General features: G+C 29.5%; 7 protein-coding genes across 15 annotated transcripts; 3 read left to right on the plus strand and 4 right to left on the minus strand.

Moving 5' to 3' along the window:
* Positions 1–1,820: 1,820 nt before the first annotated feature.
* LOC137812391 (MICOS complex subunit) lies at positions 1,821–8,515 on the minus strand. Of its 3 annotated transcripts, none has more exons than XR_016518810.1 (12): positions 8,316–8,512; positions 8,109–8,172; positions 6,404–7,099; positions 6,130–6,267; positions 5,890–6,042; positions 5,714–5,791; positions 5,045–5,137; positions 4,532–4,679; positions 3,397–3,474; positions 3,072–3,251; positions 2,557–2,658; positions 1,821–2,358 (listed from the first exon to the last, which is right to left on the minus strand). XR_016518810.1 is itself a non-coding variant. In XM_068614345.2 (12 exons), exons 1-12 carry the CDS (start codon positions 8,324–8,326, stop codon positions 2,125–2,127), a joined length of 1,947 nt encoding a protein of 648 aa, XP_068470446.1. In that variant the 5' UTR covers positions 8,327–8,515; the 3' UTR covers positions 1,821–2,124. The 3 variants fall into 3 exon arrangements, 2 of the variants coding, with proteins under 2 accessions (XP_068470446.1, XP_068470447.1); XM_068614345.2 differs by having other exon boundaries at positions 4,560–4,679; positions 8,316–8,515; XM_068614346.2 differs by having other exon boundaries at positions 4,560–4,679; positions 6,404–7,096.
* A 697-nt stretch (positions 8,516–9,212) lies between these two features.
* LOC137812392 (RNase L inhibitor protein-like protein) lies at positions 9,213–17,557 on the plus strand. The gene is made up of 10 exons (XM_068614347.2): positions 9,213–9,420; positions 9,510–9,538; positions 9,617–9,681; positions 10,261–10,326; positions 12,164–12,204; positions 13,772–13,908; positions 14,156–14,246; positions 14,620–14,691; positions 15,718–15,830; positions 17,193–17,557. The coding sequence occupies exons 1-10, from the start codon at positions 9,347–9,349 to the stop codon at positions 17,312–17,314; spliced, it is 810 nt and encodes a 269-aa protein (XP_068470448.1). The 5' UTR covers positions 9,213–9,346; the 3' UTR covers positions 17,315–17,557.
* Positions 17,558–19,134: 1,577 nt separating this feature from the next.
* LOC137812393 (uncharacterized) lies at positions 19,135–24,412 on the plus strand. Of its 3 annotated transcripts, none has more exons than XM_068614348.2 (8): positions 19,135–19,351; positions 19,575–19,657; positions 21,235–21,482; positions 21,726–21,881; positions 22,019–22,175; positions 22,246–22,388; positions 22,512–22,547; positions 23,356–24,412. In XM_068614348.2, the coding sequence occupies exons 2-8, from the start codon at positions 19,585–19,587 to the stop codon at positions 24,061–24,063; spliced, it is 1,521 nt and encodes a 506-aa protein (XP_068470449.1). In that variant the 5' UTR covers positions 19,135–19,351; positions 19,575–19,584; the 3' UTR covers positions 24,064–24,412. The 3 variants fall into 3 exon arrangements, with proteins under 3 accessions (XP_068470449.1, XP_090155067.1, XP_090155066.1); XM_090298941.1 differs by having other exon boundaries at positions 23,360–24,412; XM_090298940.1 differs by lacking the exon at positions 19,135–19,351 and adding an exon at positions 19,373–19,476.
* Positions 24,413–28,403: 3,991 nt separating this feature from the next.
* LOC137809521 (E3 ubiquitin-protein ligase RHA2B) lies at positions 28,404–30,201 on the plus strand. The gene has a single exon (XM_090298942.1). It carries the CDS (start codon positions 28,541–28,543, stop codon positions 29,027–29,029), a length of 489 nt encoding a protein of 162 aa, XP_090155068.1. The 5' UTR covers positions 28,404–28,540; the 3' UTR covers positions 29,030–30,201.
* Positions 30,202–37,302: 7,101 nt separating this feature from the next.
* Positions 37,303–37,744, minus strand: LOC150029179 (uncharacterized). The gene has a single exon (XM_090298943.1). The coding sequence runs from the start codon at positions 37,662–37,664 to the stop codon at positions 37,449–37,451; it is 216 nt and encodes a 71-aa protein (XP_090155069.1). The 5' UTR covers positions 37,665–37,744; the 3' UTR covers positions 37,303–37,448.
* Positions 37,745–39,584: 1,840 nt separating this feature from the next.
* On the minus strand, positions 39,585–43,103 carry LOC137812394 (uncharacterized). Of its 2 annotated transcripts, none has more exons than XM_068614350.2 (7): positions 42,838–43,103; positions 42,666–42,751; positions 41,755–41,898; positions 41,544–41,652; positions 41,227–41,350; positions 40,679–40,952; positions 39,585–39,922 (listed from the first exon to the last, which is right to left on the minus strand). In XM_068614350.2, the coding sequence occupies exons 1-7, from the start codon at positions 42,941–42,943 to the stop codon at positions 39,815–39,817; spliced, it is 951 nt and encodes a 316-aa protein (XP_068470451.1). In that variant the 5' UTR covers positions 42,944–43,103; the 3' UTR covers positions 39,585–39,814. The 2 variants fall into 2 exon arrangements, with proteins under 2 accessions (XP_068470451.1, XP_068470450.1); XM_068614349.2 differs by having other exon boundaries at positions 41,227–41,353.
* Positions 43,104–43,602: 499 nt separating this feature from the next.
* Positions 43,603–47,185, minus strand: LOC137812396 (uncharacterized). 4 transcript variants are annotated; one of them, XM_068614352.2, is made up of 4 exons: positions 46,962–47,185; positions 46,748–46,852; positions 46,180–46,347; positions 43,603–44,281 (listed from the first exon to the last, which is right to left on the minus strand). In XM_068614352.2, the coding sequence occupies exons 3-4, from the start codon at positions 46,297–46,299 to the stop codon at positions 43,829–43,831; spliced, it is 573 nt and encodes a 190-aa protein (XP_068470453.2). In that variant the 5' UTR covers positions 46,300–46,347; positions 46,748–46,852; positions 46,962–47,185; the 3' UTR covers positions 43,603–43,828. The 4 variants fall into 4 exon arrangements, with proteins under 4 accessions (XP_068470453.2, XP_068470455.2, XP_068470454.2 ...); XM_068614354.2 differs by having other exon boundaries at positions 46,180–46,332; positions 46,962–47,151; XM_068614353.2 differs by lacking the exon at positions 46,962–47,185 and having other exon boundaries at positions 46,180–46,332; positions 46,748–46,926.
* Positions 47,186–60,253: the final 13,068 nt, after the last annotated feature.

Genomic DNA, 60,253 nt, shown 5'->3' on the forward strand with positions numbered 1-60,253 from the left:
CAAAATAAAAATATGTAATTTTATTTCATAATTATAATTAAAAAATGCAAATACACAAACATAAGAAGATATGTTTAGTGGATATAATAAAAATACAAGCCGATAAGAACTACGGTAAGAAATGTATAGTTATATCATAATTCACTACTGTAATAAAGTTATTTTCCAGAATTCTTAGATATATTTCTCTTTTTTTACTTATAAGAAATTAAATATGGATATTAAGGATTTTAGAATAATGCGCATTGCTGATGAACTATAGTTATAGTTGTATATTTAAAATAGTTTATATGATGTCTTATATTTAAAATTTAGGCTTAAATATTTCTTTCCTAATAAATTTGTGATTTTGATTGGGGTACTCAATAAAAGTTGTTATAGTATTAGATTATTTTTTTTTAATTTACGAACACTCTTTAAATCATGAAATATTTCTTAAGTGACAGATTAGTAGATGTAGAGAACTGATACGTGCAATTTTTTTAAAGTAAGTTTTTAGTTTTAATAAATTTGAAGATTTTGTTTTTGTTCACAATAATTTTTTCCCTGTAAATATTTTATTTTTGTTTGGTTTCTATTACGTTGTAGTTTTTTTAAAATTATTTTATTAAAAAAACAAAACAAAACTAATTAATGTAATCTAGTTAAGGATTGTATCTCAGTTTTTTCAATCTTTCTTTGACAATAAAATTTAAAAGAGATAAAAAATCTTATAAAAAGAAAATAAGACTACAAACTCTAAGGGAAAATAAATAACTTGCATCACATTAATTAATGTTTTCTTTTAAATAAAATATCTTTAAAAAAAAATACATGTGTTAATCTTATTTTATGATTAGCATGGTCACTTATTAGATAACTTATCTCTTAAAATATATCAATAAATTATAGGAAACAAATAAATACAAAATGAAAGAAAGTTATTGAACACAAAAACCAAACTCTACACATTTATAATAATAAAAAAATACATGTGTCAATTTTATCAATCACCAAGTTATTTAATAAATAATTCAATAGTGAAAGAATGTCAATAAAAAAACAGAGATCATATTAGAATTTTTTTTTCTATCAAAAGCCACAATAACAATAAAACATTATTGACCACACCATAAACAAACACAAACTTATTAAGAACAAAAAAAGTTACTTAAGATTAAAATGTATTTTAATCACTGTATAAACAACATCATTCACTTGCAGTTTTTGGTTTTCGTATTTGGCAGGAGATTTTTGTGTGTGTATTTTGTACGTAGCAATACATACCGTATTTACAAGTACTTCAGCTAAATACACACTTTTTTTATCTTGTCATCGTTAAAACTCATTAAGACAACAACCATCACAATACCAGAAGCAAAATTAGTTTTCAACTGAATGAGTTTGGAAGATTTTGTAATAAAAAACTATCAACAAATTAATTCAATAATCTTGAAAAGCATCAATTAGTTGTATGGATTAAATCAATTACATACACGTCAAGCCAAGATCAGGGTTAGTTTAGTAGGTTTAAAGTTTTTTCTTATCCTCATTTTTTAGGAACAAAATAGGAAACTTAAAACAATCACACCACAAAAATGTTGGAGAGAATCCAATAACATTCTAACGAAATTTTAAAACCTGTTTTGTGTGAATATTACTAAAACATAACCTCATATTATAACACTTTCATTAATATATATAATAACTAGAAAGGTTAATGAAGAAACGAGAAATAGAAAAAAGAGTATCAGAAGCTAAATTTGTCTCTGAACTGGTAAAACTCATGACAAGAGCAAGAAAATAAGATCAGTGAACACGTGCACAAAGAAAAACTATTCTTTGAATTGAAAGTCTCTGGTATATTATTGAGATATCAAAAGGTTGCAATGCAACGTTTTAGTTATTTTGAGGAAAATAAAAGGCAAAATTATACAGAGCCTTGTATCACTTGAGTCAAAACTCCAAAGCCTTTTGGAGTTGCATAGAAATCACAGAATCAACGAATTTCAGCTGCTTTGAAAGAAAAACGTTAATTGTTATCCTTGTAGGTCACTAATTCCGTTGGCATAATCCGCCAAAGATAATCTCTGCAACCTTAGGTGTTGAATAAACATGGTTTTGTAAATATTCAAAATTTGAGAATCATGCAAGGCTAAGGGAACTGGCATAGGATTGAAGAAGTAGCACAGCTTGCTCAGAAATAGCCCTGTTTCTTGCTTGCCTCGCCCAACCTGCAACAATTTCTGCAGCTTCTGTGCCTCGCACACTTTCTTCTAGACAATCTGCTGCTTCAGCAAGTTTTCCATCAGCCAAATAACTCTCTACTTTATTGATGACAGATTCGATTCCGTCACCCGATTGGTCGTCTTCCCTAACCTGAGCACGCACCAAAGTAGGACATAGGATGGAGGTCAATAGAAGCCAGAATGGGAGGAGTTAGGGCAAGGTGAAGGGGAAGAAATAACCTAAGTTAATATAAATACGTGTATTGTGCCTAAATAGAAACCAATTTCAGTGCCCCAAAAAATTCTATTTTCACATCAAGCACCGCATGTTGGTCAGTTATTCACATACCTTCAACCAGGATGCTACATGTGCCAAAGAATGTGCCAATATACCTCCCCCTCCTGGTGGGAAAAAGCTGAAGTGTCGCACACTATCTTTTAAGGCCTCAAACTGTAGCAGAACATGCACAAATGCAAAACCTTTATGATTGAAATCCAAAAGTAAATGATTCATTCTAGAATTGATGGAGTTAAAGAAAATCAGAAATTGCTTCATTAGATTAATTCTAATTGTTTTGTATAGATTCGTTGCTATGGAAGCTTAACATGATAGGAGCATTACTGGATGTCAAAAACATAACCAATGAGATTGATCAGTGATGGAAATTAAGGAAATCAATTTAAAGGGATCCATGTCCATGCTATAAGCATCCAGAGCATACAACCTTTAGCAGATCTTCACATGAAAGTTTTACAGGGTCAAAGTAACAACATTTTGCAGAAGAAATGTAGCAACTTTATTTTATATAGAACACGCAATCCAAAGCTCTACGTAATTTTAACAACAGTGAAAACACGGCTTACCTTGTGCTTTAACTGCAGTTGTGTGTCTGTGCCATTGCTTCGCGTTTCTTCAGGAAGGGATGCTAGCACCAAATCCAAAACTGAATCTTTATCTATGCCTACAAGATTGGACTGCAAAGATGCTATTTCTGTCTCAATTGGCAATCCTTTAGATAGGGCATCTTCCAATGCAAGTGCTCTCTGCAGGATCCAAGCACAAAAGAAGAAACTAAGCAGGACTGGAAAAATCAATGAAATAATATAGACCCATATTTTGTCACTAAAGCTCTACGGACGAAAGATGGATAAAAACAGCACAAAGAAACAGATAAATAGAAAACATTACCAAAGCAAAATTTTGTGTAGCATGACTCTGACGGGCTTCTTCTGATCGAGCATAAAATGCCATGCATAGGGCATTTATCTACAGAAATAGAAGGATTTTTTTTTAATCAAGTCAAATCTTAACTTCCACTGAAATAAAGTCAACAAGTTTGTCAATTAATAAATATTTCAAGTCAAACCTTGCTAACTAAACCATAGAGTCAATTAATAATAGTTTACCCAGTCTTTTGTCCTTTTCAACATGAATGTTACTTGATCAATTCTTAGAAGGTTAAGGTTGCATAACCAAACGATTTTCCCCATAATTTCAAGGAAGCCATGCTGTACTTGTCTAACAACACATACAGATGAAAAAGAAAATAATAGTTTCAACTGAGAAAACAAATATCCAGCACAATACATCTAAACTTACTATAGCTCTATGGCTCATCCTTAGATAGAGCAACACAGGTCCATGGACAAAAACATATTTGAACGCAAGAAATTCATTTATATACATTTCACATTTCTGTTCAAGGTCATATGCAGCTGTACTGAAAGCTAGTTGCAAATAATTTTAAAACATTTTCTTTGTAATTACAGAAAGGTCTAACAAATCATGTTATTCGGGTTCTCAGCATGTAAACATTTAAGTTAAGACAGCTCCCCTAGTATCAAAAGTACATACACCATTCCTTTGCTGCCCGCACTTACATTTGGATATGAACACTGTACTAAAAATTCCTCTATAATGAGACTACTATGTAATGAACAAGCAGCGTTCATATGCAAAGAATGAGAAAGTAGAAGGCATAATGTACCAAAAAATCTACACTGGCAAACAAACTTTGTCTCTGTTCAGAAACTTGCTGATGACTAAGAAAACAGTCTGCTACAAACAGAGTTCTAATTGACTATAATCTGATAACAATTGCAGGAGACAGCTAAAAACATAATTAGATTAGACATTGTTTTTGCACGCCATGAGTTAATTTCCAAGACCTTTGTTAAAAAGTCTTAGTATAAGTAGCTACAGAAATTTTTTATACTCATAGAAAACTCTGGCTATTTTATTCTTCTAGATGACACCTATCAAAAGTATACCCTTTTTCATAAATTAATTGAAATCAAGATATGAAGATTTTGAAGTGATCTACCCATGCGTGATTTTAGCAGAAATCTCACATTAACATTTGCTTCAGTCATTTTTTCAATTTGGGCTGCCTTCTCATTTGCTATGGCTGCATTTAACTCTGCCTTTGCTAATTCCTGAGCTTGTTTCAACTTCAATTCAGCTTCAACTTCCTGCAATCACCAAAGATATATTGTTTTAACAAATACTCCTTCCTTCCCATGATACTATCATCTAAGGAAAAAAAAGTCCCAACATCCGTGTCATTCTAGTTTTTTAATGTAATATTTCCACTTATACCCCTAGTAAGTGTCATTTTAGCTTTTCAATGTAATACTGATAATAAGGTTAGCTTAATAAAATTACTACTCTCTTCCATCTATTTATTAGTTTTTTTATTAATCTGTCAAAAAAACTAGGGTGACACTTATTATGGATAGAGGGAGTATTATATAATAACGGATAAGAGTAACAGCAGCCATGCAGAGGAAATGAGAAAACAGTATTTGTAAAACCAACAAAAAAACTAAATATGCACCTTTTGTTCAAGTTCTGTCTTCAATTTCTCTTCCATCTTTTCTTGAAGCGACTTGACAGCAAGGGCTGCTTTTGCTCTCTCTCTCTTTAGCTCCTGAAAAGTATTAAAAGGAGAAAGGAGGAGGAAAGACAGAGTTAATAACTTAATAGAATTGGATTCTGTTAATGTGGAGAGGAATTGTCAGGGAAAGGCAAACAACACATATACGTTCAACTTGATCAGACTTAAAAACTGGATTCTGATTACAAAACAAGCTTCACAATTACAAAACAAATCTGACAAGCTGAGTTCAAATTGGTTTCTGATTATTTTTGCATGATCACTATTGAGTCAAACTCAGAATATAGTAGAATAACTTCAATTTTAATTTGAACTATTTTGCTGAATCAAGGGTAAGTAATTATGATTGAGTTAAATGTATATAAACTGAACAACAAACCCATCAGCCAGACATCCCCACTTATACAAAAATTATTCTCTATTTTAATACAAGAGTCAACCTCTCTGAAAGTCTTTCTTACTCATGTTATTCCAACCCAATTATTCAAGACAAAAGTCAACCTCCTCAAGGTCTTTTATTCCAAACCAATTATTTGACCCAAAAGGCAACAATAAAAAATATGTTAAATTGAATACAAATTAAAGAGAGAATACCAAAAAGCTTGTTACCTTGTCCAACATTGCAGCCTCCTCAGCGAGCATGAATTCCATGGCAGCTGCATCTTTTAACTTCTTTTCATATTTTTCCTAATTAAACAAAGATTAAACCATAATTCTACAATATTAAACACACTTGCATGGATTTAGAGAACGAGTTACAATGGATAGTATGTTATAGGCCAAACCTTCAACACTTTCTTCTCTTCGTTAAAAACATGTGCATCTAAGTCCGCCTGTCTTTTCTCAGCAGCATGAATGGCTTGCAAGAAATCGAAAACCAGTTTCCCATCCTCAGACACATAACCACCTTTCAACTCATCCATTGCACCACTAAGTGCCTAGTGTTTCAACATGTTAGATTTCATGTATGTTTAAGATAATAAATAAATGGACCACAAAAATAAAATATAAGATTCTAAAGTAACCTCTTGTTCTTCAGGGAAATGGCTATTCTCAGTAAAGCCATGGGAAATATAAGTTGCAGGGTTTCTTTCTGATTTATTCTTCAAGTGATACTCCTCAAGGAGGGTGGGTTGTTGCTCTACATATTTGCCTAATACACTCTGTAATGGATAAAAAGAAATAAATGTTAAAATCTACTTTAGAAAAAAAATTAACAGGAAAATCCTCAGTGGATGATGAGGAACCCTGATATTAACTATTAACCTCTATATCAAGCTTATACAAACTCATAAGTACCTCTCTTTTCTCCTCTGATTCTTGTATTTCTAATTGCACTGATGGAATATTTTTCGTCCCATTTTCATCCGATACTGAACTGTGTGTGGACGTGAGTGTATTTTGAAGTCCGTTTTCCGGTCTTGGGATATTGTCCGCCTCAATGCTTTTTATTCCAATAGTCCTGTCAGTTTGCACAACAGATTCTTTACTTGGATCATCAGATGTTAGACTGCTTTGAGAATATTCAGGCAATTGGTTTTCTTTTGCAGCAGCAATACCATCTTCAGCAATATTAAATTTGTCTTGCCCAGGATTCAGCTTATCCACTTGATCTTCTATTACAATTTCTGACTCTGAAAAATGTGCATCAATCTTCTCCTCTGCAAGCTGTACAGTGGGATTTTCGTTGTTTAATTTCTCATTAGGTGAAATTAACTGGTCCGTTGAATGCTGTACAGTCTTCAATTCTTCAATGGTTGCATTAACATGAGCTTCCTGTGGAACACTATGATGCTCTTTCTTAAGATATTGATCCAAATAACCAGTTTGATACGCTGCCAGAAAAGCAGCACCTAAAGCTACACTTCCAATGAAAAACTTTGATAGAGAGCCATTAGACTCAGGTGGCTTGCCCGGAGACCCAGAAGCTGAGGCACCCCCTGGTTTTGATGTAGTTGAGAAATTCCTTTGTGAAGATAGATGTAAAGGTATCTGCTGAATTATGTAATAAAGAAAATAAGGTAATCGTTAACCTCTAGGAAAGAGAGAAACATCCAACCACCATGTGTTTCTGAGACAGCAAGGGTGTTTTATTTATATTGAGAAAAAATAATCAGTACATAAATATGGGAAATTTGATATCCTCTAGTAACAAAGATATGATACTGGAATATATATATATATATATATATATATAATCTAGATATTCTTGGTTATATATGATCAAATTCTTATTTCTATAATTATAACAGTAATAAATTAGAAAAGGCTAACATATGAACCTGATTGAAATTTATAGGAACCCAATTTTATGAACACTCTTGTCAATGCTTTGTCACTCATAAAAAGTCTACAACATTGTGAGTGACAAAAACATTGGTCTTTATATAGCTTGAAAAAAGTCTTATTCAGCGGCAAATAGCTGGAAACATAGGTTTAGTTTTCTCCAACCAAGGAGAGTCATCCATGCAGCAGCAAAAACTAGGATTAACCTTAAGACTTGTAAACTTATTTATTTAATACTACGTTTTCCATCATAAATACATTTTTGTCATTTTGATTAGTTTTGGGGCTTCAGTTTCTGAATTTGTTTCTGTTACTTGAGGCCTCTATGATCTCTGCTTACTAATCGTATGCTATTCAGTTTGGGTTTCAACTTAAGGACTACATAATTTCCAAGTCATGCCTAGCTCTTAAAGTTTATTTTGCCCTTCAGCTTTGTGTTTGATCATGTGACATAACCACAAGTGAGGTGGCAAGATTAATCTTCTTCTTACTTTTAACCTTACTATCCTTTTCTAATTTCCCAATATGCACATAAAGATCTGAATCCAAAGGTAAATAGCACCCAATATAGGCCTTTCAGTTTACCAGAGCCATTTGGAATGAAGGGCAATGACCAAAATGGTTGAAAAGTAAGAAGCAAAAAAATATGCTTTTGAAAATAGGGTAGCCAGCAAGAACATATTCCATCAATTGCATTATGAATAAAATGTAAAAGAACCTGATATACAAAACGTTTGGGGTTCGTTCTTAGAGCTGGGCAAGAAGATATTTGCAAAATGGACCTAAGAATTGAAGTCGCAAAAAAAGAAAAGAGCGGTTAGAGAAATCAAATTATTGGGATGAAAAAGAATCGACTTCGCAGGTACCTAGAGATGGAAAAGAAAGAGAAAAGAGGAAAAAACTAGCGTTGCCGTAGGGTACCTACCTGCGCAACATGGCAGTGGGAACAGGTAAGATTGAGAGTGAAGAAGTTGAATGGATCCAGTGAGTGATAGCGTGGAGTGAATGTTTCCACGACAGTGTGCAACTCAACCTTAATTTGGCCACCCAGATGAAAACAACAAATTTTCAGGGATGTTCTGTTCTGTTCTGTGATTTTGATGATTATCTGCGTTTAGAAACGATGATACCACATATGACCCGTTTCTTTTAAGCCCGACCCAAAAATTTGACCCGAAACCGAATTAACTCAATTTATTAATAATTATTACTGTGTTTATCTTTCTGCATTTTTTTTTACCTTAAAGGATATAATTGAAAATGAGGGCATAAAGTCAGAAAAAAAATGTCATGAGGACTGGTATTTAATAGTATTAAAACATATAACTCTCTAAGTGTAAATTGTACCAACTTAAGGTAAAAAAGTATATATATTAGAATCACTTTAAAATCATTTATGATGTTCACTGTAGTTTGGGTTTGTTTGTGATTATTTTTAAAAATAAATAAATAGATTACTATTTCTGTATGTGTTTATCTAATTTGTTTGCTTTAAAAATAATATTTTTCTACTTATTTTAATAAGAGATTTATTTATCTTTATCTATTTTACAATTACAATAACTATTATCCCATAATTTTAGAAAACAAAACCATAGTTTACACACATATTTTTAATAGATAGCAGTGCTTTTGCATTACACACATATTTTAAAATATTAAACTATTTCCAAATGAATTATTTATTTACAGAAATAATAAAAAGTTTCAACCATAAATAAAATATCAATATTTATTATTACACGCGCATCCTTGTAAATAACGAATTTAACAAAATTTGCCCTAATTCATTAATATTGGTAATTTTCACCTAAAGTGAATAATTTGACTGAGAGCAGCATAACAAGGATCAAGAACATATATATTAACCTAAACGCCATAACAAGAGCAGCGATCAGTGTCACGAGCAAGATACGTTGTGTGTGGCAATTTTCTGGTTGGCGTTCTTCAGCACAAATGGGGAATAACAGACAAAGGAGATTCAGAACTCATCGCGGTCAATCAAGTCGACACAACCAACAACTCTTACTGTAACTTCTTTCCAATTGCTTGTGATTTTTTTTTTTTTTATTCTTATTTACGCGTCTTTTGCTTACTCATTCATCTTGCTCTGCTTTAGAGAGGACGATTCTCAAAGCTCTCTTCCGGGTACTTCTTGATTTCATCTTTTTTTTTTCAAACATAACATGGGTTGTGTTCGCCGCTTGATATTTTCTGTAACCGTAGAAAATGGTGAGATTGAAGAAGAGGAGGAGGAGCTCACGGAACCCAAAATAAAGCTTGCAATGTGGGTATGCATTTAACCGTTTTACTAATTTTAATTTAACTGAGATTATTATCTTTTCATGATTTGCTTACTTTTCTGGGTAAGAAACAGGACAATGGCTACTGCATGGTTTTTATTGTGCTACATATTTGATTTTTATTTTTTGTAAATAAAAAAATACATTGATGTTTGTTTGAAGGATGGCATTGGCTTAGTACACATTCCATGGTGATACTGTCACACTGATGAATTTATGCTTACATTGGTCTTTGTTGAGTCGTTTCGTTCTACTTGGGAATGCAAATACTCCTGAACTATTCATAATGTCATATTACAATGATATCAGTTTAAAAAAAAAAACTTTCATTTCTATCATATTTTATGGTCACTTATAAGTTGACAATTTGAAATAAATTTATAACTTTTTATGGATTTCTGCCCTGCCTCCTAGTTCTAAACGCTGGAAATTATTTTGAAAATGTTCCTTCAATTTGTTTGCTATACTACTATATATGTCATCACTGCATTCTAATCTTATATTCATATGCCGTGTAATGTATCTCTTTATTTTGAATGTAATTTGTTTCTTGTGATGTTGACTCAGGATTTTGGGCAATGCGATGCCAAAAAGTGCACTGGTCGGAAGCTTTCAAGATTGGGCTTGCTAAAGGCAAGTATCTGTTATCTATTTTTGTTCACTCTCTGATTAGCATTTATCATTATCACATAATTAGGTGTACTCTGTTCATACATATTTGCATTTATAAGCATAAGCATGATTATGTAAATATATAAGTGTCTACCTACATCTTGTATCAGATTTAATTGGATGTTAGGTGTCATTTTCATTATTAGATTGGTTATTTCTTTCGTATAAAATAAGTAACACTTTATAAAGGTCAATTCTCACATCAAAATGCAAAGTGTTGTTGATTTTGAATGCTAGGGTAACAACTAAGTCATTGGTTGTAGTGACGTTACATAAATTTGCGTGTGTGTGCAAGATGGAGTGATTTACTTTGTTGTAAAATCACCCTTGCACCATTATAACTTCTCATTTGAACCGAATGTGTCCCTAAACCTGCCATTAAATTGAAAGTTCCTATCATGTAAATCGTATTTATAAAATTTTAGATAAATCTAACATTATTTGATGACTCATTGATGTTTATCAAATGAACATAGTCATAATATATACTTTTAAAATATGGGAAAAAATAATAATTGAGAACCATTTGATTATATTCTTATTCTCTCTCAACTGTAACTAGATTTGGTATTGACGCCCAAGTTAATCAATAATTATGATTCAGTAGTTGGATCATTAAAAAAGTAAAATGCTAAGTCCTACACCAGTGAAAATCTTACAGCATTAGTATGATGTGTTAGCTAGCAACACCATTGTTATACTATGCTTCAGTGTTATTACATGCTTTATTTCTTTTACCATTTAGTTTTTTCATATCATGTTTTCTCATTTAGTTGGTTATTAGACTCTGCTGATGTGGCAGTGTAGTGGGGAATTTTTTTGGAGGCTTTTCTCTCTCCCTGGCTTGTGTAACAAACTAATTCTATTGGTGTGGCTTAGAGTCTCAGCAGAATACATTTTTCATTTTCAAACAATCTACTTTCTCCAACAAATATCTCATTCACTTTCCCAATTACATCGGAAGTTATTCAGCTGTTGATTTCCCTGCTCTTGGTTAATTGCATTCATGGAATTCTCTCCCTAAATCCAAATTTTCATCACAAAAAACAGATATATATATATATATATACACTCACACGTGTTATGATAGGGTTAAAGTCTGGGCAAATTTACACCTTTAATGACTGTTCTTGGCTTCTTGATAAAATATGTAACACTCAGTTCTCCTTGTCCAAAGTTCTAAGAAGAGAGAACTCATACTACAAATTTTCTAGATGTTATAATGGTTGAAAATCTGCCTTGCTCCTTCCCGTTTAATTATTTATACATATATCATATAATACTAAGTTGCATGAGGAAACTACCATGTCCCTATATGAATGTTGCTAATTACCCCAATATTTATTCTGCCCTTGAAATTGTAACTGCTGTCCGCTACAGTAGTGCACACCCATGCAGCTTGTTCTGTCCATGATCCAATCATATAAATATAGTGTAAATGGGCCAGCTAATTGACATTGAGAATTAACAGTAAATTTTATCAATTTAACCATTGGATTTAAGTATATTAAAATTCTGTCAAATTTCATACAATTCAAAATCTATTTGATATTTTGTTGTTATTTTAATGCATAATATATTATTAAAATATAAGTAAATCTTTACTATTTGATTGAATATTTATGGATGTCTAAATGATCTTAAATTTAGTATTCATTATCATTAAGGGTGTGTGTTTGCAGAAGTAATTCACAAATAGTTCCTTGGTATTGTTGATTCAATATTTTATGAAGGTCAATTGCATGATCTAAAGATGCTCAATATGACAGCAGTACTGATTTGAGTTGATTCTATACAGGAGTTACGAGTGAGTAATGGTTTTGGAGGCGTTGTTTTAAGGTATCTTGTTGGAAATTATCTTTTTCTCACTATATCTACGATCAAATGATACTTTTGCCTGAATGTGGCTTATCTTTATGCAATATATCAGCAAGTTTTTTTTATTTTTATCAACTAGTAGTTTGGGCATTGACTAGAGGTGTAGCAAATGTTATTGGCTTCTACCTTTATTACTTATGTTGTTGTTAACCTGTCTCCTTTTGGCAATATAATTTATTTTGTTAAAATTTCAGTTGTCTAACTACTTTGGTTGAGTGTTTAGTTATTGTTCTTTTTTCAAACAATGGATGGTTGCTTTCAATCATTGAAAACTGTTGGAGATCTCACATAAACTAGAGATATGGTCAGATTATAATATATAAGTAAGGTGTAAACTTCACCTTACTAAGTTGATTCTATGAAGTTGAGTTAGACTTAAAGTCTATTATAAGATGGTATCATAGGTTATCAAGCACCTATCTATCCTAACGAAGTTTGATGGCTTTATTGTGTCACCCGTTATTGAGCCTCCTTCTATTCCTTGCTCAATGTCTCAACGTGAGTGAGTGTGTTAGAGATCCTACATCGTCTAGTAATATGGTCAAATTGTAATATTTAAGTGAGGTGCAAATCTCATCTTATTAAGTCAGTTTTAGAAAGTTGATTTAGGATTAAAATTCACTTCATAAGTGGTTTTGGAGCCTATTTTAGCAAGATTTGTTGAGTTTATCATGTCACCCGCTATAGGATCATTCTTAGACCACTTACAAATATCTAATCTCATGTTCAAGATGTCTAGTCCTTGGCTTGAGGTGATGGAAATCCCACATCTACTAGTGATATGGTTAAATTATAATATATAAGTGGGGTGCAAACCTCACCTTACTAATCTGATTTTCTGTAGTTGAGTTAGGTTTTTAAGATGGTACTAGAGCTTAGCTTATCCAAGAGAGATTTGTTGTGTTTATCATGTCATCCTCTATTGGATCACCTACAAATAATTAGTCCCCCGCTTGAAATGTCCATTTTTTGGTGTGAGAGGGTGTGTTAAAGATCCCAAGACAAGCAGTGGTTGGTCAAATTACAATATATTAGTGATATGCAAACTTCACCTTATTAAACCATTTTTGTGAGATTGAGTTAGATTTAAAGTCTAGTTTTATAAGAAAAACATTAACTTATTTTGGCTATTCGTAGAGGAGGTTTATTAGTGTTGTTCCACAATAAGAACAACATCAATGAAATTGACAAAGCTATTTTTTAGTTTGAAAGGCACATATTGATGTTTTTTAGGTGTTTAACCACAGTATAAGACTAAATGACAACAGAGGCAAACGTTTTCTTCTAAAGAGAAGCAAGCAAATAGAAAGCAAAAGAGGAAGAAATAACTTCACTTTTTTCTGTATAATATTATTTTTTAAGCATTTTTAAAGGAAGCAATTCTTGAAAAAGCACAAATTTCTCAACAAGGTCAACTAAACCAATGCATTTTCTTTTGACTGCTTAGTAGCAATATATATTACTAGTTGTTAGTTCCTGTGTTCTCTGAACTGTGATTACCGATTTTCTGTGATTCTGTTTTTGACAGTCCTGCTGGAAGTCAATGTGTCTCAAGAGAAGATTACTCTATAATCCAGAAGAAAGGGTTGGCTGTTGTCGATTGTTCATGGGCCCGCTTAGATGATGTGCCTTTTGTGAGGCTACGTTGTGCTGCTCCTCGTCTCTGTATGGACTTAACCACCGAAAACAATATATTCAAAATTTGTTTTCTATACTTCATGTTACATGGTTATTTGTGTTTAGACCTTTTGGATGAAAATATCCATGCTGGACTCAAGTAATATTGTAGTTATCTGTGATGCTTAAAAATTCCTTCCAGTGGCATTGCATTTAATCTTTTCTGTCCTGTTTAAGGTTGCTTCTATTGACATGGAATGTACTAATACTTTCTCATATTTTCATTTAATTGCAGTGCCATGGCTTGTAGCAGCAAATCCAATAAATTATGGTCGTCCATGTCAACTGTCTTGTGTGGAGGCCTTATCTGCTGCTTTGACAATATGGTACCACAATGGCTTTATCTCTGGCCTCTGACTAGATGATATATTTTTTCTTTTGCTGATGTGCTCTATAATTTTTTCACTCCACTCCCCCCACCCAACCGAAAAAATGTAACTGAAACTTAGGAAGGGCTAATTTGCCACCATACTAGACTATCATTGCGAGAAATGTGTGATCATTCTATCTCCAAATGTTCATAAATTGTAAAATTATGAACATTCAGATAAAAATTTAGGTCTGAGCTTTGCAGTTTGCAACATGTATATTACTGTTAACTTGCATCATAGTTTATTTTAATTTGAATTAATATTTATTATTGAAGATTATCCATTTCTCAATGCTATATGGTTGAAGTTTTTTACTGTGATATTGCAGTGGGGAAGAAAAAACAGCAAATTTATTGCTCGGAAAGTTCAAATGGGGTCATGCTTTTATGTCTCTGAATGGGTATGAATATGATCTAATTCGTAGATATAACTTTGTTATTCAGATTTTCCTCACTTTTGAGACATTTGGGGGCTCAAGTTGAAACATTGGCACGGTATTTATTTATCCTATCTTTTATATGAACAAAGTAACAGGGCACTCTGAGCCCCTCTTGGTTTCTTCAATTCAAACCTTGGAATTTATGATTATAAAAAGATACTTAATTTACAATATCTTTCTGTCCTTTCTGAAGTTTATTATATCCTTTTAGTTGAGTGTATCACTTAAGTAAGCATGACTTGCGAATGAATACTGTTGTAAAACCTGTCTTTGTATGTAACCACGGACAGACCTTTTTGTAAAATTTAATTTGGGATATCCGTGTTGTCAATTCTTTCAACAATGTAAAATGCTAGAATTGATTGGGCATGTGTAAAATAACTAGATAGTTATTGGGAGTTTGGAGAGGAGGGAAATTTAGTTACCAACTCTTACAGCAGTTAGTTAGAGGGGTTAATTAGGCATAAATAGGAGGAAATGAAGAAAGGCATAAATAGGGAAATTTAGTTAACAACTCTTTCTGTTTTGCATCAATTGTGAACTTTGTGTGGAAGGGGAACTCTTTGTGAAAGGATTAACTCTTGGAGGGGATAACAATGTTCTCTGTTCTGTTCTTTTGCAATCAAGAAATATTATGTCTTTTCTCTATTTTCTAATCCAGATTCCTAACAATACATGTGATTATTAGGCTGCAATCTAGCATACCATTAGCTCCTAAATTGCCTCTAATTAGTCCCTTATTTTTTCTTGTGATTGATTGTATTCAGGCTATAATTAGAAGATCAGGTGTATACTAACACACAATTCAATTCATCTATTATTATATAATGCTACCTTGAATTCAAGGATTTATAAGGAAATACAAATTCATTCTTATTGTTTTATTTCCAGATACATGACTAACACATGATTCAATCGACTAATTTTTCAATTGCACGCAATTTCATAAACTCTTCTGTATTGACAATGTTATACTAATTAATGCAGGGAATTACTCAGGATCTACTCCAAATGCCAAAATAGTGCTGAAATTGTTTGTGCTCAAAATGCTTGGCTGTCACAAGCAAGACAGGTTCCAAGGGCTCCTACTGATGGTGAAGGTATGTATTGGTTGTAAATGTAATATCTTTTTTTTAAAACGGTGGTCATAACTAAGTAATCTTCGAGAGAGGGTAAACCTTGATGCACAATCTTGCTGTTCGATGACCTTGTTGAGGTCATGGATTCAAGTGGAAACATTTTCTCCACTGAATGGAGGTAACGCTGTATACGTGTAACTCTCTTCATACCATATGATAGCAGGAGCCTTTTGCAATTGGGTGTCCCTCATTGGATGCGCTGCCCTTTTTGGAAACACCTTCCCTGGTTTTTTGAGGCTAACCTTGGATTGCATCACAAAGCCTTTGGGCTACCCTTTCTTACCCTTCCTTTAGGGCAGTTTTATTTAGCCTTCTACCCTATCTGTTGAACGTACCTAATCTGTTGAACGTACTCTCTGTATCTGAATCATGGTTATAGAATCGATATTCGAATCGTGAATCGTTTTTCGATTATTTTGAATCGTGAATTGAATCTTATTATGAATCGTGAATCTTATTATGAATCGTAAGATACATAATAGATAAAATATGATATATTTTTAAATCAAAAATCAAAATATGAAGTTAAAATGTTCATGATTTTTCTATTCTCCCACTGCATTCTTCCCCACTGCGTTCTTGACTTTTATAGGCAAATTCATGGTCTGTGACTGTCCGTTTTGTTCTTTTTATTAAGTTTTTTTAGATTTTTGGAAAAAATTAAATCTTTCATCTCCTTTTTCGGATTTTCACTATCTTTCTTCTTTTTTTTCGGATTTTCACTATCTTTCTTCTTCTTTTTTCGGATTTTTACTATCTTTTGTTTCCTTTTTCGAATTTTCCAGAATGATTTTCCAGAATATGATTGATTCAAAAATATCGGAACCAAATCGGAAATAGAATCGAGAATCCACGATTCACGCGATTCATGGTCCGATTCATGCCCAAAAACGATTCAAGACCCGATTTGAATCGATAAGGTCCTGTTTTGAATCGAATTGCGCGATTCGTAGGCCGTATCTTACGAATCGTAAGATTCTTACTACCAGATGCAACGAATATCACACACACATATATATATATATGCTGTCTTAATTTTTTCTCCTCCTTTATCTAATCTGTCTGAATTTGCATTATATCAACATTTTAAAAGGCAGATTGAGCAGAAAGCTATTCATAGTTTGTGAATGTGTTTTTTATGCTGGTTCTTGAAAAGTGGTACATGAACCCTTGAATGTGCTGATGTGTTCAAGTAAACATTTTAGGAGCTGTTATTTTACTGTGTCACAATAGAAAAATATTGTTATGTGTAAGATACCTTTAAAGTATTATTTAGGAATTTTATCGTAATTAGTTTTGTATGTTGTGCTGTTGTGTGCACAGTTGTGACAGCAGAAGGTGAGGACAAAAATCAGAACTCATCAGATTCTGAAGATGGGCTCCCACCTCTGGAAAAGAACATGAATCATTTGAGCATAGACAATAGCGAAGAAGAGAGCGAGTAGATGCATGCATTTTACACCTCCAATGCTATATCATTTTCAGAACCATGCTGCAATATTGGAAGTAATTTGAAGATGTGTGCAATGCAGAATTGAGTAGTTGCAAAACTCTTGTGGTTACAAAAAAAATGTGTATTATTTGCAAAATTCTTAATGATTTTGTTTATAGATTTCGGATAGAACATTAGAGTATAATATTGTTAATTTAATAGTCTTAATCAATTATAATTTATTTTACCATCTAAATGAAGTATTCATTTCTGAAAAGGAGACAGAGTACACAATATGTCTTGTTTAATATCTTGTAATACTACAATGTAGAATACCCATTATAAAACACCTACAACAGAAAATTGTAATGGTTAAAAATATCAACCTTTTCAATCTCATCCTCTTCTATAAAAAAATTCCTTACAATCACAAATTTTTCCATAATTAAACTTTTGTATGTATTTCCTATGTGTAGGGATGACATGACTCACAACATCTGATGAATTATTTTAAATCTATCTGGTTCAAAACTTTTATGCAAAGGTTAATGTTCATAAATTTAAAACTTGAGTCTTGTAAAAATATTTTTATTACTGCATGTTGATTAAAGTGAATTAAAGATTCTGAATTATAAAAATAAAAAATTGCTTTTTAAGTTTTAAAAGATTAAAGTGTGAATAAAATAATATTAAAGTATAGGTTTCATAAAATTCTTGTATAGAAACAAATAAGGTTTTAAATATATGAAATAAATAAAAAATTTATAGTATAACTTTCGCATTAGAGATTATTTAATTTAATTTGTTAGTCTAATTTGTCAAACTCATCATCTCTCTTGTTAATCATTGATAGTTCAAGATAAGTTGGTTCCATAACTAATTTACTTATGTATTTTTAAGGTTACCTAATATGTATTTTTGTAGGTTTTAATATTTTTTAAAAAAAAATGGTGTTAGTTCTTTTTGAAAAGTCAAAAAGAATTTAAATCCTCTAACATTAATAGAAGAATTTATATTCAAATTTAAGCTAAGATATTAACATATTTTAGTTTCTTCAAGTAAATTTGTTAATTTTATAAAATAGGATTTTTTTCCATTTTTGTGGGTGAATTATTAAGTCAAACAAAACTGAAGACTGTCCACTACTTTCAGTTCATCATTAACATGTAACTCACCTGACTCTGACTGATTTTTTACAAACGGAAATTGAACAACATAAGTCAATCTAACTTGCATTCACATTTATTTATGTATTATTATTTTATTATTATTATTATTATGAATTACATTGAGACATACTTCTATTATGTATAAAGACACACAAAAATTCATGTAATTTTAAACTCATATTTTGTCTTGCATTTGAATGGTCAAAAATATGTTTTTGTTATAATTCTAGATGAATAAAGATTGAACTATAGTAGTTTATACAATAAAATTATAAATAATCATATATATATATATATATATAATTTTATTATATGTATGTTGACATTGACTAGTTTGTTTTAGGTAAATTAATTCTCCAAAAAATTAATGTACAATTATAAAAAAAATCTTTTTTTGTTGTTGTCATGAGATCTAAATGAAATAATGGATAGTTAAAATTTTACCTTGTAAAGAAAATATACCATGGATTGAAATTCATAAATATTTAAAAAATAGAAAAAATAATGAATAATATAATCAAACAAAGTTGACATTAGTAAGCAAAATATATTTTTTAGTTTAAAAGCTAGATAAAAGAAATATTAGCAAAACTAGAAAACAGATGTAGAATAAGGAAATAATAGAAAATTAATCTATAAAAGATTATACACATGAGGAGATTTTAGACAAAGTGACCGAGTTTGCCCAAATTGGACAAACCAAATCCCTAAAGCCTTTAACTTTAACTACTGCTGCTCTCATTCTTCCTCTTCTCTCCTTTTCTTCTTCTATAACATTCCCAAACATTTTTTTTCCTCTTTCTTCTTCATACATACATAATTGGTACATACTTTCCTTCTCCCCCAAGACGCAGTCCAATCTCAGTCTTTCTCAACATTTGGTATTTCCAACTGCTTTCTTCAATTTCCCATTATCTCCTTCATTCTATGCTTTTGGTTAATTATTCGCATTCACTCCCTTGCTCCTCAACCACCTTCCCTCCTCCTTCCTTTATGTTTTCATTAGGTTCTAGGGTTTTAGTTTTCTAACAAATTCATGCATTTTCTTTTCATCAATTGCTTCTATTGGCTCTTAGGGTTTCACTCATGTGATTTCTGGCGCAGGTTTGTTGGTATGAGTAAAGTCTTCTCTGAGATACTCGCGGACAAGCTGTCCAAGCTCAACAGAACCCAGAAGTGCATTGAAAGTATCCTTTTTCCTGAAAAAATGTTTATTAGTTTATTTTACTGGATAGATGTGCTTATTTTTTATGATTATTTCGCCCAATTGGGACATGTTCGTTGGTAGTGATGGTTTGGAAGTGTTTCTCTATATATATGTTGCAATTTATTGAATTAACCAGTGTGCATATGTGTGTGTGTTGCAATTCATTGGAACTAATTAGTATACTAAAGATCATCTCTGGTAGAGTTTCAGTTGAGAGAAAGAATGTCATTCATGGATGGAAGGTGTGTGATGTAGTTGAGATGCTTTGGTGTGTGATGTAGTTGAGATGCTTTGGTGTGTGATAAATTGGGAATTGGTCTCTGCATAAATATCTTTGCTGTAATTGGAATTAGCATGTTCGTTTGTAAAGGTGATCCTAATTGGAATTAGGTCATGGTAATTGTGACCTGGTCATTATTTTCAGTTTATATGTGATGGCTAGAGTGGGAAGAAGCAAAAAAAGCTATTGAATTATGACTTTTGATTGCTGATTCTGTGAAGGGCATATGAATTGTTGCCCTAGATTTGTGTGCTGTTGATTATTTTTTGTGTTGAATGGCTTGAATATCTTTCCAATTTTGTCTTTGCGAAAGTTTAAGAAAGTTATTATTGTTTCTTAGAGAAGCAATGTACAAAAAGATAAAACATGTCATGTGTGGAGGTAGAATTAGACTTGCCATGCAACTACAGGGGGGAGCTTTTATATGTAAAGTCACCGAAAAGGAACTTAGTGGGATATCTGTTTGAATCATGCTAAAGGTATCAGAGTAGTATTTAAATACAGATGTATGTGTTTCATGTGATCCATATACCAAGGAGATGAATAAATTAACGGCTATGTAAACTTGATTTTATGCAAAGGCTCTTCTGCAAGTTTATCAGTTGTTTTTTTAATTTATATTAATAATAAAGTGCACAATTTTGCTTTATACTTAAGTCTATCTGCTTTTAGGCCCACAAAGAGTTGAATCTTAGACTTCTTAATGCTATCCTTTTGGCATGTATTTTAAGACCTTAAACACATTATTGACCCAATGTCCACCTTTAAAAGGATTTGCCTAGTGCTGTGGCAGCTTAGTTTTGGAGAACTTATTTGCCTTTGTATGACTATAGCATATCAATAGTTTAACTAAGTCATATGTTTGATGCATCAAAATATTGTTGTTACAGTCTGTTTAAAGCTGAATTTGTCAGGGCTTGGTCAATATAAATTGAAGTGAGTTTCTGTTCTGGTAGAGAATTTTTGTGTGGATTTTTCTTACTTTAAAAGTGGTCTACATTTAAAGAAAAAAGGTTATGCTCATATGGTGTAAAATATTTACACTGTTATCCAATCACAAATCACCATAATGGTAATTTTGTTGGCCTTCACAACAATTACCTTAAAAGTTAGATTAATGGTAATTTGTGATTGGATAACAATGTAAAATTGTTTTGCGCTCTCAGTGCATAACCATTAAACTCTAAATATTACTCCCTATTATTAAGTTGATCTTTTAAAGTGCATGGATTGATTGTTTGTTCCGTATACTTTGCTATCTTTAATTTTTTGAATAGCGTTATCACATTGGTGTATATTTCACTGGAGCGAGGCAAAACTGGTAGTGGAAACATGGAATAAGCAATTTCAAAATTCAGAAAGGGTTCAGCGAGTCCCTCTTCTGTATCTTGCAAATGATATCATTCAGAACAGCAGATGTAAAGGAAATGAGTTTGTGACTGAGTTTTGGGCCATTCTTCCCACAGCACTTAAGGATGCTCTTGAGAAAGGTGATGATCAAGAAAAATATGCCGTATCTAGACTGGTAAGCCTTTTTCCAGGGTCTAAAACGAGTACAAGTGAATACAACCATTCAAATCATTGTTTAGAAATGTGGGAAAAGGGGCTTTTGGATGGTTTGGGATTTGTATATGAAGTTGTTGCAGACTTATTTGTTCATACAAGAACTGATACCTATGGCATATAAATGTTAAGAAATGATTTGCATACCATGATATTGATTTCAATGTAGGCAGTTTGATCTAACTTGCTGCTTACCTTACTTTAGGTTGGTATATGGGAAGAGAGGAAAGTGTTTGAATCTCACACTAAGAACCTTAAAAAATCAATATTTGGAGAAGAAGCACCTTCACAGTTTGAATTCAACAAAAAGCGATCCCGTTCTGTCAGAATTGTGAAAAGGGATTCTCGTTCCATTAAAACGGTAAGACGGGGACCTTTGTGCCTCTCCCCTCCCCAATGTTATACTCCAACATTTCTATGCTTTTAAATGATTGCACCCTTCAAAACAATTTGCAATTCTTCTTGCATAGCTAACCGGATGAATTTTATGTAATCCAGAAATTGTCCATTGGAGGTACAGCAGAAAAAATAGTTTCAGCCTTCCATACAGTGCTTAATGAACATTCCAATGAAGATGCAGAGATGGGTAAATGCAAGTATGCTGTTCAATGTGTGCGGAAGATGGAAAAAAATGTTGATATTGCATGTTCTGTTGGTAAGCTATCGTTATAAAGAAATTAACACCTAATTTTTGGAAGATAGGATTCTTATACTTTCTTTTTCAGTAAAGGACCCTAAGCGAAAAACTTTGTCTAAGGAACTTGTGGAGGAAGAAAATATTTTGAAAAAATGCATTGAAAATCTCAAAGTAGTTGAAGCAAATAGAGCAGCACTTGTAACGCAGTTAAAGGAAGCTTTGCATGAGCAGGCAAGTATTTATTTCCGTGTCTTCAGTAAGATTTTATATTTCAAGTTCAGCAGTTATTAGGTTTCTTGTTGATATTTTGAGTGCCAGTGCTATCTTTTAATTACTTGTGTTTTTATGTACCAGGAATCTGAGCTGGAGAATGTCCGGACGCAGATTCAGGTATGTATTATCGTGATTCTTTTTATCAGAAAAGACTATCCTATTTTGAGTAGTTTCTTATGAGATGCAAATGTGATATATATTTCTTGTGTATCTAGGTTTTCCATTATTTAATTACCTTTCTTATGTGTCTCTTCTTAGTATATATCAATAAAAGGTAATTGGACCATATTGTGGTATAGTTCGTAAAATGCTCATAAATAGTGTTTGTAGTTGTAAAACATTTTAGAGAATAAATTAAACTCTCCTTCCCCGAGTTGTACATAGTGTACGCAAACTCTACTCCTGTTCATTTTTAGAGTAGTTTATGTGTCTGAAACGCATTTAAACCGGGAAGAGGAATGGGGAATACGGTGTTACTTCTGAAAGGATTCATGATTTTGTTCCTTATGAAAGTTTAGATTTCTGATTTTAATCTCTAAATTTTGTTTGTCCAATTTTAGTCTCTCTCAGAGACTGAAATTGATGACGGAAAATGATTGAGGGATCAAATATGGACAATTTTTTATAAGAACTAAAATTAGAAATACGAAATTTTATAAGGACAAAATATTTAACCCCTTTTTGAAAGTAGCGAGTGTATGGCATACCTTTTAGGAACCTCAAAGGCGTTTGATGTAATAAACTGAGTTTTGAAACAGAAACTATTTAGTTGCTTTATCTCACAAACAAATACGAAGTAACTAAGTTCCTGTTTAGCATTAAAAGCCATTATATATGTGTGTGTGTATTATTATGCTTTTGTTCAGGAACTTTGACACGCTTTTACTGCTTATGATGCTAACGAATTTAATTTAATGGTATGGAGGTAGCACAAGCACAAGTAGAAGAGGCAAGCCACATGCGGAAGCGACTTGATGAAGATTCTTCTTATAAAGCTTCAACTGCAACGTCTTTTACTGATGTGAATGCAAAATCAGAAGCAGCAACTAAAAAGTCAGCCGCAGCAATTGCAGCTGAGGTTGCAGATAAGCTAGCTGCTTCTGCCTCATCTCAGTTTATCATGACTTCTGTTCTCTCTTCATTTGCAGTAGAAGAGGCAAAAAATGTTTGTCTAACTTCTGAGTCCATGTCAAAACCTGAGAAGTCAGCACCTATATCAGATCCAAATATTTATATGTCTTCACAACAGTTAATTGCCACATCAAATCATTCATATCCGCCGGTTATGGTACCTCAACCTACCTTGCAGAATCCAACCGCAACATCACAGAGTCAATACCAATTGCTTGGTAGTTCATCCTCCCACCATTATTTGCAATCATCTGGAGGGGTCATTTCTCCATATGGTTATGGTAGCGCCCCTCCTTTACCACTGGGACCACCCCCACCTCATATGGTGGGCCCAATGGTGCCTCTGACTCATCAGGCAATGCAAATAAGTCAGCAGCAACCAGCACCGATAGCTCCACATCAACCAATACAATTGACGCAGCAAGCCCCAGCACCTCCTAGTTTTCGACCACTTCAACCGCCAGGAATGGTGTACTATGGCAATCATCAGCATTCCATATGATACCCCTGCAGTAGTTTAATTATAGTCCAAATGACCTGTTTGAAACAAGCAAATCCAGAGATTATTTAATTTTGAGCTCCATGGTATGCTCACTGGGATTGAGTTCGCAAAATACATGGAAAACCAGGCCTAGCACATTGGTCACTGGGATGTAAAAGGAAAGTATCACTTGTCAAGATACTAAACGCTTTAAACAAATTCGTTTTAGACTTACTGTGTAGGAAGTTCTCTTGAGCAAATGTAGTGTTTTTGCTCGACATATTTTGACAGAATTTTTTTGAGATAATGTACTTGTATTATATATACTTAGCTGATTAAATAATTATTGGATTATATTAGATAAAGGAAACAGAGGCAGGGGGTCTTTCCCATCTGCACACAATTTTGTGTTTGGTTGATTGGAGCAACTTTCACAATTTTACATCCGTTGGTTATAGTATCTCCGGCAGGGTGTGGTGGTTCAACATAGCAATAGTTCTTTTATGCCTCTCCTGTTGTGTTGATTTGGAAGGATAGCACTCGGAGGCTATATGTTGACTGTAGAAGTTCCGCCAAGTATTCCATAAGGGGCAGGTTATAATGCACGATAAGGTTCAATAGTATGAATCTTCATTGTGTTTGATTGTAGAAGCTTCAACATTTAACAATTAGAACAATTACTGAATCAACGTATACAGTAATTTACAGTTTACTTTGAAAATGTGAATTATGAATAAAATTGATGATGAGTAATTTTGGTTTTTTACTGTGATTAATTTTTTTAATGACATTGGAAGGTATTTAAAGGTTATTTTAGAGAAAGGAATTTGATTAGTAATATTTTTTACATGATTGTCTGTTACAGTAGTAAGAGGTGAGCATGCTCTGATCTAATTTTTATGAAATAAGGAATATGATGTTTGTTGAAGCATCCTTGTGGTGATCTCCACAATTGGAAGAATGAATAGAAAAAGAAATGAAGGTATGAATTGGAAGAGAGACTAAGTCAAAAAGACAGATTGGAAGGTGATGTTCCTCAATCACAATTAAGCGATGTACCAAAATTGAAATGCCAAATCCAGATATGTGTCAATACAACATCGGTTGAAGCTACTGGTGTTGATAGATACCTACGTACATAAAAGGTTGCACCAACTCACTCGAAAAAGATGAATAAATGAAATGGAATCAAGCTATTACCATAGGATGAATATAGTAACATATTTTCTAATATATTTTTCTATTCTTTTAGTTTTAGTTTATTAGAAATTATAAAATCATGAGTGAAGATTCAATAAGAAAAGAGAAGACCTATATAAAAGTGTATTTTTCAATAAATTAAAATATTAATTTAAGAATATTTTTTATTAATAAATATTATTAATTAATATATTAGCTTCGCAATTTTACAAAAGTGTTGGATATACAAACCAAGTCAAGGTTGAGAATTTATGTATAAGGAAAATAAGTGTTTTATTTTCATAAAAAATTTGGAAATAAAACCAAATATTATGAAAAATTATAGTTTGACTTGATGAGGTAAATTGCATTCGGAATGTTTTTATCCTTAAATTCTTTTTTAATTTCACTTTTAGTTCTTAAATAAAATTTGTTGGTGTGTATACTTTTCTGTTGATATATAATTTTGATGTGAATATGTTAAATAATGATCTGAGAATACGTGAGTTATTATGTCATCAATCAGTTTCATAAATGTAATTTTAGAATAGATATTTATATTAAAATCTATTTTGAATATCTCTCTTATTACATATATAAATATGTTTTGAACAGTTGAGTAAATAGCTTACGTAATTAAATAATCTTTTATTGGATTTTCTTGCCGTCTTCACCAATAATTCAGCGATCAATCATTGAATGGTGAAACTTGAATTTTTAGGAATACTTCTCTTTCTTCAGAAAATCTACGCTATCTTTTCGGTAAGAACAATATTCTTATAAATAATTATTATATTTATAACTTAAATTTCTATTATATTCATAATAATTAAAAATTTATAATATAAATGTTATTACCATATTTTGATAATATTAGAAAGTAATATGTAATTGAATCATAAAATAATATTCAACAGACTTACTCATAAATGTATATTATTTTTTTATTAACTTAAAATATATAATATTATATTTAAATACAATAAATAATTTATTTCTCTTCTTATCTTAAAAAATATAAAAAAAAAGTAATTGTAATAAATTTATTTGAATTTTGATGTCTCGTAGTTACTTAACTTTTCACGTGAATTTTGAGTTAAATGCATAGTTACATGACTTTTCATGGGAATTTTGAATTATATGCAACAATTGTCACTTCCAAAAACCTTTTATGTGCTTTTCTATGATTTTGGATTTCAAGGATTTAACCTTGAAATTTAGAAATTGAAGACTGAGAGTGGTTTGGAATCACTAAGAAAAATTTGAAGCTTTCTTGAGAAAAAAAATCCATAAGCATAGAGAAATTTCCATGTTTTATTAGAGATAGATAAAGTGAAGATCTTATATGAATTAAAAATAAAACTAAACTATTTAAATCTTATTTCACTAAATCATAAAAATAATTAATTGAAAGGTCTAAAATACTAAGGTTGATAGCAACTTCACCTTATTTTAATATTTTTCTGATTTGTTTTATATAGAATGGAACAAATATTCTAAAAAATAGAAGCAAGAGAGAGGTTGTATGAGATTTCAATTCATATCATAAAATCCATATGTTGGAATTTATTGGAGCAGTGTGTGTACGCGTCCCACACCACATGGTTAGCTAATCAAGTCACATATAAGCCTCAAATATCTTCAATTAATTTATAAGTTACAAACTTTATCTTATATTATTACTGTAAAAAGTTATTAAATAAAATTTAATTTTAATAATCAAAATAATTAATTATTATTTAATTAAATTAAAGACTATTTTATAAACTAAAAAAATTATTTGTATTTAAAGTAATTTCTATTATTAATAAAAAATTATAAAATAATTTTTAAATTGGTATTTAATCATTAACTACCAAAATTTTATCTACGGACTATTTTCTATTTTAAATTAGTCTTTTAGATACTAATTTAAAATCTAAAATATTAGTAGTTAGTTTAAATATCAATTTTAAAATTATTTTATAAATATTTGTTAATAATAGAAATCACTTTAAATACTAATAATTTTTTTAAATACTAATAATTTTTTAGTTTTTAAAATAGTATCTAAATTAGTCAATTTAGTGATTAATTATTTTTTATCTTAAATTTAATTATTATTTAATTATTTTTTTATTTTTATACAATTTGAAATTGGTTTTTTTAGTTTATATAAATTGTTTAAATTTTGGTTTTTCCCTCTGTAAAGATTTTTTTTTAATTTTTATTTCCCTAAAATTTTAGGTCACTCTTTTTAGTTTCTAATATTAGTTTTAAAATATATAGATAACATTTATTTTATATATTTCAAGAGTTTTTTTTCTTCATGAACATATCAACGTTATATCATAACACTATTATGCATCACCTGGAATGATTATTTGATATTTGTTTAATATAAGTTAATACAAATACTTAATTCTGTAATACTATATATTAAAAGTGGTAATTTTTAATTTTAAAGAGATCCAAATAAAAATATACATTTCTAAGGAAATTGAAATCAAAACTCGCTTATTTTACTGGACTTAAAAATACATTTAAGCAAATCAATAATATAATTATTTAAATCTTAATCGGTCCAAATTCTATAAATTATTGTATAAAAAACAAAATACATTCATTTAAAACAATAAATAGTTACAAAAAAAATAATTATATATACACAACCTGAAAGTTATTGCTCAAGTTCAATTAAGAATAACAAGGTTAAATTATAATTTTGGTATTCATCTAATATTATATGTGGTTTTTTATTTTTCTAAATTTTAGATTCTATAAAATATATATGAAGTATTGAAAGCTTTAAAACTCTGATTCGACTTCATCATGATTTTGGTAAAAGAGAAGAGTAAATAAATGATCACAAGAGTCTCTGAGTGTAATAAATGAGAAATAGAAATAACCTAGAACCTCATATTTTTTTAACCTAATAATCTGAACTTCTTTTATTCACTTTGTATCTTCTTGAAGCACCATTCGTTGTTGTTGAGCTCATTTCACTCTACCAGAGAAGTTAATTCTGATAAGAATAGATATGAAGTTTGAGATGAACAGAGATGAGTTTATTGCAATATAAGCAGTGATAAGGAGAAGTAGTTGTGAGAATTAATTAGACTAAGTATTTCATAAAAGAGTTTTATCCTGCGCGATAATTGAATTTAGTTAAAATGATAATAAAAAAAATGTAGTATTGGGTATGTAGGAAAAAATGGAAGGCACGTTATAATGGATAAGTGAAATTATTGCACGGATGGTGCAGCGATTGTTGTTTTATTCTATAGAAAAAGAGAAAAAGTGTGGTGGTGGTGGAACTTAGGAAGAAGTAGAAGAAGCCATGAGAAGGTCTGTGTGTGAGTTATTGTATGAGCTTTATGCCAAGACAATAGTCCTTGTAACATACATGCTAATACAACTCATCCTTATCATTCGCTACCTTAAATCAAATACGCCTCCAATATCAACCACCCAATACCTCAGTTTCATCGAACAGAAGAACCCTGCCATTCGTTGCACCACAAGACTCAAGGCTGAACACATAGACTGCAGAGTGTGTCTCTCTGAATTCCAGGAGGGGGAGAAGGTGAGGAACCTCAACTGCAGACACACTTTTCACAAGGATTGCCTTGACCAGTGGTTGCAGCAATACTGTGCCACTTGCCCACTTTGCAGGCACAAGGTCTTGCCAGATCATGTTGTGGCCAACTACAACCTCCTTCAAAATCAGGTACAAGAAGAAGAAGAAGAGTATGATGGCAATGATCACCAACTCATCTTTTTGTTATCTGCATTAAGGGGTGGTAGCACTTTGCACACATATCTTTGATCTGCACTTACCTGGTCTTTCCCTTTTCGGGATTATTCATTTCATCACCACAATACTCATTTATGCATCCTTAGATTTTTATATTTTTTTACCTTTTCCTCTTTCCAATCCAAGGTTGTATATATAGTAAAAGATAGACTCTCTAGCTACTTTCCCTGTTGTGCTGCGTAAGTCTACCTTGTTTAACTCTTTGAATTCGGTTTGGTGCATTTTGGAAACGGTTTAAGTTCGATGCTCCAGAGTTCACATGGGACATATACCAAAATGGAGATGTATTTCAAAAGCCATTTCTTTGTATTTATCAAAACTTTAAGAAGAGATGATGTGTCCCAATTCAAAGCATAAACTTTACAGTTCAAAAGTTCTGAACAAAAGGGTCGATGGTTGTTGCAGTCATTAGATAGTTAGAAATTATAGGAAAAATCTTGCAACATAATTTGTGTGAGAAATCTTGTTGGACCAATATCAATCATGACAGCACTAACGAGATTAGTTTATAGTATAATAAACTGAGTACAAAATCGACACTGTGTTTGTTCCACTCAATTAACTCCTTAGGTCATTCATTATGTACACCAATAGATCTTGATGGAACAAAACCTCACATCGTTTCTCGAAGAGGTAAAATGTTGAACTACAAGGAATAGTAGTGGGAGTAGATAGACATTGAAATGCTGCAATAATAAAGGGTAGGTGAAAAGGTTAAATGATATGTTGATGCATGATGCATGATGTAGAAGGGAATTCTCAGAAGTCAGACAGGGCAAGCTTTATCTTTATGGGATGAGTCCCCACAAGGCAGTGCTAGTCACATGCAAGAGCACAGGAATTAGCTGTCTGTACTCATTCTATCTTTTAACCGTGGACAACTTCATTATTTCAAAGGTTTATGCAGTACATTACTACAACATTTTGCAGATTTGAGTCCAAAAAAACAGGTCCTACAAATTACAGAAAGAGAGTTGACGTATATAGCTTCCCCCAACTCAGACAAAAGTAGCTATATGTGTAGTCTTTACATTTTTTACTTCACTTACCACTCATGCTTTTAATGCATAATAGTTTCTTGTTATGTCATAAACTCCAACCCAGGACCACACACTACACTCCTTTTCCTTCTCTCTGTACTTGCTTGCTACTGTTTCAGCTGTATAGAAAATATGGTTATGGCACACTAGGTCTATGTTCAAAGATGGTTTCACAGGACCACAAGAGTGGTGTAGAGTAGCCTTTTCAAATGGTGACTGATTGTAGCAGGGCATTTTACATTTGCTTTTCTACAACTGCAGATTTAAACCAGATACCTCTTTCTTGCTTTTTATATGGTCACCAACAACAAAATTTTGTGTTTCTGCCTTTTGATTCAAAATTATGTGTAGGATTTAAATAAAATGTTTTTAAATGAAGGCAGTTATTTAAAACATTTTTTTAACATAAGAAAGAAATGGGTGATTACACCAAGCCAAATATGATGACTATTGAATTTTTTTTTACCATAAATGTATGTGTTTGCTGATTGTATTTTTTACTGTATTACCATTATTTGAACATTGTGGTTATGGATCCTGGAATTATTAGGTCCATCTATCTGTTTCAAGACAAACTTTTATATTAAAATTAAACTCCATTATTCTAACAAATAAAATTCAAACATGTAAAGTTTGAGATTATAAATTAATAACAAAAGTTTACTTATATATAATGTGTTATTATGAATGACATACTTTTTTCAATACTAGTTAATTAGTGTCATGTAATATTTAAGATGAAAATAATAATTTTTAACTTTAAAGAAACTAAAATCAAAATTAATTTATTTTACATGGATTTAAAATATAATTTAAGTTAAACAGCATTTTTTTTTCTCTTTTCTAGCCCTACATTTTTAAGGTGCTCAAATGATAAAATTGCAACTCGTACAAACTAAAATATTCAAATGTTTATTTAACAACGAGGTTTGTATTTTTAATTGTTTTTAAACTGAAATTTCTTGTGAATTTTTATAGAAACTAAAATGAAAAATAAGTTATTTTGTAAAGATATAAAACATTTTAAAACCTAAATAAAAGCTGAATATGAAGTAACTTTCACAAAATGCTACAAACTAATGAAACGGGTTCTTTTACAAAATAATTCTATTTTAGTTTAAAAAATCATATAAATTAAAAGTTAGTCTATTTGTCGTATCAAAACACTTTCATTATCATTTGTCAGAAACACGACCACTCATTAAATCTATGTCTGTATTTCTATTTCACTATCATAATAAGAATTAACTGCCATAAAATTTAGATTTTATAATTATATGTTATTAGTATTAATTATATCAAAATTTTGTACGATTTTTTAATACTTTTTTATTTTTGTACTATAATAACTTGTTTTTCTTTTGTTGAATTGTAGTTGAAAGGAGAGTTAGGTGAGGAAATTGAATACAGTGGGGCAAAGGGGAAGTATATATGATTATAAACTCATAACTTCAAATTGGACACGTGTCATGCTTTGACGCGTTCAAATTCCTTGGACCACCCATGATAATTTTGCTTCACAAAATATTTTCATTTTTTTATACAACTTTAGAAAGACACAAAATAACATTCTCAAATAATAAACAAAAATATAAATAACTTTAAATTATTCACTTTCATTTGGAATACTGTACTAGTTTTGAAAAGGGAAAGGTTTACCACTTTTCATATATTTTCTACTTCCAAATTTAATATATTGGTAAAATCACCATATTTGTTATGCGTTGAAAATAAAATAATAAATTTGTGAATCTTTTTATATATATTATTCCCATTTATTCGTACACATAATAAGGCTCTTACTTTTTAAGACCAACAATTTAATATAACTAAAAGTATTTGACAAACAATTTGAAAGTCACAAAACCATTTAATGTAATTATAAAGATTTGACAAATAATTTGATACTCACAAAGTCATTTATTCAGATCAATATTTAAATTAATATAATTATAGATTTAACAAAAAATTAATAATAATTATTTAAAATTAATAGATGAGGTATTTACAATGATATATTAGAAGAAAGTCAACAAAAATATTATATTAAATATTTATTATTATAGTGAAACAATATCAATCAAAGCATCACATTTCATCATAATTTGACTCATTTGTTATAGGTCATATGATAATTAATATCATATGTAAGTTGTAACAATCTTCTTCTCAATAATTAACTCATAGATGATTAAATTTCTCGATTAAGACTTAAATCATAAAATTTATATAATTAATGTAACATCGTTCAATCAAAAATTTATTATGTAAACATGATACATCTTACCTAAATAGAAAAAAAAACATCTTATTTTAAAGAATTAATACATAAATTATTTATTATAACTTTAGTTATCATTATTTTTTATAATGAAAAATATAAGAGAAACATTACAATCCACCTCTTTATTAGATAAGAGTTAGGTTGTGAAATTGGAGAGGAAAAGATATTATAAATAAGCAACTAATGTTAACAGATTTTGCTGCAAATCATTCAATGCACCATTTCCCTTCTTTAGATAAGTGAATTTAATTGAACTGATTAGATACGAAATGGTGCATTGAATATGTATATAGTAATTGAAGTAAAATATATAAATAAAACGATTTGTTTATGAATAAAAAATTACAAAAAAAATATAATTTACATATCTATTTATATCATTTTATGTTTTCTATTCACTTAAATAAATAATTTTATCAAACTTTTATAATACAAGTTAACCTAATAACTTTTAGCTATCCACTAAGTTAGTAATTTTATTAACACTAGATTGTAAGTAGGAATATTTTATTTTAATTTATTTTTTTTCAGGTTTCGCTCTGTTACATTACTCTTTACACTTTTTTATAACTTTTAATCTAATATAAATATCTTATAGAATTCATGCTCTGATTAATATTTTATTTATATTAGTAGAAATACATATTTTTTAAATAAATAAATAAATGTTTTAATCTTATTAATATATAACCGCGCAATGAAGATACTCTAAAATATTTATGAGCAATTGAGAGGTTTTAATTGATTAAAAAATTAAAAATACTATTGTGAGGCGAGTATCGTAATTACGTTAATGTTTCAAAAATTAAAATAACAATTGATAACCATAACTTTCACGAGACAAATATTACGATAAAAGACCAAATAAAATTAGTTAATCTTTTTCAAAATTTTCAGCATGTTAGATTTCTTCCTAGATCTTAGTTTGTAAAATGTATAAATAAGAAAAACACACAAATGAGATGAAAAATGGGTTTTCTGATGTAAGTTAAGAAAAAAAAATATAGTCATTTATTTTTGCTTATAAAAAGGTTAACGAGAAAGTCTAAATAAAAAAATCACTAAAGAATCAAATTGCATCAATTAAAATTATGATAAAGAAATGAAGCAGAAAAAATTATATACGCATTATGAGTTACGAGAAGAACAAAACAAACAAGTTGGGCCTAATATTCGAGCCATGTTGTATTAGCAATGCATATATAAGGCCCAAAAGAGTATTTTTAAAAGACAAAAGGTATTTTTAATGAAATATATATTTTTATCTTACTTTTTCTTTTCTTTTTTTTCACTTTTTCTCTAGTTATGATTGTGCACTTCCTTCGTTGTTGTTGCTTGCTGCTTCATCCCTGCCAATAACTGCCTTCACTACTCAGTGTTATCATTATAGAGATTAGTTTTAAACAAAAATTATGTGTTGTTATTGACTAAATTCATTTTTAATTGGTTGTTACAAAAAGTTTTTGGAATCTACTGCCTAAACGTCCTTTTTAAAAATTTAATACACGTCTACAATCTATACCATCTATAATGTATTTTTTAAAATTAAATATATTATAAATTTTATAATCTAAAATATAGTTCTAGATTTAAAATATCGTCTTAATTATACCATCTCTATTAAGGAAATAATAATTATCAAATTATATGCAATTATGGTATGCAATATTTGACGATATTGTACCCAATTATATACAATTAATTTAATAATTATAAAATCTCATGATTAGTATCCTACCTAATTAGATTGTAAGTTGAGGAGAGAAACTCCCTGTATATTTCCTATACATGAAGTGATGTAATATACACATAAAAGAATAAGAAACATCTCTTTTTCTTACCATTTTTTATCATTTTCTTATAATCTCGCATTGTGAAATATGAAATATTATTTTAGAAATACATGTATTAACTTTTCCTTCGAAATATTTGAATTGTATAATATATAATTTATTTTAATATGTACAAATATGATTAGGATTCTTTCAAGTAGATAAATGTCTATGATATTAGTTTATATTGTAAACCAATTGTTGATGCTAGTTATGCTGATATAACTCATGCACCTGCAAGAGGGTATTATCACCCAGATGATTATCATCAGGACCATGTCCCGTTTGTTCTAGTCAATCATCGTAAAGGAATGATAATTCAAGAAAGAAATACGGGTTGATTTTATTAGTCCGCTTCACAATAATTAGTCTGCGAGCCAACTCACATATTTTTCTTTTGAAATTAATGAAAAATAAATAGAAATTTTGAATTAATTTATTTTAATTTATTAAAAAAAAATTTATTTAGATGAATTAGGTAAATGGTCACACATTATTATTCTCATGACATATACCTAACAAGATATGAGTAAAAAATATTAAAATATTCTTATTTTTAATGAAATTTGAATTTTAATCGTATTAATAAATTAACTAATAAAATATTTTATTAAATATATAATTTTTTAAGGTAATATATGTAGACACGTGATTATTATTCTAATTTAAAAATTAGTATAAAATAATATATATATATATATAATACTATATTTAAATTTTATTATAAAAGATTAAGGTTTGACTAGTGCATTGAAATATAAACCATTTATATATTTTATAAAGACAAAAAAACACTATTAAATATTAAAACACCATTATCAAATTTTGTGAAGGTGTAATGAATTAGGGACTGAGGGGGATTTCTTCCTGCACCTCCATGTCTTTCTTTGTGAACCCCGTACTTCAAACAAAATCTCAAATTATTCTTTGACATTTTTCATTTAATGTTTTTTCTTTAATTCTGGAATGTGAAATTTAAAGACTTCTCGAGTTATAGAATTTGGAAGTTAAAATTTATGTTTCGGATTATAGAATATTTCAGATTGCACAATCCAAACCACAATTTTATATTGTGGATTGTAGAATTTGAAATGAATAATTTTTGAATTTTTGAAAATATGAGGATGCAGGAAGAAATTATAGGGGTGCCAAAATAAATTAGTTTTTAAAATATACAATTTATGCAGGCTAACCCGTCCCGCATTTGGTCCACACAAGTTGCAGGTTAGGTGGGGCAGGCCTACACGGCCCAGTGAGTTGAAATAAGCAGTCCGTCCTGCACTTTTTCTTAGCAGGCCAACCGACATGACTTGTCTCGCATTGTCATTCCTAATGTTGCCATGAAATTGTGAGAAAGTGATGTAATAAACAAAGACTAGACTTAATTGTAATATATGAATTTATTGTATTCTTTGTACTTATAACCACCCTATCTTTTTTTGTTAGAATCGAGGAAAAATGAAGTTGGTCTCCCATAGTCGAAAGTCAAATAAACTTAGAATCCCTAATCCACAAATCAAGTACAACACTAGTTCCCTAATCCACAAATCAAGTACAACACTAGTTCCGATACAATTGATAAGGGGTTTATATCTGCAAGTTAGTTCTAAATCTTATTTGTAATCTTCTATATGCATACATGTAAATTGTACACTTGCTTGATTGTAGTCATATTGTGGTTATTTAAATATATTGTTTGACAACTTCACTAAGCATTTAATTATGTCAAAAACCATGGAATGATCATTAAATTTTAATTTATTAGCATGAAGGTGAGCTATTAATATACCAATCAATTTATTATTATGATTATCACATATTACCTAAAAAACATATCATCCTCAATTGTAAACTGATTTCTCCTGCATTTGAAATGAACAATCACATTTTTTTTTACCAATTATAGATTACTAACATGCAAGTCATTATTGTATCTCATATACTTACCACTCATTTCACATCCTAATAACACATATATTTTTCTTTCCTATTGTCCACTTGTTATATCAGACCTCAAAATGATAATTAAGTTCAAATACTACGTTATGCAGTCATTTAACTAAGTCATCCTACATAAGAAATACATACACAAATACATTACAACATAAACATACGTTTGTGTCACATTTTTATACAAATAATACAAATTGAACATACCTATTTTTTATGAAAGATTAAATATAATTTTCTTCAACCAATTAATTTTCAATTACCTCAAATTTTATATTATCATACTCATTATTCATGTATGACAACTTTATTAAATATTTTGTTTTAAAATTTGGAATTCCTTTTTATACTCCATAATCATTACTTTAAGTAATGACAAAAATATAACAAAGTAATGTAATACTTATATTAACTTAAAAAGAGAATTTGAAAAAACTTAAATCAGAAAGTAAATATCCAGTCTACACTTCATCCATTACCATTAAGCATCACCACAAATATAAAATGTGTAAAAACACTTCAGAAAAGTTACACCGCCACAAAACCAACAATTTCGTATGCTGCCAAATTTAGAATTTTAAAATTTATAAAGAAGCATATACAAGAAATGGCCTAGAAATGCGTGCCACCCTGCAGAGGCTCCACATCCAATTTTCCCACAACTTACTATTTATTTCAGGGATAAAACTTTGTTTTGTAAAATTTTTAAATTTTATTTTTTATGTTAAGGATTTTTTTTTTATCTAACCGGTCGAATTTATATTTGTTAATTTCTTTGAACTAATTTCTTTATTATAGTTGTGCATAGTTACCGTTGATTAAAGTCATAGCGGACAAAACAACAAAACAAGATAGTTGAGCAGGGTAAAAAAATTAAACTAATGCTAACACAAATTTAGTACACAGTGTTTATTAGTATCATTTCAGAAGGAATAAGAGTTTATCATTATTGTTATTCATGAGTAGGACCAATCGATAACAACAAAACCAAGAGTTTAATTTTTTGTCTTTTTCTTAGAGAAAGCTATAAACCACAGTCAGTCCATTATTTAGGATTTTTTTTGTTTACTTTAATCACAGAGATATTTCAGTATACTACATCATATTTTTTAACCCAATTGCAGAAGAAAAACAAAGTATTTAGGAAGAAAAAAACCTTGACTATAGTTGAAGCAACAATGATTAATTAATCCTTTGATTTGATTTGGATTGAAAAGATGGTTATGTACAAGATTGGAGAAAAAAGAAAAGATGGAAATTACAAGAATGAAAGGAGAAGAAGAGAGATGATGAAGATGAAGATAAAGATAAAGATAAAGATAAATTTAAGCAGAAAAGAAGCTGTCGGAAGCAGCCATAGCAACTTGGGTCTTGGGCTCCAAAACCTTCTGGAGAAGGTGCTTATTTTCCTTGAATCTGGATAGCATGCCGGAGACAGAAGAAAACAGGTGAATTTCTCCACCGCCACTGCCACCACTCTTTTTCAAACACTGCACCCTCCTCTCGTACTCCTCGGCCACCAAAATTGCAATGTCAGACATCCTAGTATGTTCTGGTGAAGTTCCTTAAAATGAAAACCTTTTCTTTTGCTTCTTCTCATCTGTCTTGGCCAAACCAATTTATAAAGGAGCATTTGGATAAGAATGGAGGTGAAACCAACTTGTGAAGTTGTTGTTGCTTGGTTGCAGCTAGTGGGTTTGGGTTGTCTGTTTTCACAATACACTTTTTGTGGGTGGGGCACCTTGTTTTCATTTTCTTAAGCTGTTTTATTTGGATGAGTGGGGTGCACATTGAACACGGGATGTTTATATAATTATCAAAAACACTTAAAATTATGTTTCTAACTGCAACTTCTTTATATTTAAAATTTTTAAAATTGATTGATGTTAATAAATTTGAAGTTAAATTGTAGCATTTTTTGATATTTTGAAATAGATGTTTGGTTACCAAAACCATGGTAAGAATCTGTTTCTATGGGCTACAATACTATGGAGTTGAGAATTTAAAATATCTAAAATATCCTTTTGTTTTGCTTATTTTTCTCTTGGCCTTACTTTACCTGTCCATTTCTTTCTTTTTCCTCACTGTCTTTCTCCTTTTCTTTTATCCTCCATCAGCATAATCATGTCCAATAAATTTCACTGTTTCTTAACAAATTGAGAATATTGTAAAACTTTTAGAATGTCACTTTAAATTTTTTACAACTTTTTATCATTGTTCTGGAATGTATAATAACACTTCATAATCTATTTTTTCCTAAGTTTCATAAAATTAGTACAAAAAAAATGGAGTTGGAGGCAAAGAAGAAAAAAAAGAGTAGTAAATAGAATCTTCCTTAAATAACCAAGGAAGAGGATCCATATCCTGAATAAATATCAACCAGTAGGCAAATATTTTCTTTAGGTTTTACAGAAGCTCGTACTTTTATTTTCGATCAATTTTTATTTGAAAATTATCTACTTGATTAGGTTTAAAAAAGTTGTGTTTCAATGCACAATCTTGTAAGAAAAAATTATATTTCCAAATAAAAAACTGTTTTTTCTTCATTATTTTTATATTATGTACAATTTTATGAATAAGTAGTTTTCTCCCTCTATAATGATTTTTTGAAGGAATATATGTACAATATATAAAAAACGGTTACATGTGTAATGTTTTTGAAAACAAATTAGATATTAATATAAAATTCTAAACAAACTAATATATTAATATAATTTGATAAAATCTCAAAGAATATTTAGTGTGATTTATTCTATATATAAGTAATTTTTTTCTATTACTTTAAATATATTTGAATGGATTTATTTTAAATTTAAATCTAGTTGTTTAACTCAACCTATATTGAATATAGATTGCATAATTTTGGTAGACTTTGAAAATTCAAAATCAAGGTAAATATGATTTAATTGAGTTATAAAATAAAAGGTTAGATATCTTAGATTCAAGTAAGGTGAAATTGAGTTGGATTGGGCTCAACTCATGCAATATTAAGTTGAGTTGGATAAGCTCATACCAAAGTTCAACTATGTTAAGATAGACTTAGGTGACACTAAGTCAGACCCAAGTTAAGTTAAGCTTAGGACAAGTTAACTTGAGTTAAAACGATGTCAATTTAGTTAGGTCGAGTCGAGCCGAGCCTAAGTCAGGACAAGTCAAGTCGAACCCACATTAAGTAAGGGTGTGGGTGGAGACACATGTACAAGTATATTCATTCCCTTATAGAGATTGAACCAACTCAAGCGAAGTTTGATTATTTCGGACCATGCTCAAGTCAAGATGTCAAGCAGAGTCTTACGGGATCAAGCTCATGTTAAGTTGAATCTAACAAAACGAAGTTCACATTAGATTTGGGAAGACTAAACTCATTAGATTAGATTTGACCGAATCGAACCCAAATCAGATTAATTTAAATATAATTTTAAAAAATGATACAAAATGAATTTAATTTAATAAAAATTGAATTGAAAAAACAATTTAAGTTGATATAGTTAAAATAAATCTCCATTATCAGTCTTACATTCTATACATTAGTTAACAAGAAAAATTCACAAATTTTCATATACTAGAACAATTATACAAGTCAAACCTAAGTGAGTTGAGTTACTTGAGTAGCTGAGGAATTTTATCAATTAAGTGCATATCTTCCTAACAAGGACTAAACTGCCAACCAAGGTCTATGATTCCTTCAAACTCATAGGAGGCCCAATGTTTTCAGGTGCTGTACATGCTCTGGTGGGATGGATGGAGGAGACCAATCAGACCCTGTTATCTCTCCATCAATGTCTTCAACGACATACTCCTATGATAAACAAAACAGTTTCATAATCAAGAACACAACACAAGATGATGGTTGAATATTCAACACTGTAGTTTAAGTGCCTACTATCAAGCATGCAATTAACTTCACACATAAGAATACTAATCTAATCATAAAACCACTAGGAGTAGGCTAGTGACCTGGGGTCTGAGCAATTTGTAGGTCATAGGTTTCAGTGTGCCTGATTTACACTACCCACAATGAAAGGAAAAAGACGCCTGAACCAGTTTTAATATCAATTAAACTGCACGATGATTTTGAAGTCAAGCAAAACAGGTACAGCAGAGTCCATGATATTCAGTATAAGCTCGATACAAACTTAAAAAATAGTGATTATAAAGGAGATTATCTTGAACTCAAATTGTGAGAGCACAAAGTATATCAGTAAAAAATGAAATCATGCATACTATTCAAGAGAGAAAAATAAGGCCTTATTCATATAAATTTCTTGACAAACACTGGTAAGAAAAGAAAATCAGGCACACTGAAATAGGGTGCTAGCTATTCCTCCCATAATAACTTGCAGATACATATTATGTTGGATTTAAAGCCAAACAGACAGAAAATCTTTTCTCTACATCTAGCTGTAATTTCTGGATAAGTTCCTCAGTAAACAAAGCAAATCACTAAATGGATCTGATGCACATACAGCAAGGTATTTAAGTTGACTCAGCAGCTGCAGTGAATCAATAGTTGAACCAAATGCACAAAAGACAAAAAAAAGTAAGCCAGAGGCACCTTTGTTAGCATCCTTTTTGCAAGTATGTGATAATGACGCTGCCATATCCGTTGTGCTACCATTGTAGCCACTAATACACTGTAAAATATCCCAATTACAGCAAAGAGTACTAGAAAAATCAAAGTCATTATGAATAATAATGGTATCTGTGTTTCCTCAGAACCTCTCATACAACCACAACATTCAGTTTCCATGTTTCCACAACTCTCAAAGCAAGAAGTACATTCAAGCCACATGCTAGGAGTACCTCGATAATTATAGTCGGTACAAACTCTGCCATGACAACAAACAAAACCAACCTCAGTCACTATCATTGTGAATCTCGGACTTTCTGCTGACATATACTTCAAATATAACATGAAACAGCGTATTTTCTAAGTTGAGCACGTCCAAAGATGTATAAAATATAAGAACTATATACTTATGTATTTTGACAGTGTCAAGAAAAGAAAATTTAGGATGCTTCAAGTAATTGTTATGACTCACAAGTATACTTATGAATTTTAACAGTCTCAAAGGCTCGTGAATATTTAAAAGCAGTAATTACCCAGGTTGACAGCAACAAAGATATATTTCTCGACAAGGCTGACCCAAATCATTGCGAACTCTTTCATCAGAACAAGTGAGAAAGCATCCAGAGAGGCCAAGCAACACAAAAAACAACAGTTCTCCTACTTTTGGCAAGACAAAATGAAATCAGTAAAGAACCAGAATCATCCTATGTATGGAAAAAACAAACTACGAATAAAATAAATTAAACAATATCAGAATTTACCACCAGTACCACTTAATATAGTAAATTAGTAACAGTAATACATGCTATAAGCATTTTAATGAATACTGCTCAAGTCCATAAGAAGTTACCACATATATAGTAAAAGCTCAACACATGATCAAAACCCCAAACAAGACGAAGCCTGTAGTGCTGGTAGCCATCTATTAGATAAGCCAAATAGGCCAGTGCAGCAATGACCTGCAGACAAAAAGAAATAAGGTGTTGCGATGCAGAATTAGAACATTTACATACATGGATATGCATTTATATGGCTAGGAGAATCGGAAAAAAATCACCTACAAGCTGTACAGCCAGAAATATGAACAAAATGTCTCTGGTTACAAAAAAACAAAATTTGAAAGTACGCCATTTTCTGTAAGCATCAAGAACACGCAAATGGTATGGAGCCTTGCAGGTAGTGCAGTGAGCAAATGCAAACCCTTCCTACAAGAAAATTCAGTATTTTACACTTATTAGATGAAGCACCGGAGGAGACAACAACATTATTCACACAGAAACATTATTATCTTTTACAATTGCTAGGGAAAATTGGATCATGTAGTATGTATTATTTTTATCACTATGCAAAGTAGAAAATCATTTAAAGATAAGTATCTGGATTCAGTATATATCCAAGAAATTTCAGTATATCCCTTGAATTCAATTGAACTCATACCTTACTAAAGTACTGCAATTCACACATAAAAGATAGTTAACAAGCCATATGTGGACTCACAGTAGGAGACCCCAAGTGTAATTTGCAGGGCATAGGAGGTACATGTCACAGACCAGAAAGAGTAAACTAAATTTGTGAACATAAACTATCTTAACTAAAGGAGGTAAACCCATGAACCTCTTTATCCCCGATGATGGTGTGGGAAGATACAAAGAGGGGGACATGGAAATAACAGAAGAGGAAGCCTCAAAACTCTATGTTTATCTATAGCCTCCTACCCGTTATTACTTTATGAGATAAACAAACGATAACTCAATATGCACAACGCCTAATTGATCAGCTGAACGAAAAGTAGATAGACCACGAAAAAACAAGCTCGAGTTCAGAGACACATAAAAGTTGTCGCCTTCTAGCAATAAAATTCATCACTTAACACATTGAAAATTTCTTCTTGATATGGCTATAGTGCAACAAACTTCACACTGTACACAGTGTTGAAATTTGATATGTTTTAAACGGAGAGAGCATCGTTTACCTTAACCGCTCGCCAATGATCCAAACACTCTCGATGTACATACTTTGATGTCCCTCTGCATTTGCAAGGGGCAATGAAATGTCTACCTGAGAGGTTAAACAGATACATGAAGAAAACAACATTATAATAGATCTAAATAGTAAGCTCCATAATGAAGCTTCCACATAAATACCATCAGTTTCAAGACAAATCCGGCATTGAATTTGTTGGGAGGGAGCGGCTTCAAGGTCGATGTCAGTGACCGGTGATGGAGGGATAAGAGGAGAAGGATCGGTCATTGTGAAAACGAAGAGAAAGTTAGCAGAAAATTAGCGGTGTAGTCGAAGAAAAGGCGACATAACATGAAACACAAAGTTAAGGTTGACTATTGACTTTGCAAATTCAGTATAACTCGCAAACACAAGGATGATGATGATGAATCTACCCCTAAACTGACGTGGCAAACGCAGCCAATTAAAGAGGAGATATCAAGATATATATATATAAATTAGATTTTTTTACGAAACATCAACTAAAACCACTTTTTCTTTCTTATTTTAATAATTAAAGTGATTCATCTGAGTAGTCTGAGTTAAATGGAAGGTGTTTTCTCCGGATAATAGTTAGAGTCAATTTGAGAATCGATTATTTTAGAGTTGATAAAATAATACATTCATCCTTTCTTATTTCAAAAGTTGCTATTACCCTTACCTTTATAATTAGTTATTACTTAGTTTTACAATATGTTCAGATTGAAAAATTTAAGAGGGAATTAATTTTGCATAAGGAAATATAAAATGTTTTATAACATATTAAAAAAGGATGTTTGATGCGCCCAGAGCCACGTCTTACTAAGGAAGAAATTTCAGGAATAGAATAATTGCGAATAGCATTAAGAATACTTGCATTCTAGTAGCTATCTAGAGTGAAGAGAGCGTGAGAAGGCTTAAGTCAAAACTAAGATCATAATTTTCTCTCATAAATTTAGCATTGCCTGCTCAATAATGTAGCATTCTAATTACGCAATGGTAAAGATAGATATCAATTAAAACATGTCCTACATAAGCCTCCTCATAAACTAAATAAGAACATGGAAGTTTAGTACCCAAAAAAGTAAAAACATGGAAGTTAGAAGCCAAATCCGTACACAACAATACAACACAGGAGGCTTGACTAAGCTAAATTCACTTCTTTCTTTTCTTTGGGGGCTGCAATGCTTCTTCGTCTTCATCTTCCTCTTCCTCTTCATTTTCATCATCCTCACCACCCTCATCCTCCTCTTCTTCCCCTCCCTCGTCTTCATCATCCTCATCCTCGTCGTCATCCTCATCGTCATCCTCTTGATCATCACCCTCTTCATCTTCTTCCTCTTCTCCGTTCTCCTCCACCCCACCTGCGCCACCTTCGGGTGCCTTCTTTGAGTTGCTCTTGTTGTTGGAATTGTTGCCATATCCACCTCCATCTTCAGACGACAACTCCTCTTCACCCTCCCCAGATCCACCATCTCCTTCGTCATCTTCGTCGCCTTCATCATCATTACCGTCTTCCCCCTCTGCATCACGCTGCTTATCTTGACTCTGGGTTGTGTTATCTCCATTGGTTATAGGCGTGTTGATCAGTAAGAGCCGGTAGAGATCCTGCATCCATTTTTCAAGACAAATGAACCAAGGAGATGATGACACTAACCGATGTACACAAATTGAGACATAGAAAGGGAAAAACAAACGCTTAATTTGAATACAAGTAATTAAAAAAATAGTAAGGTGCGTTTTTTTAGTTGCAAATTATTTTTTCAGAGTTTAATAATAATAACTCTTCAGCGAAAGTCTGAGTTTGAATAAATGATGAAATTAATAGTTGTAATAACTTTAACCCTTTTATGAGTCCACCACCTTGCTTCAATCGAATTACGTAGAAATTGATTGGAAAGGGTTTGAGACGGATATTAGAATGTATCCCATCTTAGATTTGAAATTCATTTAGGTTTTTGGAAAAGAAGAGAACAATTTTTTAATAAAACAAGGAATGAAAACAATTTAAAATTTCAATTAACTGCCGAAGAAACAACCAAACTTTCTATTTCTTAAAATAATTCGTTAGTCATAGACATAAAAACATTCAAAAAACTGATTTGCGATTAAACGATGTTACAAAGCAGAACCATTAAACTCTTATTATATAGTACATGTTACTTTTACCCCCATCTTTTTTCACTCTATATTGCCTTAAATTCTTTTATAGTTTGTCTGGTAAAATCCAAATAAACAAACACAACGATGGTAAAAACGGAAAACTTGAACTCCACCATAAATTACATAAAGCAATTAATTTCAGAGGTGTACTAAAGTTAAAATCTAAGAACAAAAACAATTTCACGTTTTCCATAAAAAAAATAATAACTTGCGTTACTAACTATATAATTTAAAAGATTAATCGTTATGCACTATCAGTACTTAACTTTCTTCAATTCAAAATATACGAGTTAAAGTGTACTTCTTGTACTACTAATACTAAGTTTTCTAGATTATATCGTATCAGGCATAGTTAAGTAGGCTGAAGATTTTCATACTTCAATATTTCTTCTTGTAATTAAAGAAAACGCATGATATAACATTAATTACTATTATAATAATATAAAAAGAGAATACTACATTTATAATAGAAAATATTGTAGTAGGCTACTACATACATAACAAAAAAATGACTGACACTGTTTACAGTTAATAGTTGAGACAGTGGATACTACAATTATGTCGCATCGTATAAGATTCCACCTTTTTTCCCACCCAAGATGCCAGGAAGTATAACCACAAAAACGACACGCGTTCGTGAAGCGTGCTTTACGCTCAAAGGGCATATCCAAGCGAATAACCCATACGAATCCGCTTCCCCTCCCTTTCCTTCACTTTTGACTTCTACACGCTCACACGCGACAAAAAGATATTTTTATAATTCATATTCCCAACCGGGTCCCACGTAGTAAAACCTCGGAACTAAACTAATCCCTCAACCGCAATTTATATCTTCCACCCAGTTCCGCAACGGGAAACAAACAAACCAAGCACCAAAAACAAATCCTGTTAAATATCTTTTTATTTCCGGCTTATTTTATTTTCTATCCTCTGCCTTGTCAAAATAAAATAAAATAAGTGCGTACGTTAGCAAACGCCAAACCTAAAAGGTTAAAATCACCGGCGCACGCTAGGATAAGGTTACATCGCATCGGTTACCGAAAAAAAATCCCAAAGCTCGGTGATTCATCAGCCCTACATGCGCATAATAGCGTGTAGAATAGGCACATACTGACAAAGACCAAAAAAATTTCCCATAATTGCTTAGACCATAAAAACATGAACTCGAGAGATAACACAAATTGCTTTCAAAAAAGATATAGATAACGTTAGATTTCGTCAAAGTTTAGGGTAGTAAAAGCTTCAGACCTTAGTTTAGTTCTTTTAACGCTCTTGCTTTTCAGACTTTTTTTTAACAAAAAATAAGGGTTTTAGAGCGAGAAGGACAGAGAGAAGTGACTCACCGGAGCCAAAAGCGTGGCTTTGACGACAGCAGAAGCTAGCAAAGTCGCGAGAACTTCCGCGGCGCTCGTCAACGCGCCGTATGTGAGCGTAACCGTCACCGAATTCTGTTTAGTCTCCATTTCGTACAACAAACAAACAAGCTCCTTCTCCAACTACAAAACCTTATCCTGTCAATAATAAATAATAGTAACAATAAATAACAATTATAATAATAATGATATCACCGTATTTAGATCTTCTGCAAAATATTGACAGTGGCTCTTGTTTCCCAAAGTACCAAAAACTATGACAATGGTAAGTTTTTTTATTTTTTGTAAAAAAAATAATTAAATTGAATTTGTCCTCGGAAGGAGGAGATGCAGAGGAAGTATAATTGAGGAGACATATAATTAGAAAAGAGCAAGAGAAAGCAGAATTTAGGTTGTGAAAAGCGAAGGCGTGGTAAGAGGAGGATTTTGAAGATGAGATGGCGAAAGAAGAGAAAAGAAAGGTGAAAGCAGTGTAGAGAGAGAAGAGAAAACGTGGAATTAGCGAGAATTGAAGAAGGAGAAGGTTGAAAGCGCTTACCAGGAAGGAAGATCTGGAGAGGAATGAGATGGATCTGAAGGTTTGGAGCTCTAAAACCTGGGAAAACAAGCAGCACAAGCCCCGAACATTCTGGACCGTTGGATCCTGATCGTAGAGACACAGCACCAAAATATAGAAATATCAGAGGTGAGTGAGAAAGAGAGAGAAGGAAACACACAGAGGCACTGGAGACCGAATGCTGGTAATTTCTCACCCGAGAATCGGGCAGTTCGGGCAGCCTCACCACACGCGAAACCCTGCCTCACGGGCTGCCCCTCGGGGCAGGTAAGGACAACTGTGGGTTTACTTGATTTTAAAATGCTTCCTTTTTTTGCCTCCGATACAATGATTTTTCATTAAATTACCCGGTCTTCACCGGAAAGTCTAGTTTTAAATCTTAAAGCATTAATGCCGTTTCTTGTTCAAAAAATAAAAGATGATTCCGCACACGTGCCACACGCGTAATGTACTGTGATTATCTTCTCCAACCATGGTTAATTGCTTCCCTCACTCTGGTTAAACCAGGATTTACTAACCAAGGCAGTCTGAGTAGGAAAGGTTGTTGAAATATCAAATATATATTAAATTCATAATTCAGAACGGGACTCACGCCGTAGGCACCAACATTTTTTTAGTATTTAATAACAAAGTTAAGAGAATATTTAACGCTGTTAGTGGACGCCGTTTTAAGTTTAATTATGAATAGTAACGTTCTTTCACACCATAAATTAGAGAACACAAGCTATTCGTTTATCAGTTTCGTATATTAATTATGAACAACTGCTATATTAAAAACAGTATTTTGTAGGTAAAACATTACTCATCGAATTAATCCAACCATCTCACATAGAATATTGAATATTTGATTTTCAATCATGGAAGTGTAATCAATGGGACTTGAGTAATTTATATAAAATCATGTTTAAAAACTAATACATCTGAGAAACTCGAATTAATGATGGAAGTGTTGACTTAATGTATGTGAAAATTCAATCTGTGATAAAAAATAACAAAACTGAGGGAAGGATAGACCAAAAGAACATACTTTTTAATTAAGATCTTAATTAAAAATTACAGACCTTTTAATATGATTAATATTTCCCCCTCTTTTCTATAGGAAACAACTACAAGAGGTAATATTAAAATTTATAAAGGTTCTTGTTATTATCAATGTGTTTTTTTCGTTTAATCTTAGTAAGAGGAATTGAGATTTTACTCCTAAATTTTAAAATATTGGCTTTACTCATTATCGTCAATATCTATATTAAAAATTACTAGCTCAACATGCTTAGAGTAACGAACAAAAATTATAATTTTCATTATCATTTTTTTTGTACATTTTTTCTTTTCCGTCTTAAAGCATCGTTGTTTCTAATTAGTGCGGTAAGAGATAGTTAAAATTATAACCATTTCAAGACCATAACTTTAAATTTCATGAATGATAATCAGTTATCTTATATTTTAAGAAACAATGATGAGTCACACAAGTAATAATAACTGTTTAAAGTTATTTTTATTAATATTGATAAAAAATATTTTTTATTTAAGTTATTAGATTTTTTTTTTAATCAGTATTATTTCTCGATATATATTAGTAAGATAATTTTCTATGCAATGGATGTTTGTTGTTATTTTTTTATATTATGTGATAAAAAAAACATATTATTGATTTTCAACCAATATTAATTATGGTTTTTTTTCTGTTAATGCCAGCTAGAAGAATTTTTTAGCCATAAAAAATTGTAATAAAAATCACTGTAAAATAACTGTATAAAAGAAAGTATGACTAAGATCACCATCAAGATGGACATAGATTGGTTGAATAAAAAACATGTTAACAAAATTCTTCAAATTTTAAAATTTTAATGAAAATGGTGAAAATAAACAATAAAAATGATAATAGTGAAATAAAAAAAATATAAGATTATAAAGTCAAATCTAAAAAGTTGAGAAACATTTAATAATTTAAATAAGAACATTTTAAGTAAAACACAAAGGAACATGAGCATGATTTTAGAGACGCGATTAATAGGAGAATAACAATTTTAGGTGTCATTTGTTGTTTCTACAAGAAACATTACACTTTGCTGATAAAAAAAAAATCAAGAAGAGCACTTTTCTTTTCAAACTTTTTTATAAATCTTAGATTTTATGTGAGTTGACATCATGTAGTCACAATGGTTGCATATACTTAACACACCTATTGGTAAGTTTTCCTGACAAATTTCAACTCAAAACATTTTGATGAACATCATCACCAATGAAATGATATATTATTTCTACATCTTTGTTTTGGAATGTTGGATAAAGATTAATTGTACTAGTATTTTATAATGTACATGTATATTGTTATCAAAACTAAAGTAATCTTTTAACCTATATTTTATCCATAGTATTTGGACAACAACAATTAACATTTGACATGTACTACAACTCTCCTATAAATAGACCTAAACGTATACATATTTCTATACTGGTTCGGTTCAATAAGAATCTACATCCAATTTAATCCAATCAATCTTACATCTATTGTTCCAAAATATTCTTCGATTAATCTTTCACAAAAATTCTTGTGCAATTAATAAAAAAAATCCACCATCCTTCTTAAAACACCATAAAGAATAAACATAAGGTATTGAAAAGACTCAAATACCTTAAAAGCACACAAAGTGTATACAACAAAGAAATACACTAAGAAAAGCAAATATATCACCTAAGAAATCTATAGCACTTTCAATCTTCACTAATGATTTTGAGTATTACTTTTTTTTCAAAATGTAAAAAATGATTACTCGAAAAATCTTGTTTCAGAAAATACCTAAAACTTTCATAAGTATTTAAAAAGAGTTAAGCTTGAAAATATTTCATGATTATTGACTTAGAAAATCAATTATCTGCTAAATCCATGAAATCCTATCTATCTTGATTAAAATAATTTATTATTATTTGAGATAATGTTATAAATTTAACGTAGTCTATTATTAAGTTGATAAAGATAGAAGATTAGTTTTCAATGCAAATGTGTTAAAGATTATCTTATAGATTGATTAATATTTTACATTTAATCATTTTAAGATGGTAAACATTGAAAAGTGTAACCATAAAAAAGAGGTGTACAAATAATCAAGAGATCGTCTTATTGTATTTGTCAACACAGTAATGTAAGTTTAAATAAATGTAGTCAACATTAAAAAAAAATCTTACTTAATATTAGTTAAAAAATCTTAATAAAATTTGATAAAAAAAATGTAAACCAAGATTGACTATTAAAGATAATTAACATTAATATTCTTTTTATATTTTTTTATAGTTGAGATTATGAGACTTCCTATAAAAAAAAGACATCTTCTTACATTTAGACCGTGCACGTACACGAAAAATGGTAGAAAAAATAAAAGTATTTGAAACAAGTGAGACCTAACCTAAATTTGATATCCACCTATAGATGAGATGGTGAAAAAAACCTCTATGATTAAAATGATTCGACGATATTACTATATTAATGTAGTAGGACAAAAATTATATGTACCATAATTCCTTCATCTTTATTTGTATAGCCATCTCATCACCATCAAGCCTACAAGAGATGTCTTGTTCTTGATTTTTTTTGTATTGATGATTGCCATTTTAAAAAAAATATTTTTACATGTGAATATGAATGTTGAATATATAATTATTTAACAATTAATGTTGAATATATAATTATTTAACAATTAAGTAATTATTTAATTTTAGAAAAAATATGAAGTGAATTAAATGGACTATTTATTAAAATTAAGTAATTTGGGTCCGTTTTTAAATATCATTTTATTATTAATAAAATTTTATACATTTCCGTTAGTAATAACAACGTCAATTATTTTTACACCTACAATATTAATAATAAAGTGTAAGTTTAATAACACATCTTAACATTGATGTTTTATATTTCTGCACATCATTCTGCTCCCAAGTTTTAATTCGGCGAATTTTACCACTGTCTTTTAAAATTAAACACATTTTATCTTTTTTTTATTAGTTCTATCAAATGTTTAATGTTGTAAGGTGACACAACCAAGTACTAACACCAACCTCTACTTTAAAAGGCATGTATTAAATTGTGAAATCAATTTATTCTGCTACTGACCATCACTTCAGTGATAAATAGGTAACGTTGCTGCTGGGAAGATTGATTGAAAACTTAAGGTTCGTGAGTCAATGGGTTATAAACCAACTCCAGGGTGTGCCAGGTTATAAACCTTACTCAGAGTTTTTGAATGTAAAATAAGTATCACTCTAGCTAAAATACGAAGTTGAATAGTTGAAATATCAAGTTACATAGTAATATCTAACATGAAAGTTTTTATAAAAAAAAAGTTAAATGAAGAATCAAAACAGTTAAGTGAAAATACCAATTGAAAAATATATATGTTCTAATAAGAGTATCAGCGATCTCAACCCTAAAATATTTAGTGTAATCAAGGATATAGAAACTTTTAGCTACTGTGTAATATGTTTTTTTTTCTCTTTCTTGTATATATTTGATACATACTAAAATCTTCATCTTATTTTCTCTGTATCTGATTTTATTATGGACTTAATTCAATAATAAATGTTTGTTTTCCGTTTAAACGGATTACATAAAATCTTTTTATTCACATTGATACGATATTAATGTTTTTAATATGAATCTTATTAGAGAACTTATTTATATACAACATCGAATTTGGTCCATAATATAAAATATATAATTTAAGAATCTAATTTAAAAAATTGAGAATTAAATTAAAAATAATAATTTGTTCATTAGTTTAGCCTTGTTGTCTTCGTCCCTAAACTAAGCATAAAGATATTTTTGCACTAGTCAACTAGAAGCAAGCAAAGAATGTAGCAAAAAGATAAATTCATGATTATAGCCAAAAAAAGTGCTTATCTCTTTCTCGTCTTCTCCCTTCTCTTCCAGAATCCATTTTGGTGTGTGGACCATACTCTACTTTTCATCAAATGCTTCAACTGTGCAACTTTTTTTTCCCAACTATTTATGTTCCTTCTATCATTATTTTTGTGTGTCTATAGGACACTGTTCTCTTACGAGAGCTTTTGTGAAATAATGGGATTTACAATTCACACCACACCGATTTCGACTAAGTAAAAGTTTGGCAAATTTAACCGAATATTATTATTTTTTTAAATATATTTATATGCATTCAAGATAAGCATCGTTCCATTTGAATAAAATAAAAAAATAACACAATTGTTAAATTAATCCATAATTTTAACGTACAATTAATCCATAAAAAATAAAAATAATATAGAATATATAACTATTTAACTACTATGCTCTTGACATATACTTTATTTACAGAGTCCTTATTCTGGAAATACTTTTTTTAGGGAATCCTTATTCTGGAATCACCCAAATTATTAAGGATAGTTCTGGTATTTCAAAGAATATAGGATGCAGGAAGAAAAATGTAGGGGTGCAGGAAGAAATACTCATATTTGAGATGCTGTTATCCACTTATTGGGCCATAAAAGTTCCATGGACTTTCACGAAACGGATCTGGCTGTTTTAAAAGCCCAAGAGAAAAAAAACATTTATTGGTTGAGATTTTTTTCCGAGCGTGCCTACTAAACTCATGTATTGTTAGGAGATAAGATTTTGTAGGGGTGAACATGGATTAAAAATCCAATCCTAATTTAATTTAAATCCAAAGAAAGAGATTGAAATTAAATTCAACTTCATATTTTTAAAAATATTTAAAAAATTCATATATTTATATGTAGATAATTAAATTGGATCTTAAGTTTAGATATATATTTTCAAAAAGAAAATGATCTGGAGGTGTATAAATTAGTTTGACATTGATTTTAAAATTGATATTTTAAACCAGTTTTAAATTTGAAATAATTTAAAATTATTATATATTTCCAAGAATAATTTTAGAATGAAAAGTTGTTGAAATGTTTCATATTTGATAAAATGTTCAATTAATTAACAAGTTTTAAACAAATAATATTAGGTAAAAGGTGAATGAATATATTACTTGAATGATGTACATATCTAATTTTATTAGTATTTTTTTTTATCTTCATAGTTATTACGAAATTGAATTAGGTGATATATATATTCTGTTAAATCGTATTTTATATTTTTAATTAATATTTATTTAAACGATAACATTATTTATATATACGTGTAGATTTCATATAAATATATTTCACGTTATATTATTACTTTTTATTTTTTTAATCATATCATATTACGTATTATTAGGTTGAAAAATGTTTGGTGTCCCCTAAACACACACACACACACACACACATATATATATATATATATATATATATATATATATGCTATCTTTGATTTTAAATTATTTTTTATTTTAAATTATTTTAGATTTTACAATCAATTTTGAAATAAAAAGTAATAAATATGAAACTGATTTAAAAATATTTAAACTGTTTTCTTTTAGAAAACATAATTTTTTTATTTTCAATAATTATTTGAATTTGGATTAAAAATATCCAAACTACCTTTCTTTAGAAATTAGAAATTTAGTTACAATTCAAGTTATTTAGATTTATAACAATTTGGGTTGGTTGAGTAACGAAACAGATAATATTTTATAGATTTTTTTTTTGCCTACCCTAAGACTTTGGTTTGTTCATATTAGACCATTTTTTTCTAAATCTTATAAGTTAGTTTATAATCATTCAAAGGAAAATTGAATTCTGTTTATTTATGTAAATATAAATATTATTATTATTATTATGTAAGTCTATGTTATTTATGTCGTATTAAATTTTCAACACAATATTTTAAAATATCTATATAAGTTCGAGCCATAGTTTTATCTATTAATTTAAAATGCTTTATTATCAGTAGTTAGACTTTTGAATTAAGCCATTAAAAAAATATATATATACTAAGTTTTGTAAACAAATTTATATAAAATAAATAACTTAACTTCCAACATAAATCAAGGTCATTTATGAAGGTTTTTTTCTCTCTTTAAAGTGTGTCAATTTGTAAAGTCGAATTCGTCCCAATCAATTTTCTTCTTTACTCAACTACCTACTTTCTTTTTTTGACTACGAACTCGACTACCTAATTTGATGTAAAATTATATATATATATATATATATATATATATATATATATATTAATAGAGTGTTTTTTTTTTCTGTAACAAACTCTTATCATTTTAATTTTTTAGTAACAAGTTATTTAAAAATAAATAAATAAGAAAATATTATTTAAAAATAAAAAATAATTAAATTATTGAACAAAATTATTTTTTAATAAAAATAAATAAATAAATAATTTATTTATTTATTAAAATAAATAATTGAATTTTGAGATATTATACTCTCTAACATAAACCTCTTATTTTCTCCTTAAAAGGGCTTCCAACAAGTTTGTATGTTTTTTAGTTGGATTGTTCCAACTCCTATCACCTCAACGTGATGAATTTCGTTGACGTGGATGAAACTTCTGTGCTTTCCAATGACAACAATGCACAAAATTTCAAATCTAATTGATTCTATACTGTGTTCATAATCGATTCAATTTTCTCATGTTATTCACTAAAATATTTTAATCGATTTTGATTTCAAATAATCTATTAAATTTCATTTAAATCACAAAGATTCTAAATATTCTATTATAGTTCTATTTAATCAATTAAAATTATCTTTTAGATACATGAAGATAAAATTATAATTTAATTTTCATACTTTATATTCATTTTCAAATTAATCAAATCACAGAACTTTTACATTATGTCTCTACTTTAATTCTTATTAACCCTTTTTTTTTTCTATTGAACAATTTTTGAGTTATAAGAAAATTTCATTTTTAGTATGATAAAAAAATGTAAAACTACTTCATTGATATATATTATTTTAATTGTGACGTGATATATATATATATATATATATATATATATTAATTAAGAATTTGTGTTATTCTTTTTTGCATCAATATATAATAAGATGTAGAAGTGAAAGAAATGAGAAGGGAGGTGATACATATCAACACGTTCAAAGAATTTGAGGTGTTTTGGTATGTCATCACCAGAATTCAAAATTTTTGTCAACTTGTCGACAACCATATCAATTTTTTTTTTTGTTAATATGCATAAACAAATTGATTAATATTATACTTGAAGAAGACAAAATTTTAATATATAAAGTTGAGGAAAACAAAATTTTAATTATAATGAAGTAGAAAATAAAACTATTCATTATAATAACATTAGGGTAGGGGTTATATTAAAACAAATAAACATATACACTATAAAATATTATTAAATAATAATTAATAATAAAAATTATAAATAATTAGTGGTCACACTTATAAGTGGTTAAGCTCGTCATATGCTATATTGAATGAATGGTACATTATTTAAAGAGCTACCGTAATGGAAAGTCCAAATGATTACGGTTCTATATATAAGTGTAACAACCCAAGAATAATGACAATTTAATACAAATCATCTTCTAATCATCAATTAGATAACATAACTCAAGTAATACAAATAGACCACAAAGAAGTCATTAAAATCAAATATCGTTATTCTCTTACACTACAAGAAAATCATTAAATAGAAACCAATTTGTAGAAACTAAAATAATTAGTTGCAATAGTAACTAAATTAGATACCATTTTAGAAATTGAAAAGAAATTTGGTTTCTAAATTAGTTTCTATTATTTTGTATTATTGTTAAATAGTTTCTAAATTGGTATTTAATTAGCAAACAAGGTTTTTGCTACCAAATTTATAAATTAAATAATTGGTAGTTAAAACATTAGTTGCTAATTAGATACCAATTTAGAAACTATTTAATAATAATAGAAAATAATAGAAACTAATTTAGAAACCAATTTTTTTAGTTTCTAAAATGGTTTCTATTTTAATTTTTATTATAACTAATTATTTTGGTATCTAAAAATTTGTTTCTATTTCATGATTTTCTTATAGTGTTAATGATTAATAAAAAAAAAGTACACTCTTTAATAGATATCAAATATTACATTAATGTTACACAAATGATTAAGTGTTGTAAAAAACTCAACCAATACATCCAAACATGTAGTGTGAACAATCATGGGATAAGATAAAATTCTTTATCCTAATAAATTTTTTAAAGGAAATAAATATCTGACTAATTGTTTATATATCTATATCAACACATCAAATTTATATTTGACTAATTGTTTATCTGTTTAATTTATTTTTATTTTTCGTCTTACTTTCATCAATTACGTGTATTACCAAGTATTCAGGTCAAATTTCAATTCCTCTTTAACTAATCATTCAAATATTTTTTATTCCTTCTACTCTACTTTTTAAATCATTTATATGGAAAAATTATTAATATAAATAAACTAAATCCTAGATAATACATTTTTCCAAACTAGTTTTCAATTTATTTATTATACAAATATCAACTTTGTTTACATTCATAAACCTCACTACTATACAATAATGCTACCTCAAAAATTATTTACTTTCTTTTCTATCAATATTTCTAAAATATTTTTTCCAATTCATGAATATTTCATTTAAAATAATGATTATACACAACTCACAAATTTCAACTATATAAACAAATTTCCAATCATTTTTTACAGGTCTTTCTTATTCATAAATTTTACTTATTTATAGTTTTTTTTAAATATATTTCCTTAAAATATGTGACCTTTAAAATTCTTTATTTTTTTTCCACAAGATTTCTTTTGCTCAAAAAATGATCTACTTTTAAATATTTCTTTATCTATTTTTTTTTACTTCTCCAAATAATTAAATCTTATACACTTATTAATTCTAATTAATTATTATTATTTTTCCTCTTCGTACTATTTAATAAATTAAAATGAAAAAAAAAATCAAAATTCAACTCTCCAAAAATTAAATTCTACATGCGAATAAAAAAACCATGTCACGCTGATAAATACTTTGTATATTATCTTATTGTGGGAATAGAAAGCATTTGAGTGAAAAATTCTACGTTGGTAAGGTGACAACAAAAGTGATTGCGTCACTAACTGCTAAAGTCTAATTAATTGAATAAAAAAAATGGGAGGAAAAAGAGAAGTAGAAGAATCTTGGATAAAATTGGAATAAGAAATGGTGTGAGGATAAGTTTAAATTATTATATATTAGACTCTTAGAAGTATAAAGGTACAATAATGTTGGTGGTTGCATTTTAGAATGGTTGGCCAATTTAGAAGTGATTTTCCCTTTCATTTTCATTACTATCGATCTCATAAATGTTACGTCACGCAAACACTTGCCTTCATCTTTCTACTCAAGTGCCATCCAAAGTGCCTTCCCACTAACAATGCCTTTTGCCTCTCTCAATCATCATTTTCTTTAGATTCTCATACATTTTTGTTTCCTGCAAACCACAAATGTCAAAGGGGACACAAGTTTTTAAAAAATATATGAAAGAGAACACTAGTTTTTAATCTAGATACCTCTCTATTTAATTTAGATCAGAGGGAAAAAATTAATTTAAAATTAACTTTTCTTAATTATGAAATGTGGAACCCATATAAAGCTAAAATTTGTGTTTTTTTTGAAATCACACAATCTAATATAAAAGAATATTTTAAATTGTATAATTTAAAATGTAAATTTTATATTTCATGGTATATAAAAAGATGATAAAAAAAATATATATATACAAGTATATGGAGACTTTCTTTTCAAATTACAAATTAATTATGTGATGATTCACTGAAAATTTATAATTATTAAAATAATTACATATAATTATATAATAATAATAAAATATACACTACAAGAAAATCATGAAATAGAAATATTTTTCAGAGAACAAAATAATTAGTTACAATAGTAACTAAATTAAAAATATTTTAAAAATTAAAAAAAAACGGTTTTTAAATTAATTTATATTATTGTTAAATAATTTTTAAATTTATATCTAATTAGCAACCAATGTTTTAACTACCAATTATTTAATTTCTAAATTTGGTAGCAAAAATTTTGGTGCTAATATACCAATTTAGAAACTATTTAATAATAATAAAAACTAATTTAGAAACCAATTTTTTATTTAGTTTTTAAAATTATTTCTAATTTAATTACTATTACACCTAATTATTTTAGCTTCTAAATATTGATTTTTATTTTATGATTTTTTTAATGACAACCTCGTATAATTTTCATAATCATTATTTTCTTAATATATAACACACTATTAAATTATCTAAAAATATAATTCTAATTATGAATTTGACAATCTAGAGACTAAAAATTTGTGTTGAAAAATGAACTAAAATAAAAAAAGAATTTATATACAGATTTTATCTTGGAAACTGATTAAGTAAGCTGAAAGTACACTAAATTCAAATATAAAATCCACATAGATACTTGAAAATGAATATAAGATACAATGAGAGGACAGTTTTGGTTTTATAATGTTCTATTCTGACGTCATTTACTTGTTAGACTACTATCCATAAAAAAAAAATACTGTACTAGTGTTCGGTCACGTCAGCAATATTCGTTTCTTTTGAGTAAAATATAATTTCAGTAGAATAACTATAGAGACAGTCTTCTTAATAAAAAATAAAATATCTTAATTCAATGAATTTAACTTTGTTAAATGTCATGTTACATATACAACTAATTTTTTATCAATATATTCATGATTTTATAAGTTTTAAATAAATATGATATATGTGTTTTATAATTTTTAAATAAAATTAAATATTGTTTTGTGGAAGTTATTATCGACATTGAAAAAAGTTTGTGGTAATTATTATGGATGACGTGAATAATTATGTGGGGGAACTATTCTTAACGATACTTATGTAAATACTTCATAGATATTTTATATTATCCACTGTAATACGGGGAATTCATAACTGTAAACTTGTAATTACTCTTATCAATGATTTAATATTAAGGTTATTTGTTGCACAAACGTTGCTTGCAATGCGATTTAGTTTGTTTTTAATTAAAAGTATATTCAAATTAAATATAGAAATTATATGCAGTTGAATTTAAATATAAAAGTTTAAACTAAATCAAATTAATTTTCCAGTTTAGTTTGGATTGAGTTTACGGTTTTATTGTGAAAATTAATTAATCGTATTGACTAAATTAAATATTATCTTATAAGTTAAAAATTATTGATATTTAAAATTTGTTAATAATAAAAATTTATAAATTAATATGTAATATTAGTTATCAAAATTTTAACTATTAATTATTTTAGATTATAAATTAATTATTAGTTTAATTAAATATTAAATTAAAATATAAAATAATTATTAGTTAAAAGTTTAGTAACTAATATTATATATATATATATTAATTTATAAACTTTTATCAATAATAAACTATTTTAAATATTAATAATTTTTTTAATTTATAAAATATTATCTAATTTAATTAATTATCATCAATCCAATCAACTCACTCAACACTTAAAGTAATATGCATGACTTCTATAATGCATTGGTGTATTACAACGTCAATATCATTACAAACGATAAATATTATGCCTGTTACGTCACTTCACACACCTTAGGTTAGTATCACAAATGCAATGCCAATTCTTGAAATGAAGCAAACAATTCTTAATCAATTCATTACAAAAAAACAAGCAAGTTCTATTATTTGATTTGTAATAAATGTATCTTATCTACATCTTTGTCACCACATATTCATATTGTTCATGTAAGAATTTTGAACACGAGGACGTAGAACATTTGTTCTTTATGGCAACAAAACATGCTTCCAAAGTTCAAGTCAAGATAATAACACATATTCATGAATACAATCACACCCAACTTCTTCTATGTCTTTCTATGAAATGGAGAAAAAGTTGAATGATTATTTGAAGTTAGAGTGATGTTGTAATGAATAAAAATGTACTACGGAATTTGAAATTGATGCTCAAGTTATCATTTTCTTTGTTAAGAACATTATTTTCTCTTCAACATAGAATAACAACGTTTATTATCAAGTATAATTTTTTATGCGAAGTACTGACTATCTATCATATCAATGTTAACTCCACATTGACTCTTCATTGTTGTGTCGATGTAGCAATCTTAATTATACCGTTATTTGAAGAACAACATTTATTATAAGTATCATTTTTTATGTGAAGTACCATGACTATCTATCATATTAATGTTAACTTCACATTGACTCTCCATTGTTGTGTCGATGTAGCAATCTTAATTGTATCGTCACTATTGTTATGAAATTGTACTACATGAAGCTAAGTTTCTATATGTAATACGTTTACAAATTATGATTTATAATTATTAATTACAATAACCTATGAATAAAATAGATATCACTGATAATCTAAAACATAAATTAATACATTATCTAAACCCTAAACCTCACTTTTTTCTTCTTCTCCTCAAATCCATTATTTTTTCTCTTCCTCTCAAATTGATCCTAAAATCCAAACAAATCCTAAGTGATGAGATGATATTACTGTAAAGTACTTAATTAATTTAATGTTTAA

Source organism: Phaseolus vulgaris, chromosome 2 (genome assembly GCF_051622355.1).
Source record: "Phaseolus vulgaris cultivar YP4 chromosome 2, ASM5162235v1, whole genome shotgun sequence".
Classification (NCBI taxonomy): Eukaryota; Viridiplantae; Streptophyta; class Magnoliopsida; order Fabales; family Fabaceae; genus Phaseolus; species Phaseolus vulgaris.

Excerpts from the sequence above, each read along its gene's own strand:
- LOC137812391 (XM_068614345.2), bottom strand. Across the intron at positions 7,100-8,108 it reads CCAAACGTTTTGTATATCAG|CAGATACCTTTACATCTATC; the intron begins GTTCTTTTACAT and ends TACATAATTCAG. Across the intron at positions 6,043-6,129 it reads ATTTCCCTGAAGAACAAGAG|GCACTTAGTGGTGCAATGGA; the intron begins GTTACTTTAGAA and ends TTGAAACACTAG.
- LOC137812392 (XM_068614347.2), top strand. The coding sequence starts at position 9,347 with ATGGGGAATAACAGACAAAGGAGATTCAGAACTCATCGCGGTCAATCA. Across the intron at positions 12,205-13,771 it reads TTTGGAGGCGTTGTTTTAAG|TCCTGCTGGAAGTCAATGTG; the intron begins GTATCTTGTTGG and ends TGTTTTTGACAG. Across the intron at positions 13,909-14,155 it reads TTGTGCTGCTCCTCGTCTCT|TGCCATGGCTTGTAGCAGCA; the intron begins GTATGGACTTAA and ends ATTTAATTGCAG.
- LOC137812393 (XM_068614348.2), top strand. The coding sequence starts at position 19,585 with ATGAGTAAAGTCTTCTCTGAGATACTCGCGGACAAGCTGTCCAAGCTC. Across the intron at positions 21,882-22,018 it reads ATTCTCGTTCCATTAAAACG|AAATTGTCCATTGGAGGTAC; the intron begins GTAAGACGGGGA and ends TATGTAATCCAG. Across the intron at positions 22,176-22,245 it reads TGATATTGCATGTTCTGTTG|TAAAGGACCCTAAGCGAAAA; the intron begins GTAAGCTATCGT and ends TTTCTTTTTCAG.
- LOC137809521 (XM_090298942.1), top strand. The coding sequence starts at position 28,541 with ATGAGAAGGTCTGTGTGTGAGTTATTGTATGAGCTTTATGCCAAGACA.
- LOC150029179 (XM_090298943.1), bottom strand. The coding sequence starts at position 37,664 with ATGTCTGACATTGCAATTTTGGTGGCCGAGGAGTACGAGAGGAGGGTG.
- LOC137812394 (XM_068614349.2), bottom strand. The coding sequence starts at position 42,943 with ATGACCGATCCTTCTCCTCTTATCCCTCCATCACCGGTCACTGACATC. Across the intron at positions 41,899-42,665 it reads ATCATTGGCGAGCGGTTAAG|GAAGGGTTTGCATTTGCTCA; the intron begins GTAAACGATGCT and ends ATTTTCTTGTAG. Across the intron at positions 41,354-41,543 it reads GAGCTTTTACTATATATGTG|TAGGAGAACTGTTGTTTTTT; the intron begins GTAACTTCTTAT and ends TCTTGCCAAAAG.
- LOC137812396 (XM_068614352.2), bottom strand. The coding sequence starts at position 46,299 with ATGGAGACTAAACAGAATTCGGTGACGGTTACGCTCACATACGGCGCG. Across the intron at positions 44,282-46,179 it reads AAGCCACGCTTTTGGCTCCG|GATCTCTACCGGCTCTTACT; the intron begins GTGAGTCACTTC and ends AAATGGATGCAG.